The sequence below is a fragment of the Protobothrops mucrosquamatus genome, unplaced genomic scaffold, assembly GCF_001527695.2.
Source record: "Protobothrops mucrosquamatus isolate PMUCROS unplaced genomic scaffold, P.Mucros_1.0 scaffold158, whole genome shotgun sequence".
NCBI classification, from domain to species: domain Eukaryota; kingdom Metazoa; phylum Chordata; class Lepidosauria; order Squamata; family Viperidae; genus Protobothrops; species Protobothrops mucrosquamatus.
The window spans coordinates 410,167-482,255 of NW_015386522.1; the positions used below are offsets into that span (position 1 = coordinate 410,167).

A 72,089-nucleotide genomic window follows, 5' to 3' on the forward strand; every position below is an offset into this window, starting at 1 on the left:
TAGCTGTATTAGGGTTTGTGGGAGTGAATTGTGTTTGGTTAAATGCTAAAAAGTCAAGCTTCCATTTATAATTAATAGCATGGTGGCGGGCCAGAAATTATTTAAGAAATGAAATATTGCCTTGCAGTAAAATGCCATGGTGCAATGAAAGCTTTACCAAGAAATATAGGAACATTTGGTATCTACTGGTGTTCAGATTCAGTAAAAAAATAATATTTTGTTCACTATCAATAAGGATATGTAAGTTTATCATGAAACCAAGAATTGTGACTAATTAAGTTCATAGCAAAAACAAGAGGATGGCATTGTCTAGCTTTAAGAGCAACTTATAAACCTCTAGATATGAGACTCAAAACTTATTTGCCCCTTATATGGAAAATTCAACATACTGGGGTTTTGTACAACCAATCCATTGGGGTAAGGGTAATAGGGGTTATTTAATTTATTTTCTGCCTTTTATCTAGGAGCTGGCATTCATGGCATACACACACCCTTCTAGCTTTTCTTCACTAACAATCTTGAAAAGTAGGTTGGGTTGAAAGACACTGTGACCAAAAACAACAAGCAAATTTTCATGACTGACAAGTGTCTTAAACCTTAATCTCCCTACCTTAACCACTGTTGAACGGTGAGTCTCCTTGATATATTGATATCTATTTGCCAGACTTGTGCCATTAGATACCATTTTTCCATCTTTTCGATATGCAGTCAACAGTGTGTTGGATTGGTGAACAATGGCAAATATGAAGCAAATGATTTCCCTGAAAACTTTCAGCCGATAAAAATCAATTTGAAATGATCAGGGATCATGATGTATATTCAAACGGACACAGCATTTAGCAGAGCTGAAAGCTGAAAATACCAAGAAAGTCTTCAAAATGAGGTAATTTGACAATATGTTAAAATTGGCATTACCTTCCACTTTGCCTTCTGATTGCTATTTTAAAAACTCAGGGAGATGTACTGCCATATGTTTAGTCTTTAAAAGGCATATAGCCAACAAGATTAAAAGTACAAATTGGAAATAGAAACTATCTAAATTATAATGCAATCCTTTGAACCAAAAATTATGTTGTGCATCCTTTTATTAAGCAAAAAACTAATATTCTATATTCAAAGTCTGAGTGGTTCTGTGTAATATTTAATTATAATTCAGGTTAAATATTCTGCAATGATTCAGCCACATAAAATTTGGCTGCTTGATTTATTCCATGTATGTATTCAGCCATAAATTAACACACTCTATCAGCATTATTGTAGTTACTCTGTAGAAATAAATACTGATTTTATTTACAGTTAATAGCTATTCTATTCACATAATTTGGCACTGGCTATATATACAAGTTCATTGGCAACCATCTAACAATCTTAAAGGCTTATTACCAACCCACCTTATGTCGCTTTTTATAGCAAACAGAAACAAATCTAACAGGGTATTCTTGTGTCTTTTTGTTAATTAAAAAAAAAGCATGGGAGAAAGGAAAGATGCCCATCAATTAGTTTCTTTGGTGGTCTTGTGAAAGATATCCCACCAAGGACTATTTCTTCTGCCAGATGCTCACATAAAAATTCTGTAAGAAAGCAGGGAGCAACATTTTATGCTGGCAAGACTAAAAAAAGAAACTGGAAGGAGAGGCAGACTCTAGCCCCAGAATCTGGACCTCTGTCCTAAATACGATGAACCTTGCTCAGGCCTCTCAGACGGTCTTGAAGAACTACAGTATAAAAATGCAATTTATACAACTGGCACACACATATTGTATGCGCCAGTATTAACAGAAAGAGCCATTCAGGTTGTTTCCCTTTTCTCCAATATAGTCATGAAAAAGTCCAGTGCTACAACTTCCATAAAAACTTTTTAACACATTGTCAGAATCCCCAACTACACTTCATTTTAATTACATTTTAATTGCCTTTTAACATTTAGGTTATTTAATTCTGAGTTTAACAAACTTTAGTTAAGAGTAACAAACTTGTTGGGATTCTTCAGAAAGCTTTCAGACTGCTCTAATTATAACCACAGCTCACTGTTTACAGCAGGGAGAGCAATAAAGAACTCAAAAGGATAAGAAAAGAAAAGGGAGAGATTGCTGCAGCTACTCATATCCTACTTCGTATGGCACTTAAGAAGCATGGTGTATTGTCTATCTCTGCCAAAGACCTCATGGACAATGAGGTCACCAGTAAGGCACAAAAGCCATCCTCTCTTTGCTTCTCTGCAGCACAGGGGTTGGATACCAATAGACATGGCTAATTAGGAAGGACTTGTAAACGGTCACACAAAAAATAAGGAGACATAGTCCTGTTGCCAGATTTATTATCTACAAATGACATAGCTTTGGGGAAGAAAGAAAGAAAGAAAGCATGTCATCAAAACTGAAAATGAGACATGAGAAACTAAAGAGAATGGAATGTGAATAAAGATGAAGTAGTAAGGACAAATCTCATGAAAAAAATGGATAAATTGGACCATAGAAAATTTAGTTTTATAAAAATATCTCTTACTACATTGTACAAGAGAAATAATTGCCTAACAGCTCTTTGAAAACCCATCTTCAATGTTTTGATTTATACATGCTAAATAAGCATACTTAACTAAAGATTGCTACTTTAAACTCTTTGCAATTAATCAACAGTTGTTTTAACTAATCCATCAGAAACTGCACAAAGGTGATCAATGAATATATCAGCGTCATCGCCATCATCATAATCAAAATGAATAGCGAATGTATCCAAATATTAGAAAAACAAATCTGGAGAAGCCAATCCCTAATTAGCAGTGCAGAATTTCATTATACTAATTAAAGAAGATATAAATTATTGAAATAGGAATAAAAAAGGCCCCTTTCAAATAGAAATGACATGACTAGCTAGTATTTGATTAATGTAATTGGGAAATTGTGGTAATTAAGATTGAAAACACATGATTATGAATTATTTGTGTTTAAGATTCTCATAATCTGAAACCTAAACAAATGAAATACAAACCGATTAAATGATTATATTAATGGGAATAATAAGTACATGATTCTAAATCATTCCAGGACTTGTTTTGATCTATCCCTACTTGAACCTGATCAAACTGAATTTCATGCAAGGATATTTATGTAAGAATAACTTGCCTCTAAATAAACAAAAAGGCCAATGGCCAGCTGAATTGGCATCTGGTTGCTTGAAATGAATATGTGCTAAATCCAAATCCAAGGAGAATATATCCTGTTGAATTCAGTAGATTGGAAATTGTTGTGGGATTATCAATAGCTTTCTCTACCTTTGTACAAGTAGTGTGGCTATCTCCCTATTGTTAATAGAGTTTATGTATTGGGTAACTTGCCTCTTCTTTGGCCTGTCTTTTTTTCCATCTCCTTTTTTTAATCTTCTATTGACAGATCTGTCTTTTCTGTCAGAAATAAACAGGAGAAGAAGAAAAATGAACAGGAACGGAATAGAGAAAAGGAAAAAGGCCACCAACTGCTCTGCCGTGTATCTTCCCCCCCCCCCCCACTGATATGAAGGATTGTTCTGTCCATCTTTGATTTCTAGTTTATTCACTGTCATTTATTATTTCACAATTTTACCAGCAAGAAAGCCAAACACTGTCACAAACTCTCACACTGTTGTTCATCCAGATGTCCTTTTGATTTCAGCAGGATGTATTGGTAACCAATTCTATACAGGATCCTAGTCTAGATTTTAGAATCATGTAGTCTAACAAATAAACTTTTTGAAAAGGGAACAGAAAACAGTCTTAGGAATATGCTCTCTCTGTCTCACTCAGTAAGGAGCTTCACAGTACCATTGCACAGGCTAAGAACAGCAAGACTTTACTTTTTCTATTCATTTCCAATAAAGGAGTCAAAAGCAAGGAAGATGAACAAATACATTCATGAGATAATGCAGTCATATTTTCCTCAGCATAGATTGTGGAAATCACTATTTGAGCAACACTAGCAAAAAGAACTCACAAGACAGGAATCATTACAATGACAAGACAGGATTTCAAACAAATCTATGACATTAGCCAATTCATGATCACCTTCAATGATGTATCAGTGTATATTTCGTTATATGAATACTGGTCCAGAAACTGACTTAGCCAGTTGTCTAATAAGTGGGTTGAATCCTTTGGAAAGGCTCTTATTTTGAGAGAACTTTTCCTGTGTTTCTTCCATCATGCCATCTGCTCTAGATTGCAGAAGACTCATTGAGAAACATCTCAATGAGCATTTTCATCTGAGATAAATCAATAACAGGTCCCTAAGCCTGGTAAATGCTTTCCTTAGCTCCACAGAACAATTACTGATCCTAGCCTTCACATATAGTCTGTGCTAGATTCTTTGCCCTCATGACCCTAAGGAAAACCACCCACCATTCTCTCTACCAAATATGCAAAGGGACAAACTTCCCACTGTGCCTATTGCAAACATAAATTGCAGAAAAATAATTCTGCCAAGAAAAAAGATGAAGGAACAGGGATCTCCTATGTCACCTGGATGTTTGTTTTGTGTTTGCATAAACAAACATCTAAACATATGAATGTTTAATCGCAAATACATATGAGTCTTGATTCCAACTTATTATTATAATTGCTATTTTTTGATCTACTGTGCTCTCTCCCAAGCCAAACTATTGATAGAAATATAAACCATAGAAATGTCCCAAAAGGTTTTCCTTTTTGATTACAGGCATCTAGTTCAAGACATTAACAATCCTGCCCAATGTAATCTGTACTCGATAATTGTAATCGATAATTGTTGATAAAAATCTTCTTTTACCTAACATACTATAGATGCTATTTTAAAAAAAATTATATAGTTGCCCATCTCACATACAAGTCTTTGGGATAACTATAGGGCATCCTAACTAGAAGGGTTAACGTAACACATTCAGAACACACTAGCTTAGAGAAGGCAAGGCAGTGGCACTTACCAATAGCCCAGACATTTTGTTGCCCCAGCAGGTTAATGATGAACAGCAAAGAAGTTTTTTTTAAAAGGGAGGAACGACCATGTTGTCTTACAGTTTTGATCATTTGTTTATACTAGCTGACGAAAGTGATTTTAGATGATGAAAGTGATTTCAGTGTGTCTGTTTATCTGTGCATTGCATCTGTTAAAACTTCTTCACTGAGCCAAGTTAAGAAAAATTAAAGTTAATTGTTGTTACAACAAAGGCTGTCCTGAGTATTGATTTCTTTCTGTGTTTTCAAATTATCACCAGTTGCTTTGAGAAAGTGGGCTTGTTTTTCACCACTGACTTACTGCAAAGAACACAACGTGATATTTCACATTCAGAATATAAGTTTCTCTTATGTGCTACTGGATTATTGTAAACTTTTAAAAATGAGAGAGGGCTGGAGTAGCTGGAGGATGAAGTAGCTTCATGCATTCAAGTTTATGTCATTAATTACACTTTTGCAGTTATGCACTCCATCATATAAATACAGGCCACTCTATTTTGATCATGTCAGTCTCTAACAGCTTCTTTACTGTTTGCTTTAATCCAGTGCACCTAAAATTATTACATTAGATTTCAGACCAATAAACTCAAAAGAGCTTTTGCTGTTTCCAAAAATAAAAAAACAACTGAGCTGCCTAACAAAGAAAATAATATTGAAGATTACTTTTCAGTGCTCCCTATAATTGTTTTCCAGGGCAACGGCAACCTGGAACTACTCATAAATTTCCAAAGAACCAGGGTAAAGACAAACACAATATAAAAATGGAAGGGCATTGAAAAGTTTAGATTTTTCCAATATACACATTTATAGTACATCATTTTCTGATCGCTTCTTTCAAAACAATCACATTGTAATTATTTAGACACTTAGTTATGTTCAGGATCGCTAGAACTACTGGACATTTTTCCACATTATCATTCACTCAATATTCTCCTTATACTGCTATAATCCCATTATAGCTGACTGGTGCATACATTCATATTACTTGCTATGAAGAAGTTAGCATTGTGTAATCTGGTGCTCACAATTTTTGACATTTTTTGCTGGGTTTTGGCAAAAAATGACAAAAACACCCATTAGGAAAGCTGGATTCACTTAGTGACCATATGATTTGCTTAATGACCACCATAAAAATTGTGGTAAAATATATCCACATTGACTTCCAGTCCCAATTGTGGTCCTAAATCGAGGACTATTATAAGAATTAATATATTTCATCAAGACTTGACTTCTGTTAAATTTCACTGTTAAACAAAAACTGTATTTGGGCACTCATACTGTATCAATATCCAACATAATATGGGCATGGTTTGGGAAGTCTTTTCTAAAAATGCCATTTCAGATTCTATTCCACAATGAATGTGGCTCTTTCTTTTATAGTTACATATGTGGTCTTTGTGTTCTGAAAAAGTATAGGTTAAATTATAATGTTCATACTTGAACTTTGTCAGCTTTCTAAGATTAATTTTATGGCTTTCATTATTTTCAAGGAAGATCTATTAAACTGCACAAACAAGTGTCTGGATGATATATAGATATTAGTCTATCTCATTCACTTAGTGCTATTTCTGCCTTAGCAGATGTCTCCTGCCTACAAGACCCTGTTAGTTCCAACAACTCATTTGGATAAGTTTGATTCAGCACCCTGTGTGGTAAATAACACTGCTCAGCAGAGTGAGTGAAACTGGAGCTACAATTACTAGAAAACACATCCTAAAATTTAAATAGGATGGTTAATTTGCTTTTACCTTGGGAGTTTTTGTAATCCATAACGATTACTTAGCCTTTTGCACTTTTTAATGACTTTTAATGCTTTATGATAACAATTTTGCAGTGTTATGTTTGTAAGGATATTATGTTTATATTATTTTTAATTAATCTGTTCTATATTTATTCTTTATTCTTAGCCGCTGGAAATGCTCTTTTACTTATGAAAGGCAAGATATCAATCCAATTACTAATGATCATAATACCACTTAATTCATAGTCCTATTTAATTGTTTTATCATTAGCACTTTAACAAGCAGATTTACCAAGTTAGCCAAAAATAGATATGAAAAAAATGTGTGTTAAAAAAAAAGCCATGTTTCTTCCTAAAATGCAAGATGCATAATAGACTGCTTTTCTGTCCATTTTGAACAAGAGCACTTCAAACGCAGTGTTTCATTGCTAAGCAGCATATGGTACCAATGTAATTCCTGACAAAGTTCAATCATATTCCAGTCTGTCACACCAACCTCTAACCTTCTGAGACTTGTCTATGACAACTTGTAATTATGAACGAGGTCAGCTTATGCAAATCATGTCAGTCAGTGGCACCATGCCAGTTTACACCATCTGTGTGCAGGTCTAGTCCTATGCCTTCCATAATTGTCAGAAATATGATATTGAAGTGCTGTAAATTGGAAAGATGTAGACATTTTGATACTATATATTTAACATATTATTACAGGTTAAGCCTGGGAAATATACAGGTTAAGCTTCCTCTCCATTTATGTTTAGCATTGCCAAAACAGGAGGGGAAGAACAACAAAGACACATCACCACATATTTCAATTTACAGTGTGGTGTAAATTGAAAAGCCTAAACATGTGTGAAAAGGAAAGGTATTTCTCGTGCTAAGAAGTTTTCCTAGACAGACTTAACTCAGGTGTTTTTTTTATTTCAGGATCACGGATTACTCAATGAATAATCTGGTGGTTCATTTGGCTTAAAATGTTAGGGTGAACTCCTGACACATTCACTACATATGGCAATCTCTATGGTGATTCTATCAGTGAGATCATGGATCTTAAAAGAGGCCCAATCGAAAAGTCATTAAATCTAGAGTCTAAAATAATCCAACAGCAACACTGAAGTGAAGACAAACCAAGATCACTCATTTATTTATACCAACTTGTTTGACAGTGGTTAGTGAATATGGCACAATCCTTTGACTTCACACACTGTATTAACCTAAACAAGCCACGCTGTGGTTTAATGCAACATGTATGAACCCAGTCCGTGATGATGATCATCGTCGTCGTCCCTATGAATCATTAGTTATAGCAGCTTTTTCAACTGATATCTTCTTTGTTGTTGTTGTTTTTTGCGTTATTCGCATCGTATCACAAGATCCGCAATTTTACATTTCGCCCACCACTTCGTCCGGTCTGCAGCATCAGTGAGGCATACACTTACGGCTCGCATATCTTCATGCAGGCAGTCCCTCCATCATTTTTTCGGTTGGGGCTGTCAGCCATCTAGGCTGACTGCAAGTGCCCATCTCACAATGGAATCCACATCATCTCCGGCCACATGTCCATACCATCACAGCCTCACTTCTCTCATTTTGTCTAGAATTGGGGTGACTTCGAAGGTCTTCTAGATGTCTTTGTTCATAATATGATCTAGCTATATGACCCCCAATGACCATCTGATCATTTGCATTCCGATTGTGTCCAATGCGTGTTGATGTCTCTTTGTTGTTGGCCAGCATTCTGCCCCACAGAGTGCCACTGGGAGGACAACTGTGCAGTAAATATTCAATTTAAGGCACAGAAGAACTGACATATGAACAGATTTCATAGCTTGCCCTACAGTATGCATTACAGGCATACCAACAATCAAACTTAAACTACCTCTCCTGATGTGCATGGAGAATGTGTCCAATAATTACAGGTAGTTCTTGACTTACAACAGCTCATTTAATTACCATTTGAAGTTACAACAGCACTTTAAAAAGTGACTTTTGACTGTTTTTCACAATTACAACTGTTGCAGCACTCCATGGTCACATGCTTAAAATTCAGGAGCTTGGCAATTGACTCATATTTATGACAGTTGCAGTGTCCTGGAGTCATGTGATCACCTTTGGCACCCTTCTGATAAGCAATGTCAATGGGGAAGCCAGATTCACTTGTGTTACTAACTTGACAACTGTAGTGATTCACTTAACAACTATGATGAGAAAGGTCCTAAAAGCGGAGGAAATTCACTTAACAACTGTCTCATTTAGCAACAGAAATTTTGCCCTCTATTGTGGTTGTAAGTCAAGGACTACCTGTACTATTAATTCATTTGCTTGCCTGAGCAAACTTTTTGTATTTCTTTCAGCCAGCAAAATTACTAAGGACAGAGAAAAACAAGGAGCAGACAGAAAGCAGAACTGGTTTTTAAGTTTGTTTAAAAAGTGGGAAGAATTAAAAAAGCATGAAAGAACCTCTTGAGATAAATTAAACATCCAGATTAAGGGGACTACTGTACAGTTCAAAAAAGTAAAAGAATAAATAGAATTTATATAAAGGTACAGATTTGTAAGAGCAATTGGATAAGAACAAGAAAAATAATTGTTTCTATTTCCGTCAAGCTAATCTGATTGAACCATCCTAGTTGAAGAGTCAGAGCAGTTATACAAATGGAAATACATGTCCCCTTCTTCCAAGCACTCTGCAGTGCTGAAGGTGATGAAATCCATTGCTCAGAGAGTCATTGTCAAGGACTGATTTCATCTCTCAAGCACCTCTTTAGCTTTTTGGATATATTGAAACAAATTTGCAACATTATTTTTCAAATTCTTTGCAAAGCCAGAATAGTTTATCAGATTTTTTTAAAAACGGTCCATCAGTTTGATCCATCAAATTGCTTTGGCAACTCCAAATGATCTTGCACATCCCAACTACATGATCGATCTTATTCTTTTCTTTTACATTTGTAGAATCCATCAGAAGTATTGATTTCACTGGCAATAAAATTCCCCAGGTATAAAGCAGTCACCAAACTAAATTGCCCTTTCAAGTTTTATACCGGTTTAATGAAGGAGTTTAGCAATAATTGTATTAAACTGGTCAAGTTAATGGTAGTATTACTCTCTGGCATCATCAGACAACTCCAGCTTATTTAGAGAGGAGAATCTAAGTTATTTGTACCAACTTGCTGTCTTTTGACTAAATGCTATTTCATACTATTCCCTGCTGCTTTAACACAGATGGTGCAACATTTAAATATTTCATTGTTTATGACTTTGCTTTGATTTGCTGTATGTGATACTTGACTAGTTTTATGGAATTCATGAACAAGTGACAAGAGAATATCTGAAGTTTTTTCTCTTTTTTCTGTGCTAGAATATCAAGTGTTTCACTTTAAAGGCAAGTTTATTGTTTCAGACAGAGCAGAATAGTTGTTTGAATTCAATGGAATGGTAGGAACAGAGAATTGCAATACTGTAAAGGAAATAACAAGTGTATAACGTCACCGAGAATACCCAGGGGTAATTTAATAATAGTTATTTGTAGAGTACTTACTAATAGAACATCTAGATAATAATCTAAATATTCTATTATCTATCTGAATCATTAGAAACTCTGTAGCAATATTTATCATGGATGGATAAACAAATGAACAGATAAGATACATGGAGACATAATCCTTTTTTCAGACATTATCCTTTCTTTCCTCTCATGTGATTATAACCTGACACGAGGGAGAAGAATGATTTCATGGAGGAATAAACTAGGATACTGTATTTATAAATGCACTCAGAACTATAGAGCTATATTTCTGAAGTTTCTTTCTCAGAGATATCACAATGGTTTTTTAGATTTTCTGTGGTTAAGAGTGTCCTTGACTACCTTCTAAATACTTCACATCTTTCACTCTACCAGTGTGTTCTTTTCTGATGTGGGTAAAATCATATTACAGTAGTGGCCAAAATTGTGGAAACCTTTTGGGAAAAGTGTATTTTTGAGGTTTGATGGCTAATAACATCACTTTTTTTGGAGTAATACCATAAAATTTAATAATAATAATAATAATAATAATAATAATAATAATAATAATAATAATAATAATAATAATAATAATAATAATAATAAAGTTGGAAGGTACCTTGGAGGTCATCTAGTCCAACCCCCTGCTCAGGCAGGAAGTCCTATACCATTTCGGACAAATGGCTGTCCAGTCTCTTCTTAAAAACCTCCAGTGTTGGAGCATTCACCGCTTCTGGAGGCAGGTTGTTCCACTGGTTAATTGTTCTAACTGTCAGGAAGTTTCTCCTTAGTTCTAGGTTGCTTCTCTCCTTGCTTAGTTTCCACCCGTTGCTTCTTGTCCTGCCTTCAGGTGCCTTGGANGCGGTGACAAAAACTGGATGCAGTATTCCAAGTGTGGCCTTACCAAGGCATTGTAAAGTGGTATTAACACTTCACGTGATCTTGATTCTATCCCTCTGTTAATGCAGCCTAGCACTGTGTTCGCCTTTTTGGCAGCTGCAGCACATTGCTGGCTCATATTTAGATGATTGTCCACTAGGACTCCGAGGTCCCTCTCACAGTTATTACTATTGAGCAAGGTACCCCCTATACTATATCTGTGCATTTGGTTTTTCTTGCCTAAATGTAGAACCTTGCTTTTTTCACCATTGAATTTCATTTTGTTAGATAGCACCCAGTGTTCAAGTCTGTCCAGATCCTTCTGTATCAATGGAAAGATAATTTAATCAAGAATGTAATGCAATATAGTTTGTTCAATTATTTGTACTGTATTCTATGAAAAGGTATAGCCAAATAACCAGAAAAAGGAAGCACAACTTGCTTAGGTTGATATCAGGTAGCTTTCCTTCATCTGATTGTAGCCAATAAGCATGAGTGTTTAGAGAACCAATCAGGTGTCATTTTGTTTTGGCAATGAGCCAATCAGATCACAGTAGGATTCAGTTATTGATGTCATGTATTGAAGCTGAGAAGAGGACATTTGTCAGTGTGTTATGTGATCTCTATCAAGTTGGTTGGGGTTTTTTTCTTTCATTTAGTGAGCTTGTAATAAATGTAATAAAATTAAAGTAATGGTGCAAAGAGTTGACTGGTTGTCCAGAAAGCAATGTAAAATAGTATTATTAAGTGAACAAGGCTACTATAAAGAAATTAGAAGAAAAATTGGTGGAAACTTAACCAAAGGTGGCATTTCTACTGTACACTTTTCCCAAAAGGTTTCCACAATTTTGGCCACTACTGTATATCATTTGTAGTCATTCAAGGTCTTGCTTTTGCTCTCCTTTCTGCCATATGAACTTTTCTTCTGTTAGAAAAAAAGGGAAACGTGAAGTAAGTTAAATGGGGTTGTCCAAATCTTTCAGAGTAATGGAAGACAGCCATTTCTCCTAGACCTAAAGAATCATCACAGGAAGGATCCAAAGAGGTCCAGTGAAAGCCTTCTAGAGATGCAGACCTTCCATGCACCATATTCAGAAGGTATTTTGTTCATTTCCTAAAGTGGTTCTCCAAATAAATTCTACTGCGAATTTTAACCCTGTTGGTAACGTCTATAAGGCTTCATTCTTTTTCTTTTATTTCTCTAAGTGCTTTTTACTAAGTAGCTCATTCACATCTGTATTTGCCTACCCATTTTTTTCCTTCCCTTTTCAGTGAAGCTACCTGTTACTCTTATTCTATCTCCATCCCAGGTTTTCCATTTTTTTTCCTGCTGAAAGTATGTATGAATGAGAAAGGTTTCTGTTAAGAGAAGGAATTGTTAGTACATACAGAAAAGGTACCCATTAATTTAGTGAATGGTATATCTTATTTTATAGACCAGCAGTTTTAATTTTATTCTGAAATCCAAGTAAACAACTTGGTGATACTGTGGAGAAAATATAGGTTAAAAGATTCTCAAAATCTGGGTTAAACTAGGATGAAGTTTTGTTGAAAGACAAACTTCCAACTGATGTTGTTAAGAATAACAAAAATACCTTCTCTAAATATGTTCAAAATAAAAGAAAGGGAGAAAAACCACCACGCCAGGTGCTTAGCAAAGATCACAAAATGCTAACAGGCATTTTGCAAAGCTACTCAACTCCTGTTTCACTTAGCCTTTTATTGTTCCAATAAGAATAAAAAGTACATGCTTAGTGAGGAGTTTGTGAATAGCCAGCTGAAAGAGTAAGACTGAAGCTTGAGAAAGAGAGAAACATGGTCAAAAAATAGCTATTAACACTGCTGCATCCTAGAGCACTTTTTATGTATTAACTTTGAGAAATTCTGGAGCACAGGTCAAGTGCCAGATGACTAGAAGAGGGCAAATGTGCTATTTTCAAAAAGGGAAAGAATGATATCAAGAAAAGTACAGATTTATCAATCTGATATGATTTCTCAAAAGTAATCTTTTTGCAACTTGAAAACAATGGAGTAATTGCTAGTGGTCAGCACTAAGGTGACCAGAAAAAAAATCTTCCCTTAGTAATTTTATCTCATAAAATGGGTAGCTGCCTTAATATCTGTGGTAATGATGTGACAAAGTACCTCATGACATACTAATTAGAAAGCTAGTTAAACTAGATGGTTTAGTAATTAATGGTCACCATATTCAAAGAGGGCTCCTTACTTCCTCCATTTCATGGAGTGCAATGGAATTAATGTGCATACATATAAAAGTGCATTACATATCTTTTTATTATGCAGGACAATAATAAAGTTAGCAACACTAGATTATCAAGAAGGACAAGATGGGAAAGCACAAGACTTTCTACTGTGCTCCTAGTTTTTTCCTATGCTGTTATTAGGTCTATGCAATATGCTTTCCCACTGCAAGTACCAAGCTTTGTCTCCCTACTCTTTTTAAAACTATACAGCATTGATACACAGTGAATTCATTCCTGACATTATCTTAATAAAGTTATCAAATAAAACGTGAACAAAATCCTTCAAGGAATAGCACTAAAACAAATGCTACAGAATCCCAAGATCAATCTTACAGGCATGGGAGGGATTACTACAAAAGATAACCTTTTCTGGGAATAAAAATAAGGTACTTGTCAATAGAATGATATATCAAGGAGAATAGAACAATAATATAATTCTAATTAAATTTAATTGGCCCAGTTACTGTAACATAAGCATCTTTTCAACTTTCCAACTCAATTCATAAGGTATCAGTGGACATTTTGTCAGATTTTCCTTAAGTTGAATATCAGATGTGTTTGTTATTTTGAGCATGTTGCTCAAGTCCTTTGTAATACACAAAGTTGTCCTTCTTACAATTACAACAATATTACCCTTGCAATTCATTACAATGTGAAATGATAATTTCAGTGTTTAACTTTACTTTCCAAGGTTTTGTTCTTTGTTTCTCTAACATCTCCTGAGAATGGAAGATTTGCTCCTCACTTTGGTTTTCCTTCAGTCCTAAAACAAAACTTTATTTATGATTTACTTTTTAATCATCTGACACCTTCAAATTAAAAATTGGTGTTTTCTTGGTTTAAAATCCTGGGGACATCATTTGACCAGTCATGATCTTTATGTTGCTTCAAACCACCAACCCAAATTAACTCCGTGGGTAATCCAAGTTGTAGTTTACCATTTATTAGACATTTGTAAACTGTCAGCTTGAAAGCATGCTTCCATAGCAACTATAACCAAAGCAGGAAGACTGTTTCATGCCAACTACATTGTAGAAAAATTGGGCTTTTTGCCTATTCTGTTAAATTATAATCCTATTTGGAGACCAGTTACAAAATGCAAACATCACTATAATAAGTACAGAGGTTCTTCATGAAGGTCAATTCCCATGTAGCCTTATTTAGTTGTATCCAGATGTCTCATATTTACCCCGTTATTGGACAAAATGATTAAATCATGTTATGAATTTCTACATTCAGGAAACTGCCATACTTGTTCTTATTGCATTCAATTTTTTTAATGAATTACAGTATTTATTGACCTTTTGTTTTTTTCCCTTCATCCAAGACAACCATCTGATTGTATATGCAAGCATTTTCTCTGCTACTTAGTTGACTGCTATCAAACGCCAAATAACAGAATGCAGAATAGATTTATGCACCATGAGAGAGACACTGCTGAGGTTTTGTATATGTGTGTTTTGATTCCAGTTAAACAATACCCAGAGGGCTGCCATACTAACAAGCTTTATAATGATTGACTTCACCAGCCACTTTGAGACCTTGGCTTCAGTTGAGTAGCTCAAAACCTCAATTAACATGAAATTTATGTCTGATACAAGGCGCTTGCTTTGAGCAGTGATGCGTGTCTTTGATTTTCCCCCATAATATCTGGCTCTTCTTTATTTAGGTATACTTTATCTGCATTATCTACGCCTAGCAATTTTAGACAGCAAAAAAAGCAATAATTAAGTTAATGTAGTGCATGAGTCAAGAATTATATTTAGCTTTGTTGGGTGATATCTATTTTGAATAGTTTGTTTATATTGTTTCTAATGCTTAAATAGCCATTATCATATTAAGAGCTGAAATATTCACTCTCTTCTATACCCATTATATTTAATAATAACTTTTCTCTCTCTCCTGAAGCCAGTTCCTGAGATTGGTGGAGCACAAAGCTTTAAAAGCATGTAACCGCTTCTTGGCAAAGTTAGCTCAACACATGATCAGTCTCCCCACCATCATGAATGAATTCCTGGTTTTCTGTTTCTCTAAAAAACTGTGACATCCCAGAATAGAACAAATTATACTTAGAATAAATCTAATACGGTCACTCTTTTTCTTATAATTGTGTTTTCTTTACAGGTAGTCCACGACTTACAACAGTTCAACAACACTGAAAAAAGTGAGTTATGACTGTTTTTCACACTTACAACAGCAGCCCCAGGGTTACATGATCAAAATTCAGAAGCTTAGCAACTGACTCATAGTTATGACAGTTGCAGTGTCCTAGGGTCATGTGATCACCTTTTGCAACATTCTGATAAGCAAAGTTAATGGGCAAGCCAGATTCACTTAACAACCATGTTACTAACTTAACAACTCCAATAATTCACTTAACAATTGTGGCAAGAAAAGTTGTAAAATGGAGCAAAATTCACTTAACAACAGAAATGTTGGGCTCAGTTAGTTGAGGACTACCTGTATTTTCAGTTCAAAAAGGCATTTCCCTATGTTTAAAAAACAAATGTTAAATTGCATGTACAAAAGTACAAAAATGCCTAGACCATTTTTATATTACATGTTTATCTTACATGTGATTTAGTTCTATCCACTGAACAAATATGAAATTTACATGTCATAGGAATGTTCATTTCATTTAATAAATGGCTTTATTTACTTGAATACCACATTCATTTATTTTTTTATATTATATGAAGGATTTTCCTTTCATAAAGTATTATGCACAAAAGTAGTTTAAGGTTCATTTTAAAAAAGGCAATAGATTTTAACAATATTTGTTTCTAGTTTCCTGAAGTGCTAGACCATAGCACCATTAAGAAACATAGCTTTTCTTTTTCAATTTTTCTACTTATCAGAGTAGTATGTAACTTTATATTTATATTTAACCACTGTAATAGAAATAAGGAAAAGGGAAGGGAAGACTGATCGTACGATAGGAAAAAGAGGAGGTCCAAACAAAAAATAAGAATATCAAGAAAGTTTTAATTGTTGGTCTAATAATAAAGATCCTTATTAATACCTACTTTTTTACATTTGCCTCACTAGACAATCCAACTTTTAAAAAAAAAACATTTTGGCAACCATTCAATTTTAAATGGGAATGTATATTAAAGAAAGTAGTTTTTTTTAACTGTATTCTGCAGAAGCGTAGGGCTCTATGAGATATGGATGGCATTCTGTGAAAGGTTAATAGGGAATATAGTTTATTTAAATGCAGCCATTTTGTATCATTAGTTCTGTATTCCTTGATCACAGAATCAAGGCTTTTTTTTTCTTTAATTGATAAGTTCTGCAGGCTGAAAACGCTTGCACTTAATACATATTGAAAATGATGACTCTCCTAGTCTAAGATACAATATCTGGATGATAAGTATGGGAAGGATAGTCTTAAGGCCAGTTAATCACTTTCAGAATTCCATGTCATGTTCAGAAATAAAAATACAAAAAGAAGTAGCCATCAAAATGATAGAAAACAAAAAAAATAAAAACTATGAGAAAAATCTTGCTGTGTAACCTTTTATATAGTCCAATTCAGAATATGTGCATTGGAAAACAGTTTTTTCTGTTTACATTATTAATATCCCTTCCAGAATATAATATTGTGAGTGGTCCTGAAACACTTTCTGGAGTAACAGTTGGAAACAGTGCAAATGGAAGGAAGAAAATAACAGGATTTACATAGTGGTTTGGGAATTGCAGGATTTGTCAGCAGAGAAAAGTGTGACTTTTGCAAGCTACTGCTCTCAGTTTCTGTCTCTAAACCAACAAAAAGCTCTTGGACTCCATGTCACTCTTTGTCTTTAATTAAAAAGAATCAGAATAAAGTGTTACTTGTTTGAGAAGATACAGAAAAAAATAGCTCCAATGCTACATTTACCATGCAGTTGCAGCTTTTTCCAGTACGTATCTTGTCAGATAGGACTTAAACAAATAGAATTATAATCAACTGCAACTCATTCAGTGTTAATTGGGTAAACTGTATTCCAAAGGTTTAATGAAGAATGTTCAATCTGTCTTTTGCTTTAGCATAACTCATTCTTTAAACAAGCAGTTAGAATTCATCCAGACAGCAAAATCCAGTCAGCTGGTTTCCTACTTTAATATTAAGTCAGAAAGAGAAGGATTGTTTTTTTTAAAAAAAATAAACAAATAAGAGTAATACTTCTTATTGAATGATATGAGCAGTCATACAATCCCTTAGAAAAGGAAACATTATATGGAGGCAAGCAAATAAGTGTACATCACTACCTCCTGTTGTTAACCCCAGTCATGAAGATTTATTTCATCTTCCAGTTTTACCCTTTACCATATCATTCAGTCTAAACCTGACAAAAATGAGGATACACAACTTTCTTAGCCTTTGGGTATATGCCAAAACATGGGCATGACTAGGAGAAAAACTAAATATGATTTAACTTATATCTAAATTTAATTCAATTACAATTAATATAATTTCATCTTGTATATTTAAGTAATTACATTTAGTTAAGTAATACCATCTTTTAGCCTAATGGCTGGCCTGCAGTGAATAATAAAGGGCTAATAATGAGCCAGGGCAGAAAACAATCCTCCCCTCTCATCATTTAAAATGCTAACATTTTAAGTTAAATACAACATCAAAACAATAAGCCAAAACACAATTAAAAGTACATCAACAATAAAGATGTCAAAAAATTAAAATCCAGCAGCAAATTAAGTATAGTTAGTATGAAAGAAAGCTAGACAGCAAAAACATGTCTTAAGATTGACCTGACTGACTGAGGGAAAGCATTCCAGAATGTTGGAAGCACCATCAAAAAGACTGTAGCCCTAGTTGATGCCATACAGACATATGTTCAGGGCAGCATACACAAAAGTCTACGACTTACGACCATTTCTGTTGCTAAGTGAGACATTTCTTAAGTGAGTTTTGCCCCATTTTATGACCTTTCTTGCCACAGTTGTGAAGTGAATCATTGCAGTTGTTAAGTTAGTAACCTGGTTGTTAAGTGAATCTGGCTTTCCCATTGACTTTGCTTGTCAGAAGGACGCCAAAGGTGATCACATGACCCTGGGACACTGCAACTGTCATAAATACGAGTCAGTTGCCAAACATCTGAATTTGGTCATGTGACTATGTGGATGTTACAATGGCTGTAACTCACTTTTTTCAGTGCCATTATAACTTTGAATGAGGACTCGCTGCACAGAGCTGGGTAGCAACGCAGCAAGGAAACCTTACTTCAAGGAAGAGGTGCTTAAATCATGTAGGGATTTACATGTGGTAAGAACAGATTATTGGATTTGGCTCAGAAGGTAACTGGAATATAACTATAACAGGTATTAAATGCATGTAAAAAGAGGGGACAAGGTTTGGTAAAGATCTTCACATTTTTAACCCTCCCTGTGAATGTTCTTAAGGGCAGGTAATAATCCATAGTTACTTGGAAAAAAGGTTTTATTTGTGTGATTAGGACCACAAAATTGCCTTATGTTTTAACGATTGCCAAACAATAACCAAAAAATCCCAACATTATTGTCACACTACAAAGTTCTCCGTTCAATCGCAAATTTAAACCATCATCATGATTTGATCAATAGGACAACTAGAGAGTCCCTGGAAACAGCTTTAGGGAGAAAGATCGAATTGATCCAAGTTGAATCACCATAGTCTAAAAATCAGGGGTAGTCAACCTTGGCTTTTTTATGACTCGTGGACTTCAACTCCCAGAATTCCTGAGCCAGCTCATTCCTGGCTCAGGAATTCTGGGAGTTGAAGTCCACGAATCATAAAAGAGCCAAGGTTGACTACTCCTGGTCTAAATCATTACACATAGTTCTCATAGGCAGTATCAGCTAAATCAGAAATAATGTTGTTGCAACCATTTGTTCTCTTCATAGGTGGTAATTGATTCCACACTTCATCACAGAAACATTTGAAGCTCATAATTTTTAGCTTTTTATTATTGATTCTCTTCCCCCAGGTCCCAAACATATAGATTTTGTTCAGCTTTGTGACATGTTGTTGCTGTGTGAATCCATTGAGACAGGTAACTGTAAATCTATAAAGGCCTAGTGACTGCCAACAACATTTTTTTGATTCATTTACAACATTTTCTTCTGAAGACAATGCTAATAAAATCTAAATCTAGAATCTAAAAAATTATAAGGACAAGCCCATTCAAGTCTGAACTGTAAATTTTAGAAGGCCTATTGAATGTATTCCCACATAAATGTGAGAAACTTCCTTTTTCTTATTAGGCTTCTCTGAGTATTTAAAGAATATATAGGCTGTTTTCATGTGCCCCAATTTAAATTCTGTGTATTTCTGTGGAAATAAAACAGCCCAACAGCATGCAGAACCAACGAACCTGAGAATCTCTTGATGTTCCTGAAGTAAAATTTTCAACACAACTTTGCTAATGACCATCGCTATTGCATGAAAAAATCTAGGCACCCCAATCAAAATTGCATGTTTCAATATTCCCTAAGTACAGAAGCTGACAAAGACTTCTACTCTGTATCTATATGGTTAAAAAGTTAAATATGACATCTTTCTGCAAGCGTTAATGCATATGTGAATGCACAGGGTTCTTCTTATGAGGGAGATGGGCAATTTCTAAATTAATTAAATAAATTAATAAATAATTAAATCAATAACGAATATTTACTGTTTCTATGCAATGTATTACAGATTCAGACTAAAAAAAACAGAAAGCAGTGGCTAGCCTACCAGTCAGACCTTTGTAATACCTCATTTGGTAGAAATAATACCCTGTAGCACCATGTCATGTAGGACTTGTTTAGCCATTAATAGTGTGCAGCAGATTATTTGTTTTACATGAGAATGTAATATGAGAATAGCCATACAATCTTGTTTATCTCAGCATATTTAAAATAATACTTGTGTATTAAGTTTATGAAAATACTAGTCAAAAAACATGAAGCACATTCTTATTTCAATGAATCTTCATTTTTAATGACTTTCCTTTTAAAAAGTGCAGCAATTTTGGTAACGAAGCAATCTGAGCAAAATGCTTAATAGCATGGGATTAATCCAAAGAAACATATGCTGGATTGTAGCCAGGGTTTATTGATGTGCTTAAAATCTCCCATGATTCCCTAGTAATACATTAATTATCTTAAATTAGGAGACGTTCCAGTAAATTCACTGTTTTAAAAAGTTTATAGATATAATCAAGTACATGGTACTCATTGCATTAAGAAGATTGCATTATAAAAGACTGTTAAAAGATGTTCATAGCAAAACACTTTAATGCATTATGTATGGCTGCATCAAATGATAGAAGCAAATACATGACATTAATCAATAACATTAATTTTACGTCATATCATTTGCTTGTTTGAACAAAAGCAAAGCAACCTCTTCCAACTTTCAAATTTACTAAGGCTCTTTTTAGACTTTTTTTAAAAATTGAATTAAAAACAAAAGCCTAAGTTATGTGGAATGCTATAACCTTTGTCCCTTTTCTCCTGAACTGTTACATTCAACTTGTATTCCTTCATTTTGCAAACAATATGCAATAATTAATCATATTGTTCCTAATATTGTATCATTTTCCTCTTATACTACTGCCTATTTTATTTAGTGACAATATNTTTTTTTTAAAGCTTCCATCAGAAACATCTCTACTTTTTCCCCAAATGAAAATATATTTATTCAGAACTGGAGACTGAGCTTGTGAGTTACTACTTTGGGGATACTCAGAAACAAAGTTAAAAAAATTAGGGAAATGCTATTTATTACTGTACTATTAAACATCACTAATTCCTTGAATTAATTTGGTGAGCAACTGCTTAGTTTAAATTGTTCCATACTGTATTTTAAAGTATATCACCAACAAATCAACCAAATTAACAAAATTCCATGGATTTTATCAATGTACATAAGGTTGTCCTTATAGCTAATCATTAATAAGCCCAAACTCTTTAAATCAAATCTCAGCTTGTACTTATTGTCTAGGACATCTTAATTATTGGGAGTGTACAGTTATAAGGAACTTCGTATCTGCTATATATTTTCATTTATCCATGTTTATGTGTGTGTATTTCAATATTATAAACATACCTTTTAATCTATTTATTGGTTCTAATTGTTTGTATTTTTAGCATTAATTATTGCATTGTAAATAGCCTTTATTTACAAATAAGTATTTTTATAGGACATTTTGTCCCTTCTGGTGTGGCAATAAAATGTCCACTAAACTCTTTTGATTTTTCTTTCTCCTGGTAAATTTGATGTTCCTATCCCATATTTAACAAGCAACAGTGATACAGATTTCTCCATAGGTCAGTGTATTGTTTCTGTATATCTGTTGATGCCTGTAAATATGCAGGCTGTGAACCTTCCCTAATCAAGATTAGATGACAGGAAGATGCTCCTCTCATTTGCCTGTTTGTTAGCTTGATTGTTTATGCAGTATTTTACCCAAGTGGAAAATAATATAAGATTGATTTAACAGTTTCATGCTTTGCATTACAGACAAGGTGATCTTCTCTTTGGTTTTTTGGTTTGTTTTTCACATAACACCAATTATGTGCAAGCTGCAAATGTATACAGGTCATTTCTCAGATGTGAGTCAGGTCTAAAGCTTTACAATTAATCACGATTTCATACATAGTACACATATATATTAAGACAATATCTTCTTTCTGCTTCTCTTTTGCTCAGGTTCCAGTTGTTCATGGACTCTAATTCCCATGGTCTCTAACCACTGGCCATGATGACAAAGGCTAATACAGATTGGAATTCAGTAGTATCTGGAGAGCCAGGCCTTGCCCACCAATGTGTTTATGTTTTTGTTAAATTAATGTAATGGGAAAAAATTATAATATAGTGTGTTATATATGCAAACATTATTGGATGTGTTATATATACAAACATTGTTGCACAGCTTGATGGGAGTAGAATGACCAGCAAATGGCTTGTACTTTACTTTCTGTATAACTTGTAAATTAGCATCTTATTAGTTTCTTCATTGTGAGCATGTCAAACATGCCCCAATAGAACATTGTACAATTACTTATATTAAGTGTCATTATACCTTGAGTCTGTCAGATATGGGTGTTCTCAATTCTTCTTCAGTTGTGAATAAAATCCAGTGTTGTCTTCAAGCTGTTTTCTTCCTGAGACCCCCACCATCAGAGATCTCCTTTCTCTTCTCTCAGTTTTGTTTATAACAGATGGTAAATCTATTTTTATAATTAAAGCATGGAGATGTAAATACCTTTTGCGAGGCAGACAAATCCACCACCATATTCTAATTGCATAAAATAACTCCCCCCCCCCGGAAAAAAAACACATCAAGAAACTGAAATTAGTGTAAGATATTTTGTCCTTTTCTTAATTCTCTCAGCTCAGACTTACAATGACAGCCCTCCGACATAAAGCAAACTTGGAAATCAAAAACTCTGGAGCTAATACTTCTTTTATTGTAAGATTATAGCAGCTGAAATCTTGTAAGTCTGAACACACTTCTCCTCTCTTTCCTTTATCCTGAGAACTAGGGAGGGCCGTGCCTGAGACACTTTCTCAAATAACATTTCTGCCTGGACTCAATTTCTTTTAACTGACCATTGTCTTGGTTGCAGCTCTTCCTCCTGTACCTCATTACATTTACAGAAAATAATTTTAAAAACTGAAGAGCTGGCAGGACGTATTACAGAAAAATCTGAAGGTATACTGCCGTATGCATTATATAGAATAGATCCAATTCAAAACACCAACCTATCAAATTGTCGATCAAATCCAAGAATGGCAACAGGAGATATAATACTATCACTGGAATTCATTAAAAAAGTATCTCCTAGATACACCTTTCAATTATCATCAAGATTCAAAATGCTTTTACACAAACTGCTGAAGCCAGCATGTTTCTTTGTCCAGCTCTTTTTCAGAAAATGTGGATAGGCTCATAAACACTGATTAGAAAACTGAATAAATACTGTTAATGAACCAGGGTCATGTGTCCCAGCCAAAAACCAAGAAGACAAGAAAAGTGGAGATCACAGATCACAGGACGAAATAATAGAATAGACTTTTTAACAGAATAATGAAATATAGCTGTCTCATATGCTATCCCTGAAGGCCAAAAGCCCGATTGTGCCTTTTCTAAGGTTGCTCCTAGAGCAAACAGCAAAAACAGTGGCAATGATTTGTTCATTATGATAATTGCATGGGACATCAAGATTATCCCATCTTCCAGTAGATTCTGACTCTTTCTTTAAAAACAACTCTTTTCTGTTTTAACAAAGATCATCCATTTTGCTAGAATGGCCTGTCTCAGAAATCCAATTCTCCAGAATTATCCCTGTTCCAGACTGCTATGTGCTTTGGTAGCCTCATCTTATTCAACTGTCCTTCTCCTGCCTTCCTTCCAGGACCTGTTTGTATACATTTTATTTGTAAAACATTACACCGTATTAGATTTTTTTTTAAAAAAAAAAAAACCCAGTTTGCCACATTGGTATTACCACAAGGCCTTTTCTCTATTTATGTTTTCCACTACCTCATCCAGAACAATCAGTCAATCAGAATAGATCTGGAAGGGACCTTGGAGGTCTTCTAGTCCAACCCCGTTCAAGCAGGAGACCTTATACCATTTCAGACAGGAGGCTGTTCAGTCTTTTCTTAAAAACCTCCAGTGATGAAGCATCTACAATTTCTGAATGCAAGCAGTTCCACTGGTTAATTGTCCTCACTGTTAGGAAATTTCTCCTTAATTCCAGGTTGCTTCTCTCCTTGATTAGTTTCCATCGTTTCTTGTCTTGCCGTCTGGTGCTTTGGAAAATAAGTTGACCCCGTTCTTTGTTGCAACCTCTCAAATACTGGAATACTGCTATCATGTCACCCCTAATCCTTTTTCTCTCTAGACTGGCCATACTCAATTCCTGAAACCGCTGTTCATATGTTTTTATCTCCAGGCCCTTAATCATCTTAATTGCTCTTCTTTGCACTTTTTCCAAAGTCTCAACATCTTTTGGTATGGTGACCAAAACTGGTTGCAGTCTTCCAGGTATGGTCTCACTCAGTGTTGGGATTCAAATATGTGAACAACCAGTTCTCTCTGTGGACGCTGCTTCTGGAAGTCCATTCTGGGCCTGGGCAACAAAAAATTAGCTACCGGTTCTGCCAAACTGGTGCAAACCGGCTGAATCCCACCACTAGTCTTACTAAGAATTTACAGTATAAAGCAGTACTAATACTTCATATGATTTTGATTCTATGCCTCTGTTTGTACAACCAAGGACTGTGTTAGCTTTTTTTGCTATTGCTGCACACTGCTGGCTCATGTTTAAGTGATCGTCCACCAGGACTCCAGGGTCCCTCTCACAGCTACTGTTTTTGAGCCAGGTTTCGCCTACTTTGTAGTTGTAACTTTGGTTTTTCTGCCTAGGTGTAAAACTAAAACTGCCTAGGTGTAAAAACAAAGGGAAATATTTTGGGTTAGAAATTTAAAAAACAAAACAAAATTTGAATGATTGGTTAAATAGATAGATCTTGCTGATATGGATAAATTAACTTCTTTGATTAGAGAAAAGATACTACCTAGATTCATTGGTGACTAGAAACCTCTTATAGACTTTTTGCATAAAAATTTAAAAAATGAATATGATTTCTGGCTTTGATAATTAGACAGAATAGGTTAAAGAAAGAAGAGCATTGATGTAACCAGAGAAAGAGGTTAAAATATCATTGTACTTTTAACTGCTATGAGGAATATCAGAAGGCACTTGTTTTTTTATTTTTTATTTTTATGTACTTTTTTTTCTCTTTGCTTGCTTACTTTTTTCCTTACTTTGTATTTGTTTGTATTCTTTATCTTTATCTAACATTATCCTGAGACATGTATATTTGTCTTTGTTCGTGCTGAACAATATTTAAAATTCAACTCTTGTTATCTGAGTCTGGACTATTTTTAGTTGATGTTCTGTTTTAAAAATGTATCTTATACACTAGTTATAGTAACAAAGTGATGATAAAAGTTAATACTAAAGGAGGTTTAGAAGCTTTGAAACAGAATACAGGTTGGCTTAATTCCAAGTGTCAAAAGGAAATTGGCCGATTTAAATTTAAATTTAAACTCTTTTCAAACCATGCATATCTGTTTATATTTGTACCATATCCATCATGTTCAATTTGCCTATGGCCACCCAGAATTAATAAGAGAATCCAAATTCAACTTCCAATTAAGTTCACTCCCATAAATTATATTGAAACAAAACCTGCCTTCCTATCTCTCTAAGCAGATAGATAGATAGTAAGCAAGCAAAATGTCAGGATCATACCCTGAAAAAAAATGAATATAAAGACCTACTTCTGGATTAACAAATCTTCTGAGAGATTATGTGTGCCTTGCCAAGACAAGGCCTCCAATTGATAAGTTACATCAAGGCAGAAACTCTGGTGTAAGTACTTTGGTCCCTGACAAGGAGCCAGTATAAATCAGCCTTCACCTGATGGCACTTCTGAAAAAGTTAAGATTCAGATCAGGATTGTAGACAGACGCTCTGGATCCTTTGCCTCAGACATTTAGCTAGCCATAAAATAATTCTTGGAACATATTTAAAGGGAAGGAATTTATTCTCCACATATATGCCTCAAGCAAAACTCTTCAATCAGAATGTGATGCATTGTTAGAGATTTATAACTATTAAGAACAGCCGCAGCACTTAATAAGAGTAGTGGTCCTCATATTTTCACAACCAGCAATCCTGGCTTGCCCCATGGATTTTTGAATGCAGCTTTTTCTTCTGTCCCCTTTTCACTTTCTCCCTTGCTTCTTTCACCTTTATGGAATATAAATGAGTAGTAATGAGATCATTAGACTACTTCTGAATCCAATCCGACTGCTTAACAGCCAATGTACTAATGAAGGCATAAAGTAACCCGAAAATCCTTTTTTACTTGCACGTAAAATTTTCTGCTTTGTCATCTAATAAATGTTTGTCTGTCTGTCTGAGAGACAGAGAAACTCTTTTAACACCTACATGTTTCTATTTTGTATTAAATATAAAAACTAAATTTTAAGAGGAAAATACTATATAAAAATAAGAATTAAAATTTGTTATTGAACCAAACTTTATTCTGCTAGTGATTCACTCTACTTCTCTGGACTTAAATCATCTTCTCCAAAACTTGTTAAAGAAGGATACCAAGGTGAATTTAATTCTGTCTCTTAGTTTAGCTGTGACCAGCATATAAATATTTTAACTTTTATGAGCACCATTTGGAGAAATAGGTTACAAAGGAAGAAATGAAAAGCAGCTATAAACCATTAGCTTGAACGTTCATTTAAAAAGTGAGAATAATATTGCAGCCTACATCCACATCTTTCATTTTTGATCAGTCCTCAACTGATTAAAACTTTAACCCTTTGGAAGACATTTCACTGTAGCCCAATCAACTCAATGGTTATTTTCGCTGCTTTTTATGCAATGGTTGACCAAAATATTAGCCTTTATAGTTTGAGTATTCCTTTAAGCACGGCATTAAGAAATTATGCCTGTACACATTGTCATCTTTTATATAAGTGCTTATATGTCTTATGTAATATCAGTGCTGTTAATAAAGGCATGAATGAAATATCATGAAACAAACTTTTTTATTCTCTCTCCATGGCTCATGGGAAAGGCTGTTCCTGCAGTTTCAGTCTTATGAAAATTCTCTGTAAGTTTTGATTTTATTTAAATGTGTGTGTTTGTGTCATCTAATATTATCACTACTAAAAACAATTCCAAAGCAGATTGCATCAATCATATGTGTCCTAAGAACTGATAAAAGCAGCCGGCCTACCCTACTGCAAGGCCAAATTCTAAGAGTCATTGCTAGTATGGTCATACCTTTTATCTTCTGGTTTGTTTGAAATAAAACACTCAAGAAATAGAAAAAACAAAAATAGGAATAAACTAATGCCAGAGTTTCATGCTGCATAGGAATTGCTCATTGGCAATGGCCGGGGAACTGCACAGCAGCTCATTACTTCTTTGCGATAAATAGTATTTATGGCAAGAGATACTGAGTAAAACATACCCAACTAATTTAAGTGATTAAGGACCACCATATGCCAGAGAAAGATAAAGGAGGAACCAGACCAGAGCAACTTGTGACATCCCCTTTTCAAGTAGGTGTTGTCCAGATGTGTTGCAGCACATGGTCATTCTAAATGGGAATGATAGGAATTATATTGGAGTCCAATACATCTGGAGGGTTTTGCATTGCTGAGAAATTAAATAGAGACAGGAACTAAGAGCAAGATTTATTTGCTGAGCCACAAGAAACATTTCATATGTTAGTTCAACAGATACAACTCCACAAACATGTTCAAATTCTTCCTGACTTCTTTGAGGTATTTCTGGCTGAACCATCATTTACAGTTCTTATATTCAGAAGACTTCCTCTAAGCAGAAAAGAACAAAAGGAAGAGAAACTCTATTGGTAGATCATGAGAAGGTTTATTCTGGCCAGTAATTCCAAATATTTTAATGAGAGCAATAACGAAATTATCTTCTACTCTTCACAAGTCCTCTATAAATATACTGGGGTGGGGGGTTGGGGGGGACTTAGAAGTATCAAGAAATGGATTTTTCTGTTCAAGTTATGTAGACTTGAGTTGTTTCCAATATTCAGAAATCCCCTGGATTTCATCTCTACATGTCTCCTGCACTAGATAAAACTGGAGACCTTTGAATCTACTAAAAAGCAAATTAAATTTTATGAACCTGATGTTTGCCCACATGGTTCTGCATTAGCAAAAGATGACAATTCCAGGTCTCACTACTGCATCAGCCATTTCTATCTAAAAATTTAGTTGCTTGAGTTACAACAGGCTTAATTTATTTAATTGTGAAAACTGTTTTTAAAAAATCATTTGGAAAGATGGAATTTGGAAACAGGAGGGACAGATGCTTAACTTCCATTTCTAAACAACTCATCTCCCTGCTGGAATTTTAAGTATTTGCTCCAAATACTCTAGAACAGCAAGTTAAATTAGACATCATTATTTGTCTTATGGTCAACACTAAGACTGTCTATAATTTGATGTTGCTGAATGGAACCAAAACTTTTAGAGGGAAAGAGTACACAATCCATCTGTTTAATTATTATCTGAATACAAATAACTGTAGAAATTATTTTTAAGGATACTTAATCTGTTTCTACTTTGTGAATTCTGTTGGATGTAAGTCACAATGTAAAATTCACCTGGCACATAATTTTATTAATTTTTTTAAAAATCCACTCACCCTAACCCTGCAAGTTTCTCAATGTTTGTCTATAATCCTGGCATAACTTTTCCATTTAATTTCATTATACTGATCCAAGATCAGTAGAAAGCTTTTATTGTTGATGAAGTGAGTCCTATGATGCATGTCAGCCAACATTAATTAATGTTACCTGCCAAAAAAAATCCCATACAATCAGTCAGTTTCACTTGAGTAGAAATTGGCTACTGTTGTTCACTGGGCTTTAATTATGAACTTTATTTATTGTTTGTTAGATTTATATCTCACCTTTTTCTTTTGAATACAAGGTAGCAGCCATAGTGATACCTCCTTCATTTTTTTCATAAGCTACGTTGACCTAAGAGAAAATGATTGACCCAAAATCAACCAGTGAACTGCCATGGCTGAGAATGGACTTGAACCTAGATCTCTCTAATCTAAGATTTTTAACCACTACATCATACTGGCTCAATGCAACAAGGAGTAAGCTTCTCTATACCTATTTATAAGGTATATAGTGATATCCACCGTATGTGAGGTGGCTCTCCAAGACTTTCAATGGATGTCTTTTACATCTCTTACAACCTGATCCTAGGAATTTGGAAATGAAATCTGAGACAATCTTCAGGCAGTCATATGCTAATTTAAATTATGATTCTTATCCAAGGAATTATACCGAAATGATAAAAATTAATAAGATGCTCTTCATTGCAGATATATAAAATACCAGTCACTGTGTGAAAAGCTTAAGCCCTGTTTAAGCCCATTCAATTGTCTTTGTCACTTTATATCACTACATTGTGTTCAGTCTTCCAACTGCAGAAGAACTATTGATATAATGCATGATGCTTACTGATAATATATGTCAAGTTTCATGGTATGGCACTGTACAAGATGGGTTCTTCAACTTCTGTATTCTATCCATAGTATTAGGATCACAGAGACTTATATTGCTGTCTAGAGCTGTATGAAATTATCTGCTCTAGAAATCCAGGAGTCTTCTACTCACTGCACACTTAGTACTGGGTTGACTGCTTTAAGGAAGAAAGGAAAGAAATTCCATTGTGCAAGCAGAAGCCTATTTGTGCAACTGAATATCATCCCTTCCATATGAAAAAAAAGGTTTATAAGATATCATGTTTCAATCAATAAATTGTGTTAGATTTTTATAATTTCTCTCAATCTTAATTCTCTACTACAAATGTTAATCATCATTCTGAAAAGTATATTTAAGAATGTTAATCATTATGCTGTTTTTGTATTATTTTTTTAAAGGTAATTTCATTTGTATTTACTACTTGTTGAGAACAATGTAGGAGAGCAGCTGTGTCATTCTACAGAAACAAAAATCAGGAGGAATCTGATAGTATTTTTTTCCTCAGCTAATACATTTTCACGACTGAAAGTTTATGTCCTTTAATAAAATTTGTTAATCAGAAAAGGTGCTATCTGACTCCTGGTTTTTAATCTCCTTTGAAAAATCTTTCATCTTTCTCCACATAAAATAAAACAGCCATTTCAGCATAATCCTCTCGATAGGTATGGTACAAGAATATGTAAAACTGAAATGTTGGACTTCAGATGTTATCAGAACATAGCAACTGAAGACCTAAGTCCAATGTGTCTATCAAATGCCATTTCAAGTTCTATGCAAAAAAAATAATAATGAGCAGATGACTTTTTATCTGGTACTGGATCTTGGCAGCAAGTACTGCCAGTACTGCCTTCCCAGTACTGCCTTCTTATAAGAATGTCCTTCTTAAAATGATGATTTAAAAAAAATACCCTAGTAAAATGGGAGTATTCTCCTAACTAGAAAACTAGTCATGGTAGGAGATATGAACTGAAGTTTTGTTTTTCATAGGACTTTTGTGTGTATATAAAAACACGGTGCAATAGGAGTAAAATATTGTATGGATATTTTCAGAGGAGAACAAATAAAGGCAGTTGATTAAAGCCTTAAGATACCAATATGTTTGTCTTTTTCAGCTGGAAATACAGTTTACAGGTATTGCAGAACTTCCCTTAGTAGGTAAGTTGCTCATCATTTCAGATTGCAGCTATGCTCTCAGCTATAATTCCATAATCTTGTCTCCAAAATACCTCATTGTACACACACACACACACGCACACACACAATGCCCTATTCTTTTCACAATTAGAGACCAGAGCATCCAATCAAAATTATTTACATACTTGAAATTCATTGTTTACAGGTTAACTGCTTCTTCACTGTAGAGTAAGGAAAATGATCTTGGTGGAAATATGCAGAAGCTGTTGCCTAGGCAAAAAGGATTGAAGGGTTTTTTTAAAAGTCCAGAACAGCCAAATAACATTCAGAAGTGCTCAGACACAGATCTAAGTCACTTAATTGTAAGGAGGGGTAGGCGGTATATGGTACAGTCAGACTTGAAAGATTCTGTTATTATAGCCAACTTCAGGAAAGTAATTGTAGCCTTCCTATGGAGTTGATGGTCACGGTCTGGTGTATCTTGCTGGATTGACATTAACAGCCCTCCTTGGCTCCTGTTTATTAACCCATGGGATTGGATGGATTTAATTCCTCAAGTCAATTCAATTTATCTAAAATTGACATTCACTGAACTTTCTTCCAAGTATTCAGCATCATAGTGTTAAGCCACCATCTCTATGCATAGGTTTTAATGATGAATTTGCCTATAATAGGATAAGGTTGCAGTTCCGTTACCTATTTTTTCCCCCAAGCTTCTTAGTGTGCAGTTCTTGATTGCTTGTCTTCAATATTTCATACAGTGTAGTCTTCTTAGGAGAAGAATGGCACAGCTGTCTATTTGCTTTTTAATAAAAATTTGGAGGAACTTGAAGAGACTAGTTCAATACACCTCTTAATCTATTTAGGAATAGCAATCATAGGCATAATGGGGAACTGGAATATTTCCAATTATACCTGAAACGTTTAACTGAAATTTCCCTTTAGAATACTCTGCTATGAATCCATATACTGTCAAATCAACAGGCAGGCACATTTTCCTAAGGAATCCCTTTAATTCTTTACATGCCAATGGCGCTGAAGAGTCACACTGAAAATTTGGGGAGATCTAGTTACAGACTAAAGGCTTTACAGTGCAGTCATTGTTTTGTGACTTCAGATAAAAATAATCAGGTCTAATTTAAAAGTATTTAAAACATGTTATCACGGTATATTAGAGGCAACATAACAAAGTGTATCCTTTTTATTATAAAAAGTATTGTGGTTCAGTGGTTTTTATTGAGCAAAGCTGATTTGTTTAAAGCTATGAATTTCCATTACAGCAATCTTAATTGTGATTATTATGAAGCAGGATTGTGAGACTAAAGAAGTGCATACAGGTGAAGTTTGGTTAAACACCTAAGGGATATCTCTGAAATGTCTCCAGAAAGAAAACACAAGCTTTACAGCAATCCACTGGTTTCCATTTGTTTTGCTCCAGAATAAGTATGAGCTCATTAGCATGTAATCCATAAAAAGGTCAGGTTTAATTCCTGTAGAAGTGTAGGATATTGTTCCTCAGTGCAGCAGTAAGATCACTTTAAATTCTGAATTTAACCATTTGAGGTGGCCATTCCCACTCTTCTGTTCTCTGCTGTTTAGACAGTGATATACCTGATTTCATTCAAAAATGGGATAAACACCTCTACTGCCTTAGCTCCTGCAATCAACCCACATTCCTATCTTGAAGGCATTACTAATCTGGTTTATTCAGAAGAAAATCCACATGAAAGTTATTCTGTTTTAGTGAACTTGCTTAGGATAAGGCTGCATATCCTATGCAATTCATTCCATCAGCACAAACTAATGCCCAAAATAGCTTTCTCAGACTTGGTAGATAGATCTAACCGCCCAAAATAGCTTTCTCAGACTTGGTAGATAGATCTAACCGCAATTTCCACAATTCCAAGCCAAATGGTGCCTGTAAAGTGAATGCATTCACCATTTCTATCACTATTTAAATATAAATTAATATTTTTAAAATGCATGATAAAATAATGGATTGATCAATAAATATTAATATATATTTAGATAAATTTAAATTGGTTGTGGATTCTAAGAAAGGTTGCTTTAAAGGCAGACAGCTGAACATTTATGTCTTTTTTTCAAGACAGCTGCAATTAAATCTCTGGGCATATTCTCATTTTTATTAGAAACCAAGTTAGGGGAGGGTTTTTTAAACGATTTTTCTGATACATGATGCAGTGGAACAAGAAAAGCAGGGACAAGAAACGCATGCTTTTTCCACAACTTCAAGGAAGGACTTGACATGTAAATTTAAAAGCAAGAGTTACTTAAATGGCTTTTTTTTTGGACAGCCTCCCCCAAACAGTAGACAAAATTGCATTGTTTACAAAAATTTATTAATACAAACTTTACACACTTTAAAATAACAGTGCTCAAAGTCCCAGCGGAGACCATGAGTGCTTATAATCATATTTTTTTTTATTCTTACCGCAGTGCTTTTGTGATACTCAAGTTGCTACACAGAAAAAGGAGAGGAAAAAATAGATATATAGATATAGATATAAATATTTCCCAAAGACTAACATCTAACCTCAGTGATCACTGGATTTCCAAAGAGGATCCACTGGATTTAAGGCTCTTGGCGATAGCTATTTTACAAACAGGCGATCACTGGCCGGATGGAAAAACGTACCCCGGCGGACTGGCTGCAACTAACTAGCTGGCTGACTGGCGGGGCGAAGCTGATCGCCACAAGCAAGTCAAAGGCAGAGCGCGAGAGAGCAGCCCGCGAGGTCGCCGTCTCCGCACCAAGCACGTGACGCGCGCGCGCGCGCACACACATACACACACACACACAGAGCACTTACACACAAACATACATTAAAAAAAAAAAAGAAGAAGAAAAGGACCGCGCGCGGCAGGAAAAGTTGTGCCTTGCTGTTTTCGTCAGAGAAGCGGCTGGCCAGAAATTCTACCCAAACGAGAAAGGGGAAATGGGGTGGGAGGAAAAAGAAAGAAAGAAAGAAAGAAAGAAAGAAAGAAAGAAAGAAAGGCAAGCGGATGTCTTGCAGCATTGTAGGGCCACTAAATAGCCATCTGTGATCTCGTGGCGATTTAAAAAGGCGAAGGGAAGGCACGGAAAGTTGCGTCCTACAGCACATGGCCTGAACGGGAGGCGAAACTCCAAAGGAAGTTGCGCTCAGAACCCCGCTCCGTCCTCGGGTCGAAGGCCCCCGGGCCGCAGACGACCCCATTGCAGCCCTGAGGACAGCTGCCCTGGCTGCAGTACTTGGGGCCCCGGCTGGACAGAGGGTGATTCCCTCCTCTAAGGGGAAGGGGGGGGGTTCAAAGCCAAGGCTAGGCCGGGTTTAAATAAAGTCTGCCCTATTTTTTCCAAGCCCCGTGGCACTGGCTCCAGCCCCTTCCCACCGGGTGCCCCAGGAGGGTTGATCGGAGAAGGATCAGGATGCCTAGCTCCCAAATTGTCAGCTTATGTGCGACAGAGGGTCACCGCCGACTGAGCCAGACAGCTGGCGATTCCTTATGGGAGGGTTTATTAGGGTAAAATCAAGCGGAGCGGTCAATTCAGACTGAAGTTCCACTAGTTCAAGATCACCTTTGGAAGGAGAATATTTTTAAAAAATTGCATGCGCCTTAAGACCATTTATTGTGGTTACTCTTTTATGCCTTATCATTAGAAGGAAAACGGGTGAAGCAGTTACATTTTGTAAACAAGGAAGTGTTCTCTTGGACTGGAGAAGCCTAAAGTATTAAGCTGTTTGAAATCATTGTCACTTGCTGTGCAATATACAAATATTAAGGAAATCAGCTGTAAGTGGCTGAATATACAGCCAGTCTTTATCAAGTGTGCAGGGTGGGGAATGGAGCACATTTTGCCACTAGCTTTCCACTTCCCGCTCCTGTTTTGGAAATAAAACTCTCAAGGTTTAAATCTATTTTTTCAGCCATTTAAAAAAAAGGGATGAGGGCATCAAATGTTTCTATCCAGTACATCTTTTCTATACATTCTGACCACCCTAAGCCCCAATTCAATCAATCCAAAGCAATCTCATAAAAGTGGATTTACACCAATATACCTAGCTGAACTATACTTAAAGGGGGGGGGGGTTAAGAAATATGTTTTTTCTCATTGAAATGACTTAAGAAATTCTGAGAAAGTATAAAGATTTTCCAAAGAGAAGGTCAGGTAAATCTATCATTTGAGAAACCACCAAAGGTCTTATGACACCTTAAATACTAACGAATGTGGTTGTTAGTGTTGAAGGTGCCCCAATCTATGTTTATGCTGAAGAACATGCTGGTATTTAAAAAGCCATGCCCTTGATTTTAGTGGATACCAAGTGATTGGTTTACTGCTCATTTTCCTAATTATTTGGATAACTTCAGTTTATTCATATCTGAGAGTGGCATTGTGCACAGGCCCACCATAGTCTAGATAGGTGAATGAACAGGGTTTAGCTTGGTTCCAATAGAGTTCCAATAGAGGTAGGGAAAGCTTTTTGATCACAATACTTTTATTGGATTAAATCCAAATCCTGCCAACTGAATCAGGAGATATATTTAGTTGTTCATTCTCCAGACGAGAGAAGGGGAGAAAATTAAGTACCTTCTTAGTTAATTTCTGAATACTCCACTCCATTCCAATCCCACCCTCGCCCACCTCCCCATCACATTTCCAAATCCCCATCCATACAGAAAGATGATTGATAAATATCAGAAACTGAAGCGCAGATGAACACTACACATTCTAGTATGACAAAAGTTGATTGTATGAAATAAATTTTACTAAGCGGTTAAAGCCATGATGTAGAAAAATACATTTTAAACCTCCAAACTCAATAAATCAACAAGGAACCAAAAGAATTAAAATATATATATTTTAAAAGAACCTTTTCTGGAATAGTGCGTTAAGTATTTAGTAGTAGATATAGATATATAGTCGCTACAACAAGGGAAGGGGGCCTGAAACGGTCTTACAATCAGAGCTCGCGTCATAACAAAACTCAAAAATGCCTGAGGCGTTCACAATATAATTTGTTCGTTGTTGTTTTCAAGCCAAAACAAACGGAAATGACCCGGATGGAAAACACAACATTGCGAGAGAGGCCAAAAGGGAAGGGATGCGTAAAATCTACGGGCAACACCGAAGGCGAAAAACGTGGCTCCCCCTGGCCAGGCCCGGAGGGGCGATTCCAAAGAGAAAAGGCCGGCCAATAGAGCAAGATGCGAGGGCGCCTGGGCAGCACTGGAGAGGTGCACGGGATCCTTTGTAGCACGCGGTGGCCCTAAATCTCTGGGGAGGGCTCGAAGAATTTTGGGGTGTCCCCTAGGATTTATTTCGTGCCTTACTAGAAAACGAGTCCAACAAGGCGAACGGTCCTGGCTGGATTCCACCTCCTGATAAACTGGTTTTCTAGTGGCAGAGCGTTTCTTTCTGCCCCTCCCAGCCCTAGTTGAAGTGGCACCGTCCGCTATATCGCGCTCATTGCGCGGAAGCGAGACAACTAATTTATTTAACTTTGGGTCTGGATTGCGTCGATCCAAACTCAGAAAGAACTGGGGAAGAGGTATTTCTTCTGTTCCTTAAGGGAAGCATTCTAACTCCCATAGTTATTTCTAGAAAAGAAAGTACGAATAGGTGCGCACTTAGAAACCAACCTATTCTTATGGTTTGGAGGAAGGGCTTCCCCCACCGTATCCTTCCCTGAAAAATGCATATGGGTACATTCTCTCTTACTAACTGAACGGAGCAGCTACAGTACTGCACAGTACTGAGCCCTAGATCTTTAAGCAGACCGTAATGGCCCATAGTTTCTAAGTAGCAGGACGATCTGCTGACTGGGAGGAGGAGAGTAAAAAAAAAACGGACTAGAGGGCAGCAGGCAGGTTCATGCTGCATATTGTGTAGCCCTGAGTAAGCTCACTCTTCGGGGGGAGGGGGGAGGGCGGGGCAGACCGATTCTTAGGAAGATGTCAAGGAAGTAAGGCAACGCCTTCTCTAGCCCGATGGGGAGGGGGGGGTATTGGGCGAGGGCCTTTCGGGAAAGACTCAAAGGGGGCAGAGATGCTCTCTGCTCAAGAGCATCCTGCACCCCCTTGGAACAGAGTATTTTTGTGAATGTACAGTAGCAAGTGGAGAACAGTTATTCTTTCAGCCCTGTCATAAATAAAAATACTCTCCTTTATTTTCCATTACAAAAATAGGAATCATATTCAAAGCAATGATTGTCTCCCTCTTACTCTCCAACTCTTCTATTTTATATAAAAACATAAGCTTAAGAGGAATGTCCTCATTCTTTTTGTGCAAAGCTAACCACTAAAGGACTATTAGTCCGGTCTGTTCACTAACTACTACGCCGGAGTTTTACCCAAATCACTACCTTTCAAACAGTAAGGTAGCTGTCTGGGGATGATAGGAATTGTAATCAAGCAGATTTGAAGGGAATCTGGTTTGGGGAAAGCTCTATCACTAGTGCATTCTTATCCAATATTTATTGATTATTTTATATCTATTTATTTAAAGGGTTGGTCTACAAAGTAGATCTGTGCGTTTCTCTAGTGCTTACTCTTAATTTAATTTTTTTGTACAAAAGAAAAACAATATTATTATCAAAATAGTCATTTAATGGCTTTACTTCATACATAAATACATGTTTAGATAACATAGGAGAGTGGTGATTGATCAGTCAGTTTGGAAATGACTTTGGGGGAGGGGTGGGTCCTCTCTCAGATTTTTTTTTTTCCCCAGGGGGGACTCTTGTGTACACAGAGTGGTTGGGAGCTCATCGCTACAAATAAGCTACTCGCCGTCCTTTGTTTTTAACTCTTTGTTTATACCTTTTACCCAGGACTGCTGCCAAGTATTTCTTGACAGCCATTTGTTTTCGGTAGCGGCTGTAGCTATCTGTGAATATGCCATCAGAGTGCCTTTTGGAAAGGGGTTCTGAGTCGTCCTCCAGGCTGCTGGCCCCACTGCAAGGGAAAGAAAGAAAAGCAAACCATAGCTGGTACAACATTGGGATCTACAGACAGCACCAGTAGACGCAGAAGCAAAATCTCTGGGGAGAGCAAGGAAGAAGGAATTAAAAATGTACCGAATGAAAATGCCTGGTAGTCAGTGAAAATAGCAGTGACTAAGATCCCAATAGCTGGGCTTTGGAAAGGGACTTTTCACACCTGTGTGGATAAGCAGTTTCTTGAATTCTGTTTCTTTTATTAGCAAGATCCTTTTAGCCTTTGATAAGCCTGCTTACTTTGCATTTTAGGTGGCAATGCTGAGGATCATCACTCCCTCTTTTTCTTCCAGACCAAATGTCCCAACCTCCTCCCAGAAGGTTTGCCTGCCTTGATCGCGCCCATTCCCTTTTTTTTAAATTTCTTTTTAATAACCTACGGATTTTTCCAATCATTATTTGCCTTCGCTCAAACATATCCCCCCCAAAATTTGGGCTGGGTGGGAATTGGAATGTTTTTGTTCTTCTGTATGTGCTTGGTTGATGAACAGCTAAAGCAACACGTAGGCTGTGGGGTGGAAGCAAAGGGGAATATCAGTGCTTCCTTGAGGAGGAGACAAAGGATTTCTCTGAACATGCTGCGGAAGTTGAAGACTGATCACAATGCAAGCCGACAGTCAGTCGGGGAGACCAGCTCATCAGGTTCTGCATTATTCATGAACAAATTGTGTAATCCATTCTCCCCTTCATTAAAATGTTGCCTTCTGCTGATAGGTACAGTGACACATATGAGCATGCTGGGCTGCTATCAGCCTGGGAGATTTGATTTCAAGCCACTAAGACTGGGAGGTACTGTTCCCAAGTCCTTCTCTTGTGCTATCCGTTTAATTTTCATGCCACAAAGTCCTTGATAACTCTATATTCTGGATCAATGGAAATGTGATCTTTTCTTCCTCTGAGACAGAGACCTTTAGCATTGATTCATCACAGAGCAGGTTGGGGCAGCAGGGGCAGCATCCCTAAAGGACTGAAGTGTACAGTAACTGAGGCCGTTTAATCAGCTGAGCTTTTCATGCAGTCAGTCTGAAGGGGTGATACCAACAGTATCATATTAAACAGCATTTAGGGATAATAATGGAACAATTCAGAATTGCAAATCAGAGAACTTAGTCCAACTGATTTTAATGACCCCTCAATAGATTGCACACTAAGGATATTCAGATTGGGACCCCAAGGGTAACAACAAAAGGGGGTGTTAAATATTGTTCTGAATTTTGCATCCAGACTTTGTAGAGAAAAAAAGAACAAGGAGATTACTGGCCAAGGGAACAATATTATACAAAGGACCTGACTTTTGCATTCAAATCAATGCTCCTTGTCCTGAAAGATGTTCCACTGAGACCAAATGAGGGAACTTTATTTCCATAAGAATACATTTAGGATTGCAACCCTACAGTCCAAGTCTTGCACATTGCACAGCAGCATCCAGGATGAATCAAGCTATTGGACCACAGGCCAGCAAGGAGGCTGGCAAGTCAGATCAGAAATTCATTTGTATGAATGAAAGAATATGTGTAGTGCATAGGTTAAGTACTGTGATGCAAAAGGCATTTTTCATTTCTTCCATCGAAGACATGGGACTGCAAGAGATTCAAGCACATGCCCAGTGGAAAGAAAGTCCATTTTGCTTAAAGCACACATCATCTTGAGGAGGAAGAGAGAGGGAGAGACCTGAGCATCTAAATAATATGTTGTGGCTGTTTAATACATTTAGCAGTCCCTGAGGGTGGAGCTGTCATTAAGCCTTGTTTCTTTAAAAGCAGCTTGTTTTGCCTTCTAAGGCGAGCACAAACAAACAAGAATCTGCAGATAAGAGACAACATCTTACCCCACCCGCTTGGCCATCAGAGAATGCAGATACTTCCTTGCAGATAACTGGCCCAGCACTTTTCTGTAGGCTTTATTAAGTATCCCATCTGCATGCCTAAAAAGGTGAAGTGGAAAGAGCACAAATTAAAGTTTAAAAAAAAGCAACAAGGGGTTCTGATTACCCCATTCCCATGGACAGCATAAACACACACACACACACACACACACACACACCGGTCTGCAAGCCGATAGGCCATCGAGGAGCAGGGAAAGACCGCTGGGAGGGCGCCGGCATCAGCCTGGCCCCTACTACTCCTTGGTATTCCCCAGGGAGACCGGGCCGCGCCTATCTTGGCAACGGCGTCTGGCTGTCAAGACCAGCTGCCTCCCCCCCTCCCCCACCCCATCGACTTCAAAGGCTGGGTGATGGCTGCCGACTCCCGATTCCCGTTTTTCCAGGGTGGGGGAGAAGCGGTAAGTCTGATTTCGTCTGCCTTCCTCTACTGACCACCCTTTCCCATTATTTGTTCGTCCGGGCTGCCTCTGGACTCTTCCAGAGGGACGCCGTTGATTTGGCTCTCTCTTTCCTCCTCCTTCAAGACAAAGCTCGGGAGCGCCAGGGAAACCCGCCCGCCACACCCACCGATGTGAGCTGGGATGTAAGCGACTGTTCCCGGGCGCTCTGCTTGCAGCAGCATCCTTCAAAACATATAAATGCAACATTAAATCACCTTTTGTCCGGCGGGTAATACAAAGTATACATGTCGTCCAGCATGGAGGAAGGGTCGGCTATACTGAGGGGTTCGCTGTCAAAGGCATAGTCCGAAAGAGTGTTGCCCTCTTCGTCGTACATTTCATCTTCCAGCCTACTGAAGGAGAACAGAGGCACAAGCTTTGCCTTAATTTGTGGGGATGCATCGGAGGGGCGATTTGGGAAGGGGAAGGATGGGAGTCGGTAAGCAGATGGGCGCCCACCCGCCACCTCTGCCTGAATAAGATGGGTATTTCCTGGAAAGAGAGAAAGGCACCACCAACCCTGTTACACACCTGCTGCTGCTGCTGCAAAAACCCCGCTGCCCATCCCGACAACCTCAAAATGAGAGAAACGACAAGCTGGGAATTTGGAACCGGTTGCCCAGCTAACTCTGGGACGATTGCCAATCTTTTGGGAAGAAGGCCCGGGGTAGAAAGATTAAAAACTCAGCCTAAGTCTGAGCAAGCGCCTCCCCTGGGCTAGCGCTTTGGCTCGCCCTTCCTCTTTTAGTCTGCCAATAGACCCGTTTTGCAAAGGGACAAAGGCGGATCTGAGAGACCAATGCGGTAAGGATTGGGTTTTTTTTTCTCAAGTCCAAAATCGCCCGGCTCTTCTCCTGACCCAGATGCCAACTGACCCGCTCTGCTTTCACCTAACCTGCGGGTGTATTTCTTAGTCCCCCCGGGACAATGGAAACCCCAAAAGGAAGAAACGGGGCCTTGAGCACCAGTCCTGGAGCTGGAAGGGCAACGGAGACAGGGGCGCTATCGGGTTGGCCTGGAACACCAAAGCTTGCCACGAAACAAAGAAACGCAAGGCAGAGTGGCTGCTGCCGGCGGACTTGCACTTTCTGGGAAACAAGGTTGTTCCCTTTTCGCCCACCAGCCTCCTACGACAGCGAAACTCTCTCGGGCGCTTCTGCGCGTTTCTTGGCGAGGCGCAGTTGACAGACGCAGTACCCCAACGCTGAAATCGTTGCCTGGGGGATCCAAGAGAGCTGGCTTCGCTTCCCACTGTATTCACCCCCTTAAATGCATACACGCCCACACCCACACCCACACCCACACCCACACACAGAGGACCTTTCTCTTCCTCCTCACTTCGCCTCCTTGTAGCCTTCCCTTCCTCCCCCCCCCCCCTCCACTACCACCACCACCCCGCCTCCTGTTCCCTCCGCCGTTTCTCTGCTTTTAGGTCATTGTGCATCTCCGGCAGTTATTTTCGTCGGCGGAGCTCCTGGCAGGAGCGATCAATAATAGATGCTCCTCAAGTGTTTCGCGGCTGCTAATTCAGACGTTTGAAGGCTGCCGGCGCCCCCTGAGCCAAAAGTAGGGAAGGGATGCCTCTCACCCGGTTCAGGCTGCTGCTTTCCAACGCCCCCTGCCCCATTCCATCCCATACAGGTGGGATTCGGGAAGAGGGAAGGACGAGCGCGGATAATCGTCCCGAGCACGGGGTGGGTGTGGACAAAGCTGGTTCGTTTCAGGACAACCTCGGAGTCTGCGCAGCAGCGCAATTTGCGCTTTTCGGCCGCTCTTTCTGCGATTGCCAAGAGTGCGCCGCAGTCCCCCCTTTCCCGTGGGAGGGAAAGCCTGTTTTTGTCTCCAGGATTGGTGGAAAGGGGGGAAAAAAACCCCAACCTCCTCCCCCCCCCCTTTCTCTCCCCGCGCCTACGCGCCTCCCAGTTCGTCTGGACTAGAATCCAGCAATGTCTTGAACTTCTTAAAGCTTCCCTAAAGGGCTTGGCAGCTCTCAGGGCGGGGAGGAGGCAAAGCGCGGGGGCTTTTTCTTCTCGAGAAGCAGCCCTCAGGACGGCTTTCCTCGACTAAAACTGATTTCCCTCCAGTAGCTTTGGCAGGTTTTTTCGAAATGTTCCAACTAGTCTGCATACCCCTCCTTGCCGAGCCTCAATTTGATTAATTTGGGCTTTAGCTGGCAATTAATGTAGACTGCCCTTGAATAAGGAGGTGTTACTCAGCCAAATAGCGATTTCTTTTTATTTTGTGTCAGAAATTTGTATACATCTTATTAGCTCTCCTCTAGTCCCTGCTTTATTTTTTTCAGTCACATACTACTTTGGTTCCCTCCTATCCTTCAAAGTCACCAAACCTTTGAGATTAAGAAGTGCAAGGGGGATGCCACAACAGCCATCCTTTATTGACACGCCTGTGTGGATTATGAAATAAATCTTGTGGCACATATAACGATAACTAGACTCCCCTACTAAATCCTTCTTTGCGTCTTTGGGACCAGTCTGGCAAACCAGGCGGAGTTTGAAATTAATGATATTAAATCTTCAAAGTAATAAGTAGTTTTTCTTATTCAATAGACTTTGGTGAATTTATTTTAAAGAACTGATTGATTTAGAATTTATTGCTAAACGAATAAATTTAAATTTGGGGCATAAGAAAGTGACTTGAAGGAGGTAGTTAAAAACAGTCCTAGAAGATATTATTATAGGATAATCATGTCCTGCACCAATCTTTTGGTGTAAACCTTTTGGGTTTTTTTCTAGGAATTCCAGAAATAAATTACATGAAAAAAATAACTGACACGCCTAGAGGGAAGGAGGAGTCTAACAGTCTTCCTTCATTTCCTTACCATGACAGGAAATGAGGTAAGAAACCAACTGCCTCCTGAACTGAAAACCATTGGGATCCGATAACCCCATTCTGAGAATCTGTATTAGCCAACCTTTCAAATCTTAGAAGAAAGTCAGCAGACAGAAAGCATTAGCCAACCAATGCTGCCCTTTGGGGGGGGAAATTGGCCCTACACCATGTACTGCTTGACTTCAGTTTGGACTACACTTCAGTTAATTTAAATTTCATAGAATTAAAAATGTTGGCTACTACAAAATTAAGACACCAATGGGTCTATCTCAGCTCCTGCAGTTTTATTACCAGTTACAGAAATGTTTTGCTACTGCTTTCTTCCAAGACAGGTTTCCAGCTTCCCATGCTAACTTACATCCCTGGGATGTTCTGGTGGTCTCCCATTCAATTACTAACCGGAATCAATCTTCTTTCAAATTAGCCAATTTACAGGCATCTACTGAAATAAACTGGCATTTATCAGGTAAATCAAATGGTCTGGCAATTCTCTGAAAATCTATCATGTACAAAAGGAATAATTTCATTGTACATTAGATATGGTTTCAAACCTTGATTCGTACTACCAGCAATGTAATAGATGATGCAGTGTTTTAACTGCAGCCAAATACCTTCCTCTAGTAACTTCTTTAATGCCTGCCAGATAATAGGCTATGGGCAACAAAATTCCAGATCAAAAATAGAGTTCTAGCGTATACATGTATAATTTTATCTTGGAATCTACATAGATATTTACATAGTTTCATTGTAAGGCTGCTAGATAACAATTGATCTAAGAGTAATATTTATTAAACGTTTTAGGCTAACTTCTGGAAAATTATGTACATACTCATATTTAGAAATAAATTCCATTGGGATAACTGGCTCTTGCTTCTGAGTAAGCATGGCCACCACTAATGCTTAGCATTAATCAGAATTTCTACATTTTTTCTTTATGCTGGAGATAAGCTCAAAGATATGTAAATAACACTTACAAAGGTGTTTTATCCATTGTGATCCTAAACATGCACCTAGAGAGTACTATTCTAGGATTATTTAGGATACTAATTTGAAAAGGGGAAACCACTGACTTCGTGTTTCAGTCAGGGATTCCCAAGAGACTGTGATAGAAAAGTCTAGTCCAAAAGAACTCCCCCCCCCCCACCTTACCCAAATCAAAATTATTGCTCTGGAGGAAGACCAGAGGAAGAATAAATCTTGCCAACTTGAGGCAAGGTCTAAGAGATGGAAGCTTCTACTGAGCAATAAATTAAGCAAAACGCACGCGCGCGCGCCCATACATGCACATGCACTCAAGCACGCACGCGCGTTTTCTTGTTCCCTCTCTCTCACACACGCATATATACACACCCCAGTCAAAATACTGTCACCTCACAGGTTTTTGTTGGACATTCCGTTCTCCCACACTACTAGAGGATTGCGGCCTGTCTTGAAACTAAGAGTCCAAGTGGACCACCCAACTGGGGTCCATACAAAAGAAAGAACCCGGCGATGGCCCCCTGCGATCTCAGTTTTCCCAGCCCGCCTTAGCAGAAGTTGCCCTCCCCTTTGGCCAGATGTGGCGAAGTCTCCTTGGACGGGGGGACTAAGCTCGCGAGCTCTAACCTGGACAGCTCCGAGCGAGACGGCCGAGCCGCAAAGGAGCAGACGAGCCAGGCGCGCCGGGCGGCGAACGACAGCCAAGGCTGGACTCTGGCTAGGGGGCGGGGAAGGAAGAGTAGGGCACTTACCTCAGCGCGGGGTACTGAAGTCCAGCAGCGGCGGCGGCGGCAGCAGGTGAGCAGTAGACGCTGCAGTGCATAACCAGCCCATAAAGCAGCAGGGCGAGAAACGCTTTGCTGCACATCGCCACTCTGGGAGGGAGGGAGGGAAGGAAGGAAGGAAGGAAGGAAGGATGGAAGGAAGGAAGGAAGGAAGGAAGGAAGGAAGGAAGGAAGGAAGGNCCCCCCCCCCCGAGCTGTTGCACTACAACTCTCTTACTCTTCGGCTGGCAGGATGAAAATTGTAGCCCGGCGCACCTGATCTGGTGGTGACTTACCATTCAACTCGAGAAGAGTGAGGACGGGACTTAAGTCTGGATCCAAAAGGCTTTCTTCCGAACTTTCGGCGGCTCTAGTTAATCCTCTTGAAGCATCGCTGCCTCTCTCTACTTCTCTGCCTCCCGTCCTCTGATGGGCAAAAGGGAAACCGCAGAAAGGGAGGGGGCGTGTGGGATAGACAGCAGAGCGACCGCTGGTTGTCTGCCTAACTTAAAAGGAGGGGGGGGGAGGAAATCCTCTCAAATTACAAAAAGGAAAAAAAAAAAAGTTTGCAGAAAGTAGAGCCTGACCAGGGAGCGTTGAGACCCCGAAGAGAGCAAGGGGAATAGAAAAAGAGCGGGCTGTTTAGGTGGGAAGAGCCCCAACCGATCAGAGCAGCAGCAGGTGAGAGCTAGCTGTGTTCTTCCGAGGTTTCGGAGCTTCTGTCTTCACGGAGCTGCTTCTGACGTCCGTTGATCTTTTCTCCGCTCTTATTTTTCTGCGCCTTCCAAGTTGAGGAGTCTTCCGCTGTTGGCCGCTGACATCCACCCGCCTTTCTCAGCTGTCAGATCTTTTGCATACTTGGCTTTCTGATCGACAGCTCTCGGTCGCACACAGGAACCTCTCTCTCTCTCTCTCTCTCTCTTTCCCTCTCTCTCTTGTTGCCTTGCTGTGTGCCTAGCTTATTTTCTTTCGCGGTTGATGTGGCATTCGGATTTTTATTTGCCAGTGACTTTTCATTTTTGTTGTTGCAGTCACGTAATAATCGGTATCAGAAAAGACGTCACCACTCCAATACCTCAAGGGACATAACGACTCTATGTCCAAGATGATGCGAACAGGAGTCATGAGCTTCTCATAAGCACTTGTTTTAAGTTACATTTCCTCCCACCCCACCCCACCCCAGCAACCCCTTCCATGGTTTTTTCAAACTAAAGTTTCAGCGAAATGTCTTCCTCAAATTTCACACTTTTCTTTACATTTCTTTCATGACATTGAATTATATGTTTAATTTTTATTTATTTTTAGACCGTGTTTTTACTGCTTGTAAGCCACCCAGGGTCGCTGAGAGTGAGTGGGTAGCCATATACATTTTCTAAATAAAGTAAACAATTAAAAAAAAAAACCTCTCTTGCTCCTAAACGTCTTATTGAAAGCAGGATGGGATGGGAAAGATAAAATTTGATGGAAGTTAGTTTCAAATAAAATTCCAAAAAACATATCCTCCCAACTAAGTGATCTTTTTTTTTCTTTTTAAACTGAAGACCTGCCACAATTCCTAAATACTATATTCTTGATTACAGAATCAAAAAATCTTGGAAACCATTTGCTGGTTCAGTTAAATACTGTAAAGAGGATTATTGCCCTTGTTCTTGCTATAATCAATATTATTAGTTTGGGGAAAACTGCTTGAAGCTATAGATTATTAGGAAATCTCTAATTATAAATAGCAATTGACAGTTTCTAGCCAGAGGGGGCAGGAGGTAGGAGAATAATTTCTTCCCTGGCGGAACTGTCCAAGCACAATGGTGCTGAACTGGCTTTGGCAAATAAACAAGGACCTTGGGGGGGAGGAATGCCCTATGGAGCTCCAATATTGGAAGGCAAAGCAACGTTAGAAATTAATCAGCTAGTCCTTAAAGTCCATAAGCCTAGTCCGGCTTATTGAAATGATATTTATTTCAAATTCTTCATACTGTTTTGAATTTTTTCTAAAAAAAAAAATATTCCATGTGGCACTCCAAACTCAAAATAGATTGCATCCTTTTAGATGTAAGAAAAAATGCACCAGATTTTATGCTTCTTTTAAGACTCCATCATAACACATAATGCAATACTTTTAACAACAAATAATTATTTCTATGTTTGAAGTAACAATGTCGAAACTATGAAAATATGAAAAAGAAGAAAAGTATTAGAATGACATGAATGCTAGTTTTAAAAATCCATCCTATTTTCTGTACAAAAGCAAGTTGGCAGTTTGAATACCCTCCAGATCAGCACACAGATCTTTCTTAAAATGTCAAATCCAGGAAAATTCTTCAGGAAATTCTTCAAAACATCATTATCTATTGCTTGGTCACCATCCCTAGACACCAACTATGAACAGAGATTCTTTTAAATCCAGTTTTCAAATAACATCCTATTGTTCCTTTGCTTCCCTTTCAAAAGTGAAGTCCATATTTATTTTAAACTTTAGGAAAGTGGGAAAGGACTTTTGATCATTTTAAGATGATGAAAACCAAGAATGAAATTAGCCATCGGGCTTTTACTTTCTGATTCAATTATTTGGTTTACAGGGATAAATAGGGGACTTTTGGAACTTAAAACACAATTCTTTGTTTTCCAGTAGTGAAAGAAATACAACAGCAGTAGAAATTGTAGTAAAATAATAATAGCAATAACAACAGAGATCAGCCAAAGCAATCCTCTAATTTGTATTTAAATTTTTGTATTTCAAAAGAATATAAACTTTTTTTTCTTAAGGGTGTACCCCAGAAGTTTATGCAAATTTGAAGTTTTCTGATAAGAATCAGTGGAATTCTTGTAATATCGCCCTAGAGAAATTAGCTTTCTTCTCAAAGAACTGTGTAGATTTTCAGAATCCTGAATCCTTCCTGGAACATTTCACTACCAAAACCCTCTTGCAAGCTGCCTCTGCCACCTTGTGGGAAATTTAAAGCCTACATGGTTGAATGCTGTGCTTCAAACTCTGTTTTTCCCACCATACCAAGGTCTTGAAGATCCTTAAATCCATATCAGTTCTGTTTGTGCTTTTTTATCAATATTGTTCACAATTGATAATTTCATTACTCTTATGTTACTCTTGTACTAGATATCTGGAATTTAAAAAATGGGATAATCAGGAGTTCATAATTCAAATACAGAGATTTTTTTTTCTGAGATTGCTCCAGTAAACTTTCCTGTTTGGGTAAATATTTGGACTATACAATTATTATATTATTCATAAATATGTTCATTTATATTGTTTATATTATTATGTTTTCTTATCAAATTTCACTGCAGATAGGTTTTTTTTCCATTTTCAGTTTGGAACTTTGATTTTGGGGGGTCTATCTCATATTATTTTTGGTTAACCTGGTTATGAAGAATGAGTATATAAAAATTTCTAATAAAACTAATAACATAAAATATTCAGAAATATTTATATAAAAAAGACAAACATAAAGATCAGTCCCTTAAATAAACAATGCAATCAAAAATAACAATGATGAAAAAAAGATCACAGTCCTAAATGTGCTCGTTTAGAAGCAGGTCTCACCGAATACAGTAGAAGTTCCTATTTAGCAAACACGCATAAAGCTATAGAGATTCAAGTTATTTTTAAATAATCTTTGCTTCATGTGCACAGGATCTGGAAGAAAAAACTCAAAGCAGAATAAAGATTGATTTTAAAAGACACAAATTTATATTTCATTAGAAAGACATAATTGTCAGATACACATAATCAGTCATAATCACATATTTAATTAGGCACACATGTGGTGCCATTAGACATTCATAGTTCAAAATTTGGAATGAAGATGTAGTTTGAAATCACAGTGAAAATTCTCTTCTATTCCTTTCTGATTATAAGCTGTCAACTGAAGAAATATCTCTTCAGTGCAAACACTTCATTTCATTTTTGTACATGCCTTTTAGAAAACTGAAAACAAAAAAAGGATTTAGACAGACATAAAGAATGAAGTAGAACCTTTTGCAATATTTGTATTGCAGTATTCACATATGAAAAGAAGTAGAAAACCTGGCCCCTCAAAACAGATTCCATGAGCCTCCCTTTAGTAAGAGAAATCATGAAATGAAATGTGACATGTTAAAAGATACACAAAAGCAATGCAGAATCATCTAGATGTATCTCAGTATCTTTCACTCTGTTTCTCTCTTTCATACACCCACATACACGAAGCCTCACAAACAGAGTGCTTTCACATCCTTTTCCTTAAATCTTGCCCTATCAAAACATTTTCTTTTACCCCAATCTGCTAACTAGTTCACTGGTCTCTTTTCTCAAAAAAATCCCACTACAAGCCAACTATTAGAAGTACATGTGGTCTGCATAGGGATCATTACTACCATAAGAAAAAATATATATTGTTTTCTTTTCTTTAATATAAACCAATTTTCAGAATAAACAGTGGATCTTTGAAATGCTAATTCTTGGTTCAGATGTAGTGGTCCCCTATATTTTCCTGTAGGGATTAACCTGATACCTTGACTGAAGGTAGAAAAGGCAGCATAAATGAAAGCTTTTTGAATATTAAAAATAATAATCCCCAAAGGAGTGCAGAGAGATAATTCTCATTATTATTAATTTTCCTCCACCATTTCTTAAAGGAAGCTGTGGTCAGGGGATTCTCGACATAGTCAAATGTTTGCTGGGCTGCAAAGTCTTCACTTTGCTAAATAATCCATGTGAACTGGTTATTCCACAGGATTGTTATAAAAATGCCTCAGTCCTGCAACTTTCTTTCCTTCAAGATGGATTATAAATCAGAGTATCATCTGAACAATCATCATGAGTTATTATGTTTGGAATACAATATTTATTTATCTTTCCTATACTTCATAGGACTGAGTCAAATGTAAATTATGAAGTATTCAAGTACCTCCTAGAAATTTCTTTTCATTCCGGTAAATCAGACTATTAATACTTTTGTTCTACTTCATCTTAACGTGTCACAATACTACTGCAATTTTTGGTTTTTGTTCTGAACCTTTGAGGCACAAATTGTTTTTTCTCCTTTCTTAGCATCAGTTTATGATCCTAGCTTAGCTATAAAGCAAAAAGACATCATCTCCAAAGATTACCGTACGTTCATTTTTAAAACTGACTTCTCACCATTTTTCCTATTGTTCTGCCAAGTTTAGACTGTCTCATATCTTTTTCACTTGCTTTGTGTTTGAGTAAACTCCACAGCCATCCACATTAAAGCACCTAAAGTTTGGAAAAATGGCTCTTTAAAAAAGTGCAACCACTTAGACATCAACACCTTCATTTGTATCCAGTTGTTTGAAATATGATTCTTTACAATGACAGAGATCTCTGTTTAGCCCTGTCATTATTGCTTCAAGTACTCTCTTTATATATACCATCTATTGAATGTTTATGAGCAATGATAATCTATAAGTAGTTAAGGCCTTTACTTCTTTCTGCAAATCTTCTGATTAATATTTAGTGTTTAATTTTATATTGAAGTTAATGTTAATAGTTTTCATTTAATTATCTGTAATCAAAATGGAACTGATAATTGTGAATTCACAATAAAATTTTCATAAAAATATTTGTTCAAAGACTTTTCCTTGTTTTTAAGCCTCAAGATTCTACATATCATGATGCCAGCAATGATACTACTGCCAGGAACTGAACCACTAAGCATTGGATTTATAATTAATTACTTTTTATGTAATTGTGAGGTTTCTGATGCACTTCCTTGAAAGATACTCTTATTTTTAAAGTCTAACAATGGGTTGATGAGCACTTAGCCAGAAAAACAAATGGCCCAAATTTTAATAATTAATCAAAAGGCCATTTCATCTCATCAGCGTATCTATTTGCAAAAATTATGTCCCTGAAAGTATTTTTGCTCCAAAATGCATTATGTATGGGAGCAGAATAGCCACTTCCTCTGCTTTTTCCTGTGGTATCGCTTAAGAAAATACTGAAGGGAAAATAGATCCTTGTTTTAAGTGTGAATAGTTTGCCACTTTGTTTTTTTTTTGAAGGTGGGGTTAAATAAAAGTCTTGGCTTTTTCTAGGAGTTAGAACCTTCCGAACAGTCCAGATTTACTGTAGATATCAGTCCAAGGTCCAACTATAACCGCTATTGTAACTGATTGTAGAATCAAATTTCCTCTAGATTTTCAATATAACTTTGAACAGATATCCTCCGAAGTGCTTCAGATTAGAAGATATTTTGTCTTAGAGCAGTGGTGGCGAACCTATGGCACGTGTGCCAGAGGCGGCACTCGGAGCCCTCTCTGTGGGCACACGTGCTATTGCCCCAGCCTCGCCTCCCCCCGCGACCCCCTCCTCTCCAACAGCCCCCCTGAAGGAGAGTCGCCCGAGCGTGGCCCACGCGGCGCAGCGCAGCCAAGGACATGGCAGCCAAGCAATATAGACAAGACTCTGCCTTCACACCCCATTGTGCACAGTTGATGCTGCAGGGCACGGCAGAGGGTGTGACCGCCATAGCACTGCTGGGCTGCCTGGGTGATCTGCGGCGGGCCGTGGAGGCAGTGAGTGACCCTGCAGGCAGGCGGGGCATGGGATGGGGGGTGGAGCGGGGGCAGGGCAGGGGGTGGAGTGGGGTGGGGCCAGATTTTGGGCACTCGGTCTCTAAAAGGTTCGCCATCACTGTCTTAGAGGAAAGGAGTGGATATGGCTTAAACCTACTCATGAAGAGGCAATATTTTAAAATTCCCACATTGGTTTTATAAATGTATGATAGTATTTTAAGGACATTTAATATATAATATAAAACAAACTCTTTAAAAAGGTAACCTGTTACCTTGTTTTGACTTCAGAGATTTTTTTTTCATTATTTTAACTAAATTGGAAATCTGGTTGTGTTAAAAATGTATATGTGCTTTCCAAAAATAAAATATTTCCAGACAAAACTGATATTGATTTAGATTACTTGTTCAGGAAAAGTGAACACAATTCCATTGTACTTTTCTCAATGACATTTTTTCTGAAATATGAGGAAAGTATAATACTCTGTATTTCTGAATATTCTATCTATTCAAGTTATTATTTCAATCACTAATCATAGCTGTAAAATTATTCAGAATGTAAGAGTTTAAGTAATGGGAAAATAATGGGAAAACATTATATTCAAGCCTGAAGCCCTTCATTCACAAAATTTCTTAGAACAGTATAAATAGAATATTTTGTGAATTCCTGAATGAATGGCAGGAATACATTTAAGGTTTGAAATTGTCCACTACAAAATAGCTATTGTTAAGCTCCTAAATAAGGGCCTTAGAAGTCCTTGTACAGATCAGGAAATTTTAATTTAGGTCTAATCTGATGAAGAATTTAGTTTTGGTTTGCCCATGTAATATTTCACCATGACAGCTTTCATAGCATAGAATTTTTTTTGTTTAATATCCAGTGTAAATCTGTGCCTCCCCACTCCATAAAGTAAAAGGCCATTGAAATGAAGTCACTATTTTACTGGAAAGTCATTATCTAATAGTCTTTGCTGTTTTTCCACAGTCAAGGGAACAATCTGTTTTCCATGTAAGGAATGCTTGCCATGCTTCCCATCATCTCATTCCTGCTGGATTCAGTCTTTCTTTCCTTGTACGTGCCCCATATTGTCACTAGACTATCATTTTTCAGTTCATTTTTTCATTGAGTTTCCTTTGTGTAAGCATTGTCTTTCATCCTCTATTTAGAATGGCTTCATTAATGTAATGTTAACACCCATATTATAACTCCATTCCAAAGAGTTTACATATGAAGATGTATTTTGGTGGTGCTATATCATAATGGATTAATTAATAAAAAGGAGGTTTGTGTATTAAGAGTCTAATCCATGTGAGATTTGATTTAGTGAGCGCTCATAGCCAGTTTTGAGGCAGCTACAAACTTTACATTTACAAAATAAACACAATGAAGATTGGCATTAAAAATAATAGTATCCCAAGCATTGTTGATGTTATTCATTGTAAAGAGTGGAAATAGATAGACCTGATGTCTCAAAAGTCTGTATGAAACCTGATTAGGCAAATACAGTCTCCTAGCCACTAAAAAGCAGTTACTGCCACTAGAATATCACAATAATTTTGGATACCAGAGGGGAAAAAATCGTTACAAACAAAACAAAAGACATTTCATTATACATTAAAAGCTATTAATATATTTTTGTATCTCAGTGCAATGATCTAAAAATATTAATAGCACATTACTAATTCATAGAGGACAAACAAATGAAGATGATTTTTAATATGTCCTTCACTATATTTTTTTTCCTTGTTGCTATCATTCAACAATGCTTGTCATTCCATTCAGTGGTGAACTAATACAGCTGCAAAAATGAGCAAATGTAAGGCATGATAACACATTGTCTAATGCAGGCGTGTCAAATTTGCGACATCATGTGATGTGTCGCGACGTATCGTGACTTTTTTTCCATTGCCTTCGCCATGATGCATTCGGCCCATGGGACAGCAGTTTGACACCTCTGGTCTAATAGAACAATACAGGATACTGTGGTTTTAACAAATTGCACAATATGTAATTATAAATAATTTTAAAAACTGTTAAACGTAAAACTGTTTAATTTTTTAGAATTTTGTGGTATAAAAATGTGTTGTTGAAGGACTGTCAAGTTCAATGCACATAACATCTTCAGGATGAATAAGGCAGGTTTAGAATTTGTACAGAAATACAAATTTACCTAAATCCTTATAAATATTGTTCTAAATTCATTTGATATATTATTCAAAACTCAAGAAAGCTCTATAGCTGATGGCAAGAAAATTATTAACTTTGTAATTGCTTTGTGAAAGCCACTAAAAGGATAATTTCATACCACAATGTATTTTGAAGTAAGCTTGTCATCAAAAAGAAAGATGTTTGACAGGAAATGTTTTCAAAAGATTCAGACTTTCAAACTCTGGGAAAACATTTCTTTGAGTTTATATTTCACTGTCTACCCATTATTTCCATTCATTGTAAAGAGGAAATCACAATAATCATAATTCCTTGTTAATATAGAAGCACTTTTCAGAAAATAAGCACATTATATTTCCAAAAGTTAGAAACAGCCTTTAATATTTTATACAAAAGAGTGCTGGATCTTCTAACAACATGGAATCCATTTTCATTATGGAAAGTAGAGATATACTATATTAAAGAAAAGATGCAACAAATGAAAATACATTAATGTAAATATATAAAATCCTGCAGACAGGATATACAATTTAAACTCTAAAGGTTAACAAAACATAATTGCTATGTTCACTTAACAAATTGATCATATTATGATTTAACATGATGGCTTGGTTCACACAACATGATTTGGATTTTCATACTAAACCTCAAGACCATTTTAACTTTGTTAATAGGCTGTCAAATTCAAAGTTTAAGTATGATCCTATATGAGTCAAGTGGACTATTTATTATCTCTAATTTGCATGTATGGTTCCTTCTTTATTGTTTTACATTTAGTCATCTTTATTTAATTATAAACATTCTCTCAAGAATACTGGATACTAGATTCTTAAAACTTTTGCTGCATGTATGTCTCTCAACTTCCTATTTTGCATCTGCCTAAATAAAATTTGGTAGAGTTTAAGACTTTGAAACCTTAAGTTTGTCTATCACTCCTAGAATGGCTTATTTGTACATTCAATAATTATAAAAATATTAACCTTCCCCAAACCCTTTGATGAAAAAGTCCTTTGTTTCAAAAACACAATACAAGTACCGAACAGAAAAATAACAGAATACTTTTCTTCTCTCAGGCAGAGAGCTTCTGGAATAAATTAGTTTAGTTCCCAAAACCTGAAATTGTTATTCACCAAGCAATGATTTCTTCCTCCCCATTCCCTTGCCCCACACCACCACCCCCGCTACCTTTTCTTAGCTGCAAAGACCATGAAAGTAATTTGTGGCCTTTTACATCTTTAATGCAGGACAGAGCTTAGTCATTTCAGAAGAAGACAGATGAGTTCAGTCAGGGTCAGTACCTTACGGGCAAGTTGTTAATTAGGAATCCACACAGCTGAATTCAGGATGAGCTTTCTGGCAAAGGCCATGATGAATGGGGAGGAACAGCAGGAAGAATCCTAAGTTTGGGAACCTGATATTGCCTGGGCAAAAAGCATTGGCATTGGGTAATGTGGTAAACAACTCCATTCTTCCTCCAAAGATAAAATGTCAATTGAAAATATGTAATTCCTTGTTACTATTTTGATACATCTGCTTAGCCTTTTCTCTCTCTTTTAACATTTTCCCAACATCTACTACATTCAAAGGTAGATCCATTTAAGCTTAATCTAATGATGGAATAGTATAAAGGATCTCTTTTGAGTGAGATGGGCCTAACGTCTGCACTTAGTACATTTAAAAAACCTCAGAAGAAACTTGATGACTTAAGGATTATGCTATTGTTCACATGAAAGGGATGCGTAAAAATAAAGAGTGTGACCCAATTGCAGAATAATCTGATCTGTTATTTCTTGTAATATGCTGAAATGAAAGAGAGGTAGAATTATCCAAAAGGGGGAGGGTTGGGAAGAGTTCAGATTTTATTAAAAAAAATGTCTGACAAGGCAGAATGATAATTCCACCCACTCTGCCAAAACATTTCAGTCTTATCTAGTATTGTCTCTTAATGCAATATACCTTAAATCAGTCTTTCAAGAATCTGACCTTTAAGTAAAAAAACATTTCTCAATCCAAGCTAGCATTTTAAAGTGTTCCTGTTGTAGTTCAGTCCCATTTTAAAAACCATGTCTTTTTCTGAATCGATCATCTCTATTACCCAAATAATGCCTGATTATTAAAATATGGGTTTAGTTGGATGTTATGAAGTTTCCTTCCGCCAAGATCCAAGAATGATTAAATATGATGATTCTCTAAAACCACATTATAATAATATTCTATTGCCCAAAACATTTAAACAGGAAAGATATGAACTAACAGTATTGGGTTATTTTTTTTGTTTCATAATTTTTATTTGCTTTCAGTGTCCAAAATGTGAATATTGATAGATGATTATTATAGGTTTTATTACAAAGGATCTAATTTCAAGAAAATTTCATTTACATGTAAATGGTAAATGTTGGCTATCAGTGTCATTGGATACTATTTTCAGAATTGTGCAGAAGTAAAGTATATGTTAAAAATAGCAAAGAATATATGATATGATAACCTCCCATGGACTAGATCTGAGATGCATAACAAGATGCTATTGAATTCTAACATGGCCAGTGTCCAAAGCTTTGCTTATTTCTAATGTGCAATTGAAATTCTGCTTTAAAAGAAACAGCTTTTATTGCCTATCTTTACCTTTTTCACCACTCTACAGACATCCTTACTGTACTAGGATATAGACTTCAGCAACATTTAAACTAATTCTCTGTCCTGAAATAAATGCATGGTATAATCCTATACTGACTTAATATCTATGCTTCTGGCAAAGGAAGACATAATCACTAGGCCAGTGGGAAATTTTCCCATACATATTCATGATAAAGACTTAAAATCATAAATTTTAATGATATTGTTCTAAATGCTTTTAAAATTGATTTGGTGTGACATTAATTATATGAAACCTGGAATGTATAAGAGTAAAGTTGAAATAATTCTACAGAAACCTAAGAAACAGAAGAAAATTGCATTATCAAGAGAAAGTAATGCTCTGTAAAATACTATGCATTTGTTGTTATTTAACTGAAAATCATTGCTTTTCACAAAGAAAAAAAAATCAAACATGTGGATACCAAAGTTGAAAAGCATACTTACCCATAAAAATCCAGTAACCCTAAAGTTCTATAGGACACTATTTCATACTTTAAAATATGCTATAAAAATAAAACCATAGAACTGGAAGGAGCCATGACCATCACATCGCACCATTCCACATATGTGGAAACATCATTTAACACACAATGATATAGAACCAGAATGGATGCACTTTATTTGTCAAACACCTCATTCCTTCCTCTACTTGTTTTTCAAGCCGAGTCCATATTTTCTGTAAGCATTGATTTCTGTTAGAGAAATGCTGCCACGCTCAGCAATTTCTTCCCACTCTCTAATCAAAAACCAATTTGTTATTTAAATGCATTGGCCCTGTTTTAGCATTCAAGGATCACCATTACACCTCCATCTAAATATATTGTTTGTTCTGTCAGTTTTGCTATTGGCATTAATTACCTGTGTGTTAAAAAAAAAAGCCAGGAAGTACCCACAGCTTATATAGAAACTTGTATGAAGTTTTTGTATGCACACAAATAGCATAGAGATAACCACTCTAATTGTCACTTAGCAAAGACATGAAGATGCCCCCTTTTTGCACTGGCACTTGTCTTGAGAATGACATTCTCTCCTTTGTGTTTAAGAAATGTCAAAACAAATGTAAATATAGATAAAATGTTACGTATACTTTCCAAAACTGTTCTATTCGTCAAGGGAAGGCCTGCTGAAAATTCCTTCCCCTCATGGGGCTCACAGGATGGGTGATTGTGGTGGTGGGTGTCCTCTGCCATAATTCCCACGCTATAGAACATTCTCCCAAGCTGAACCTACATCCCCTATCTTGCCAATGAGTAAAAGCTAATTAATGTCAACTTATTTACTTTCTACTGTGGACCCCTGTGAGGAGTTTTATTCTTGCTTTTCTTTATAGGTATCCTTTGGATTTCATTATTATTATTATGCTCTTGTTATTGTGGCTGTTTTGTTTATGTTATATGTTACCCAGAAGTTTTTGGGATTGTAGCAGGAAATATATTCTATAAAACAAAATAAAAAAATATTAAGTTAAATGTTGACTTTCAATAACTCTCCTAATATTTGCCACTGTAAATTGTCTATTGTGTAATCTAAATATTAAATATTTTTAATATTACATCCTTTCATATATATGTGTGAGCTCTTTCTGACAGATTAAAGCAACCTCTTTCCTATCAAAAATACCTGCTGCTGATAAACTTTTCTGATTTAAAGATGATGCTGACAAATAGAAATGGGGTCATTTGCTTTGTTTTCTGAATACCAATGATTTATTTATTTATTTAAGCTTTTTAAAAAGAAAAATAGCTTTGTTGTTCTTTGTAAAACTGATTTGTAGGAGAATTAATCCCATGGGAAATGGCACCAACACAATTTTACTCTTTCCTCCAGCTACCTATGCAAATTATATTCCTCTCCTTGCAGGTAATACCACATCTAGGTAGGAAATAATAGATATTCTATAATAAGATTTTGTGTTCAGATGTGGTATTAAATTTCTGAAAATACCAATTGATCTGTGAGGGTCAAACTTATTGAACCCTACTTGATCTTACTAGATACCGGTATTCATCCCTCAGCAGTCTTTTCAAGGTGAAATGCCAATAATTTCAGAATATGCATAATACAATATTGCTGCCTTTCTGTAGAATGAAGGATCTGACATTTTTCCTTTTTTATATTTATAGGCAAGCCATACTAGTGTAAAACTAGTGAAATACCTCTGGAATTGCACTAAAGCAGGAAGACTGTATACAGAGCTTTTGCAAACTAGAGATAATATGACTTATTCTGCCTCATGGTGATTTCCATATCAATTTGGGAGATTCAGTAGAGACTAGGATAAATCTAAAATAAATAGATTTTGGTAAATCTAAAATAAATAGGAAAGTTATAATTGGTACTAAATAATACACAGAATAAGCCAACAAAGGATTGAATCCAGTGTAAATTATATTTGCATTTAAATTAAACTTAATTATATTTAATGAAATTAACAAGATTTAAAGTCTTCCTAACAAACATCCAAATTATATCAGCAATTTAATTTGATTAAGAAGAGATCTAGATTAAGTCTAGGCATAATTTATAAATATTGACATAAAGTTGATACCATAATCCAGCTTCAAAAATAATATAATTAAATGTCTGCTGGGGATCTGAGACGGTTATCACACAGACTACTCGCTTCCTTACTCCCAATAGTGTTTTATTCATATGCTGTACAGATCATCTACAAAGATAAATGCTGGAACAATTCCTGTTCTCTTTTTTCTAGATGAAAAGGGCCGGTTAGCTATACAATTCTGGCTAATGTGTAATTCTGCATCACCAATGTGATACTTTTACATACTGGAAACAATTTGTCTTCCAAAGCTCTCATCACATTTGGAAAAGAGAGTCTTTGTTTTTTTCTCTAGGCCAGGGGTGTCAAACTGGCGGCCCATGAGCCGGGTGCGCCAGGCGCAGGCCACACACCCCCAGCTTCGCAAAGGCAAAAAATGTCACACTACGTCACAATCCCGTCACATGATGGGATCGAGTTTGACACCCGTGCCCTAGGCACTCAAAAAAGGTGCAGTTTGTACCTTAAGCCCCATTACTAGCCACCTGGCATACCTTATCCCAGGGATCCTCAACCTTGGCAACTTTAAGACTTGTGGACTTCAACTCCCAGAATTCCTCAGCCAGCTTTGCTTTGCTGGCTGAGGAATTCTGGGAATTGAAGTCCACAAGTCTTAAAGTTGCCAAGTTTGAGGATCCCCGCCTTATCCCATCCACACTTCCAGATTTTGAGACCATTTCCTCGAAGACTGAGTACAGGTACTTCTTGACTTATAGCCATTCATATAGTGACCATTCAAAGTTACAATAGCACTGAAAAAGTGACTGATGACCATTTTTCACACTTACAACTTGTAGCATCCCCACTGTCATGTGATCAAAATTCGGAAGCTTGCAACTGGCATGTATTTATGGCAGTTGCAGTATCCCAGGGTCATGGGATCACCTTTGGCACCCTTCTGACAAGCAAAATCAATGGGGAAGCCAGATTCACTTAATAACCATGTTACTAATTTATCAACTGCAATGAGTCACAACAACTGTGCCAAGAAAGATCATAAAATGGGGCAAAATTCATTTAACAACTTCTTGGTTGGCAACAGAAATTTTGGGCTCAATTGTGGTCATAAGGCAAGACTACCTATATACAGAAATTGTAATTATCCCAAAGAAGTAAACAAAACTATATCCCTTATGGACTTTTTACATAAAAAAGAAAACAATGAACTTGTAACTTATAGTTTTAATCATTAGACAAGAGAGACTATAGAAAAAAAAGATATCGTATAGTTTTCTTGCCAACAATAAGGAAGATGTGTGCTATTATGTTCTTCAACAACTTCTTTTTAACTTCCCAGCCTGAAGTCTAGTGTTTCTTGTTGGTATCTCATCCAAATAGAAACAAAGACCTATCCTGCCTAGCTTTCTGAGATTAGCCAAGGCTAGCTAGGTGTTGCTATGGAGATATAATTAGATTAACTGTATTTCAATTGATTTACATTAAGTTTAACTTCAATGTATTTTTCTTCTTGATCATATCTACTATATTGCCTTGGAATACCCACTTTTTGAATTGGGGACCTTGGTACAATAGTCAAAACCCCAAATTTGTGCATTCCAGCTGTAAAATGCAATGTGAAAACTTATCTTGATTCATCTAGTCCATTATAAATATGGAAATAGCTTTTAGAATTAGGGAGCATGATAAAATAATCCAAGGTTACCACTAGCAACTGATCTAGTCTGTGATGATTTTTTTTTACATCCTGATGACCTAGAGATAGGATTTTTAATTTGTATTTTCACTTTACTTGTTGCAGTAACAGAGTTTATTATTTGAACAGAATACTAAATGCCTGCATTTCTCTATAATAAAAGGAGCAGTTCTAATAAACAGCTGCATTGAGATGCCTTTACCATTGACTAGGCATGAGATATTGCTTTAGTGTCATGGTGCACGTTTTTGCTGCAATAACTAAAGCCAAACAGTAGAATCAAACAGCTTTAATGAAACAATCTGCTCCATTTTGTCAGCAAGATTGTTGCAGTTATCTCATTTATTTCCAGATGGTGGAAACAACATCCAGATATAAAATGTAATAAATGCCTAAGAAATGTTTTCCATTTGCATCAGTGATTCATACGTAACTACTGTATGTCTGGAGCCCAGAAAGTTTGAAATGATCATTTTGACCACAAGATGGCATCTGCAAAGTAGGCTACAGACTTGGAAAGTACTTTAAAGAAGCCTTTTAAATAAGGCTATGTTTTGCCTGAGTCACAATAACCTAAGAATATCTAAGTTCTAGTGGAATTTCATTTCTTTGGATCAATTATTATTATTACATCTACTTAAATACCTCATATATTCTTCCAGAGAAATGTTAATTAAAAGCATAATAATAATAATAATAATAACAACAACAACAACAACAACTTTATTGTCACTTTGAAAGTACACCAATCGGCATACATTAAAATGAAATTTTGTTGCATACAGCTCTCAAAGAGTCACCACCTCTGATATACACTCCTTGTTCGTGGCCAGCTCAAGTTACAGATTTTCCATTTTAGTCTCTAGGGAGCGAACGATGGTAAACAGGAGAGATGGAAATGGAGCTCCATGTGGATTAGCCCTCAAATTAGCTTGTATTCCTGCACGACAACCTCGCCTCCTTTCCTTTTTCTGATCTTGTCTCTCCCACCTTTTCCTTAAAGAGGCCTCACTCCTTTTCGCCCCTGGAGAACGCTGCCACCGCCATCAACTCCTCCAAAAGCCTCTCTCACATCCTCTAGGCCTGCCGACAGCCTCATTCAGTTCCTTCACTCCATAAGCCCCGGGACCTCTCCTCCTCTGCCTCCTTTGGAAACAGCCCTTATTTGCAATAGAATCCGTCGCTGGGCCAGCAGTCAGATCTTGCTGCCGGCAGAACAATTTCAAACAGCATCAATGACTTTTAATGGTCTCACCAACAGTTCCGAAATAGCTAGAAACTCGCCATGCCAGCAAAGATTGTCAGTCGTATGTTGTATGTTACCTTAGTTCCATCACATTGCTCAAACACATTAAAACCTTCCTGATCATGTGGCCTATATCCCTTAATATCCCTCCCATAACCTTTCACCTTCGAGAGCCAATGCAGCCACAGCCGATCCAGGCGCCACCATCTTAGAACTCATTATCATCCTTATCACACAGATGATGCCAAGCAACTCCCCCTCATCCATCTTTATTGCTGGTTAGCTCAGGAGAACTATATATTAACTACATGTGGGGGGGCTGTTGCACATTCTCCTGAGCTGATATAAATGAATTAACTGTTAAAGAGGGACAAAAGTCAATAAGCTAGAGGAAGAAAGACTGTAGTAGTTTATATGCCTCATTAGCAATAGTTTTCTGCTTTCTCTGCAATTACTACTAGCAAAAAGGGCTTGTCCCTACATCGTTGTCCTACTTCTACCTATGACAATGCAGTAAAGCAGTAGAATATTTTAGAAGTCATGATACCAGAGACCTATGAAAATTACTCATTGCCATAATTAGCCCAAATACTTTCCTGTAAATCATGGGTAGAAATTTTCCTCAGCAGTTACGAAAGTATGATTACCATCATCCCTCTGAATGGGGGGGGGGGGGTGATGAGAGTTTCAGTTCAACAATAACTCGAAGATTTCATGTTTGCCAATCCTATTTTCAGCAGTCAGCAGATTGTCAAACAACAGTTTGTGTTACCCCCCCCCCATTTTATCAAGGGGCGTCTTGGTGAGGGAAGGAGTGGAATGTCAAAGCTGATAGGAATCATGTTGCAATTGCCATCTTGCAAATTTTCATTCACATGCATACCATGGATACTTCTAGTCTTACCATTTCTCTGAGAAGCTATAATGATGTATATTTTTTCTTTTTTTTAACAGCTGGGGATCTCATTTTTCTAATAGTAGCTCTCCACAGGACTGAACATAGGAGCATCTCAATAATTTAAAAATCACCTCTTCATCACACTGCTAAAAGAAAATGGAACAGAATTGCTTGCTGATTAATGTGTATATGCATGCTAATTTGTTTTTTCCCTCTTCCTCAACTGATTCCAATTTGTAATTGCTATTTTTAAATACACTGTACCTACATCTGAAGATACTTCCTTTATTGGTAAATTGGTCTTTGAGGGAACCATCTTTATTCTTTTGTCAAGAAATTGAACAAAGTGTATAATTCTGTCAGCAATTTGTAATGCTCTTTTCATAGATGCAAAAATATCACTGAGTTGTTTGTTTAAGTTTTAATCAAGGGACTTGTTCTTTCTATAAGTTTAGTTGCCTGCCTGGTCTTCAAGTGATAAAATAAAAAAGGAGAAGGGTAGAATTTCAGTCACCAGTTAAAGCTGATAAAGATCTTGTTTGAAACTCTGTAAAGGCCTAAACTCTGCTGTACTAAAGCAGAGCAACTAATGGTTTGATTTAGGACACATTCCTAACAGGGCTAAAATCCATTTCTGAATCTGCCTGATGATATGGCATCTCATTGCTGATTAAATAGGATTATAAGGCTGGAACAGGAACAGCTACTGGAAGGTGGCTTTAGGGACAATGGTTAAAAGGGATGGTGGGATTGGAAGATGTAAAATTCTTTTCTGGTCGTAAATCAGCACTCCTATTGAGTGACAAGGGGCCCATTTCCCAGGCTTCAATCATTGCAATGAAAAAGGATATACATTTAATTTCACAGCTACTACAATTGTTAGCTGAGCAGGTACAAAAATAGCCAGGGAAACTATTGAAGCCTGGGAAGTGGGCCCCCTGCCAGTCAACAGGAGTGCTGATTTACCATCAGTTTATCAGGTATTTAGGAAATGGAGGATTAGCAGCACAAAGAAACAACAGCTAATGATTTAATAACCAGCTATTAACAGCCCAATCAACAATTAAAAAGCCACACACATCCACGCACCACACAAGTACTACATATAAGCACACATTCTGGTGTGAGAGAAATTCCCTGAGGATGGGCTGCAGCACAAGTCAGAAAGACTACACTTCTGGTTCCATTAACCAGCCCAGATTCACTGCATAAATCATAGGACTATTCCAGACAATGGCAGTCTCATCATGTCTCTTTGGCAAGGTTTATTTTATTTTATTATCAAATGTTTACTAGAATACTGCTTGAGGTAATTGTCATCTGGACAGTCATTGCCTTCCAGGCAATCATATTGTCTTCTAGGCAATCATGTTGCCTCCCAATATGATTCATATTTTGTAAAAGATACTTATTCTTTCCCTATCAGGTTTAATGATGCATGCAAAGAACTGACAAATGAGTGGTGTGGGGTCTTTTGTATATCGTAACAAATGTGAATGCTTAGCACATGCAAGCATTGCAGCTTATGGTTGTTTTACATTAGGAGGCATGAAACATACATATTAAACACCTGCACAAAGTCCCTGCGATTCAACTCATCTCGACTTACAACAAGTTGTTTAATAACCATTCAAACTTACCACAACATCATAACCTCCGTGTTTGCTTTACAGCCTATAAAGTACTTCTAGTGTCATAAAATGTCTCACTCTCACGCACACCTGCAATCCCATGACTGCATTTGGGGCACTTGACAATTGGCTTTGCATTTGCAACCATCCCACAGCCTGCAATTTTGATGCATTTTGCCAGTTTTCATTAAAAAAAATGCCCATTTGGAAGAATGGATTTGTATGACCGCACGATTCACTTAACAAATACTGTAAACAAGTCAAAAATAATCCTTTGATTTATAACTACAACAATTTATGACCAAAATTCTGGTCCCAATTGTGGTTGTAAGTTGAGAACTACCTGTATTTTGTTCTCCTTCTTCTGGAAGTGTGAATGCATATGTATGTATATAAATATACATATAAACCCACCTACTTTCTTGCCATAGTCAATGTATCTTAAATCTTAAACCACACATTAAAAACAATAGTCTATTAAAGCAGATATTTTTAAGCCTGGATTGAATAAATAATGTTGAAGAATCATTGCAGAGTAAAGGATAAAAAGAGGGCTTGTTAAAACATTATTTCATTTTTAATTCCACTGAAAATAAATGTAAAATGTGTAATTTATTTGTATTCTTTCATTCGATTTGTATAACCATTTCATCTCACCTAAGTTACTCTGGGAGGCTCACAACAATTTAAAGTACACACACACACACACACACACACCCAAACAAGTTGAAAAAAAATATATAATTGCATAAAAGCATCAAAAACCCCACATTAAAACAAAAATTAACTATAATCAACAGCAAAATCCATTACTAGGTCACATTCAATGCAATTGTTGTATAAACTATCCACTACTATCAGACTCATCAGCCTGATGGCAAAGTCATGTCTTCAGGCCTTTCCTGAAGGTCAGGAGGGCTGAGGCAAATCTAACATCCAGGAGAATGTTTCAAAGAATGGGTGCTAAGGCAGAAAGGCTCTCTCATTCCCACCAGATGCTACTCTTTTGTAGGTGGGACTGGTAATGTGCCTCATGGCCCCAGCTACTACCTGCTGTTTGAGCAGGATTCATAAGTCTAGGAGAACCCCCATGTTGGACATTGCACATGGGTCCAGAACCAAGGATAATAAGTCTCTGGAACTTGTAGGCCTCCAAACCCAGAGCTGTTCAGTCTTGCTAGGCTTGATCTGAAACCTGTTGTTCTCAGTCCAAACCCCTACAGCCTACAGAAATCAGAACAAGATCTCAGAAGTATTGCTTAGTTCGGCTGGGACACTGCTTAGCTCATCCAGCAATTTCATATAAATGTTAAACAGGAGTGGAGAAGTACCAGACTCTGGAAGATCAGAGAGTAGGGGCCAAGGGCAGGATTCCCCTTCCCAATCAACACCAACTTTAAGTGACTCTGGTGGAAGAACAAAAACTGGGCAGCACGGGGTCACCCACCCCCAGTCCCTGGAATTGGTCCAAAAGAATACCATGGCATTGAATTTCCTTCTTCATTTGTCTTTTTAGACATTAAATTACTAGGATTTGTGATAAACACAGTTAGATGTTGTTTCGCCCAATTCTACATGCTATTCTTTTTCAACAAATCACTGTAACCAATATGATCACCTCATGCAAAAATATTTCAAAGAAGCTGTCTAAAGCTAGCATAGTAATTTAGTACTATATTTTCTAGGTGGCATTGTCAAGTAACAAGTAAACAGGTAAAAGGGCATACACTCATGTTCAAATGCACAATGATTTGAATATCATTATAACCTTGAAAAAGGCCAAAATAAACTATTCTTCAAAATTATCTGAACTTTCCTATCACTACTATAAGGCAACCACCTGGACTACAAGAAATAACATATGATTCAAACAATATTTGATAGTAGTAGCTTTATTGAAAGCCTGGGTGGATAATATTTGGAAACTGAGAATTATCATTTGCTTTGTGTTTTTTTCTTCTTCTTTTTTTAGTGGCAGGATAAAGTCATATTGGAAAAATGGAAGTTGCCACTTCATATTCATCTTTTTCTAAGAATTTGAAAGGAAAACCTATTTTAGGGTTTTCACTAGTCCTTCTCCATGTGCACATGATATTAAACAGATGATTGACCCAGATAATTAAAATGAGATAGAAAAACAGAGAAGGGACTTTTTTTAAGAGTAAAAAGTTTATACAGGAGAGGAAAAATGAAGCCTCCCTTCCAGCCATTTACCTTTCCAATTATGCTTTTGTCTCAAATTGTCTTCTGCCCACCATGACTGCCTCCAGTGCTGTGAGTTCATCAAAGTTCATCCATGGAACTTTGAGACACAGCTCAGGTTGCCTTAGTTATACAATATATTACATGTGATTTTATTCACACCATATAGATCAGAGGTGGCAGAAAGTTAATTAGCAACTTCTAGTATCTTAAGAGATGATTTGCACATTTTGTTTTCTTTAACCCATAAATTAAATTGAATATTGCTTTGTAAAAAAAACCAAGATATATAGTTTTAAGAAAATAAAACAAATTTAGAAAGGTTTCTGAATCCTCACTAGGGACAGCTAACATCTTCTAGAGTCAACCAACCACAGTGGAAATTTATCATCCTAGACATCATTGCTTTAAAGAACAGCAGACAAAACATCTTTATGAACTAAATTCAAAAATGCTGAGCAGCCTACAATACTACATTTTAAAAAAATAATTAAACTTCTTATAGCCTTAAAGAAGTATCTTATAGCCTACTAAATTTGGACAAGATACTGTAGATAGGAGAAGACTGTTCATTATGACCTCAAATACAATAAATTTCAGAAAGGAAAAGTACCAAAGCAAAGATTTTAAAGCAATGGCTTAGCGCAGTCCATAAACTAAAATATCCATAGGCCTAAGACAGTGCTGTGGGAGTTAGGTATTCAGCAGAGTGATGGCATGGGGAAAAACTATCTTTATGTCTAGTTGTTTTGGCATGCAATGCCCTGTAGTGCCATCCTGAGGGGACAAGTTGAAATAGTTTATGTCCAGGATGTGAGGGGTCTGAGATATTTTCTTAGCCCTTTTTCTGATTCGTGCAGTATACAGGTTCTCAATGGAAGGCAGGCTGGTTGCAAATGTTTTTTCTGCAGTCCAGTCCTAACTATCCATTGAAGTCTGTATCTGTCCTGTTTGGTTGCTGTGCAAATTCTTATTATAAGATTACAGTAAAAGATTACAGTATAATAATTTTGCTACTCACTTTCTTTTCATGAGAACTAGGGAGGGACAAGTCTGAGATGCTTTCTCAAATTACACTTCTGCCCCAGACATTTCATTTACCTGATGGTTGTCTTGGTCCTGAGTCTTCCTCCTGGTGATTCCCCTCTGTCCCTTAACATCATCTGCTAAAGACAGCAGAAGCAGGTGAGAGAGGCCAGGGTTACTAGCAACCACCCAATCTAGTGACCTTGCTGCTGCTACATTCACTTCTCAGTTTTGAGGAGGAACTGGGCCCAGGCCTAGTCATGTTTTTCTCCTCCTTGTCAATCATGCAACAGACATGGCAAAGACACTTACTCTCCTTCCTTCATCAGGCATTTTCTCTGCCTGTTCAACTTTCAACCCTGTGGCCACTCCAAGAATTTTAATTCTCTCCCTCAAATTTGCTTATGACCCTTCATAGAGTTGTGCTCCAAAGATGGGATATCCTGCATTGTAGCTCACATAATATTTCCTTTGATCCATAAATTCACGAGAAACAACCCTGAGGCTATGAACAAGTAGCATAGAAAAGAGACAGTTTTTCTCAGAAACAGACAGAATTGCAGCTAACATTACAATAATAAGCTGAAGAAGTACGATGACCCACATTTATCATAGAAATATATTCCATGTCATCTGTGAATAATTGTATAAGGGATTCAGTTTGCACAATCTCTTCTTCATTTTGACTGTTTCACAGCCTGCTGGGCTGTAAAGAGACCAGTTGTAAATCAGGAAATCTCGTTGGTTGTACTTTTTCATAATGTCATAAATCAGATTTCAGATTTCTTCTAGAGTGGTATTTCTCAACCTTGGCAACTTTAAGAAATGTGGACTTCAATTCCCAGAATTCCCCAGCTAATCTAATGATCTTCATATCTTAAAGTTGCTAAATTTTAGAAATAGCGCTATAGACAGAAAGCTGAAAAGGAACAGGCAAACACAGTGCCTCAGTGAACCAGTCTGAGAGTTAAATTCCATTTCACAGCCCAAGGACAATTGTAAAGTTCCAAGAGAGTAAACTCTAGTTTGGGTTCAAGAATGTATGCAGAGCTTCAAAGTAACTATTACAGAACTTGCCTCAGCAGAGGCCCTATTGTCCCTACCCTGATGCAGGTGAACCTGAGCAATTTGGATTTAATAGGATCAGATTTTGTCTTCTCTTGCAAGCAGGCACCCCATCACACAATACCTGAGGTCTGGGGCGCATCAGTGGAGAGGAATGTCAGGGCAAAATCTTCTATATTCAAGTTTGAAGCAATCAAGCTTTCATCTGTCCGGCTTTCACTGGCCCAAGGATGCATTTCTTGGTTTCTGAGTGTACAGCAGACATGTCAAACTCGCAACGTCACGTGACATTGCGCAACGTATTGGAGCTTTTTTGCCATTGCTGGCAATGGGGTGGGTGCGGCTCCGGTCTGATGAAACCGGCCCGCGGGCCGGCAGTTTGACACCCCTGGTGTACAAGTTCATTAGCTTGTTCTAAGTAAGAGGATATGCCCAACAAAGGTCTGATTTTTCTGTCTCTGTACCTGGTCCATGAAATGTTTCTGAAGATGTCTGCACAATTATTTACAATTGCATGAAAGATGTAACTCATTCAGAAAATAATATGCATGAAGCAATGATTCCTAGTAAACTAGTGAATTTTCAACTTTAGACTTCCATGCACTTCCACTGCATTTTCTTGCATTTATTGACAGTCCTACACATACAGGGATGTAATAATAAAACTATTTCAGTTATTTCTGCAAAAGTAGGCATGTTGATAACTCTGCAATCTTTCCAAGCATCGCAGGGAGTTTGTGATCCATACCGTAATAATATATCTTTTTGACACAGCGTACCTGTAAAGCTGCTTTAAAAAACACCATAAAACTGGTACGTTATACCAATGTACTGTACTTGGGAGAAAGTTTCACAGAAAATGACATAACAAGTATTAGTTTCATACAAATAAAACACCTTCTGAATAACCAACAAGAAAACTTTGTTATTATTATGGGTTGTATTGGCAGTTCTTTATAAAAGCCGATTTTTCTTTCATGAGAAATAGAACAGGCAGAAAAAGATTACGAGGCCCGGCCCATTAGATCCTGTTGGTGTCTGTGAATATGCCTCTGTGTGGCAAATCACAGAACTGCAGATAGCCCTTTCATGCTGGCTCAGGAATTCTGGGAATTGAAGTCCACAAGTTATAAAGGGTCCATAGTTCCACGTCTCTGCTCTAGAACATAATTATTAAATATTATGGTGTGCATAATATTACATTATATCATAGGTTACATGCTGTTCCTTCTTCTATTCTGGCCATCATAAAGTAATCAGATTAAAATATTATTAAGGCTTACAGCTCCTAAGAAACTGTAATGTTTACAAGCAAGAGAAAACCACTCAAAAACACAAAGCATTTAATTTTGGCCACATCTACTTTTTGAAAATATACTATTCAGGTCAACACCCAGATGGTAAATCAGCCCTTAGTGTCTCAAAGTTGTATACACTTTCCAAACAGTGTTGGCAGTTCACTGCATCCATGCCCAGGAAAAGCGGTTCTGGCATCATCCCAAAGGTTACTTATTGCTGCAAAAATAAAATATTGCTTCATATAGGGATAGGCAATGGGCAGCCTTTTTGCAATCCTGGAAGCCTGACTCAGACTATTATTGCTGAAAATTAATACGCAGATTACCCCCTCCCCAGTTTTACTGTAAGCCCTGAAATGGGTTTAACCTACTTTTGAAAGCAAAGCGTTCCCCTCCCCAATTCTGCCTCACACACCCCCACCAAAAAAAAGAGGAAAACAAGATGCAACCCATGCCTATGCTTATGCCCCAATTCTCTCATCCTTGGTCCACCAAATCCTGTTAAGTATTACTTGCAGCCATCAAAATTCTGTCCATCCCTGCCCTTGTAGTTTTAAGATCTGTGGCAGGAAAAGGAAGTTGAGATCAAAGTATGTGTAACACTTTTTATTTGACTCTTGACAAATGTGAAACAAATGTTGAACCACTTGTTTCTTTTTAGATTAATGGCCATCTGGCAGGCTAAGGGTTTCTATTTGTCTTCTGTCCATATGTTGTCTGGCTTTTATGCTTCGTGATGCTAATTTAGATTTGTTGTTTTTAATGGGGAGAAATCTCCTTTTTTAATTTGCTATTTTAGGATAGTTTTATTTGTCCTTTTAATTTTTCCCCGCCCCAATAAATCTACAACTTTTATAAATGCATTTTAATACTGCAATTTTAAACAGGAAGAGACATGTTTGAAGATCAGATTCCTCTAAGAATGAATTTAATTTCCATTTCCATTCAGCAGGTGGTGCTATGTCATTGCTGATTTAAAGGCCGCCCCCCCTTTTTTTCAGTAAGATTATAAAATGTTAGATTATCTGCTCTAGATCTTTACAAAAACCTATTGAAAAATAGCAAATTTGTATTTTTCTCATTTGTAAAAAATGTGTTTCTCCTTTATGTTTTAATGTTTAATGTTCTAAACCGCAATGAACTAATTCCTCTGATCAATGCCTCTTTCAAAGGTTGTAGGAAAAGGTCCTGCTGTATTGCAACCAAATCAACCACAATTTGCTGCTCGTATATCATGGCTTAAAATCAAAAAGTTGCAATTACAAAAATTTCTAAATATAATGTATTTTTGTTTATTGTACTATGCCTCTTTCAAAGGTTGTAGGAAAAGGTCCTGCTGTATTGCAACCAAATCAACCACAATTTGCTGCTCGTATATCATGGCTTAAAATCAAAAAGTTGCAATTACAAAAATTTCTAAATATAATGTATTTTTGTTTATTGTACTATGCAAAACCAGTAAGAGTGGCAGAAAATATTAGAAATATTTAATGTTAATATATTTTTCCACTTAAATAACAAGCTTTCTATATCTTGATAAATCCATAAAATATTGTTTGAAAATTAATCAGACAGACAGACTGGAACAGTGTAATCCCAGTGAGAAGACCTGAAAGATTTATTAGCAGAATAATCTTCTTTTCTAACAATTGGACATTCTAGTTTCTTTTGCCTAAAAGAATCAGATCAGAAGTTTAGGATGATTCCTGATCAGGCTTTTTTTGCAGAATTATTATACTTCATAGACACAGTTATGAAGTTGGCAGACATAAACCTCTTCCCAGTGTGTTTTCTTATCAACACACATCAAGAAGGCACTTTGACCAATTTTAGATTATGGACAGAATATCAGATATTATTAAAAACATTAACTGTGGAATTTGTTGCATGGAAATAGCATTTGTAATTTTCTTAAAATCATTTTAGGGATGCAGGGCTTGAACGTAGCCAGATCAATTGTTGTGTATATGTGAAATAAACAGATATCAGTTTTCTAAGCTGCACATAAGTTGGACAGTGGTTTGCTATAATGCAAAGGTGACCTTGTTGTGTTCTACTTCACATTTGTAAATACAGTAATGAACAGAGAAGTGGGAAACATGGATTATATTATATGGATTGTTTCTTTATTGCAAATACTTCAATCATGCAACTCTGAGCACCTTTATCATTACATAAGGGTTTTTCCAAATAAGGTTTGTGGAAATCTAGAGTTCCACAAGAAATTGAATGGGTTCTGCAAGACAGATGAAGAATTATACCTGCATGAGATAAAGAGGGAAAAAACATCTCTGCAGATGACTAAAGAAGGAAAAAAATTAAGCATATTCATCCAACTACTCCCACTTCAAGTCTGCTTTACAAAGGCTTCCATTGCCGTTTTCTATGGTATAGTGAAAAGATTAGCAGCTAATATTCAGAAGCCCAAACACCTTTTCATGCAAGCTCCAGGATTTTTTTTTAACTTTGCAGCCTGAAAACGTTTGGCAGCAATAATGTTTCTCTAAAATAAATCAAAAATTGTCAATATTATCAAATCAATCAAACAGGAACCATAATTATCATAAATTCAATATAGTCTTCGTTTTATAAAACCAAAACATCTTATTAATCTCCTTCTTTGGCATCTTATTACTGTTATAACCACATTCCTCCCAACTCAGGTACTTCCACATTC

The 72,089-nt window shown here is 36.9% G+C and overlaps 1 protein-coding gene across 1 annotated transcript; it reads right to left on the reverse strand.

The window, feature by feature from the left end:
* Positions 1–37,358: 37,358 nt before the first annotated feature.
* On the reverse strand, positions 37,359–44,604 carry ADCYAP1 (adenylate cyclase activating polypeptide 1). The gene is made up of 4 exons (XM_015813476.1): positions 44,489–44,604; positions 40,124–40,258; positions 39,412–39,507; positions 37,359–37,542 (listed from the first exon to the last, which is right to left on the reverse strand). The coding sequence occupies exons 1-4, from the start codon at positions 44,602–44,604 to the stop codon at positions 37,359–37,361; spliced, it is 531 nt and encodes a 176-aa protein (XP_015668962.1).
* Positions 44,605–72,089: the final 27,485 nt, after the last annotated feature.

Excerpts from the sequence above, each read along its gene's own strand:
- ADCYAP1 (XM_015813476.1), bottom strand. The coding sequence starts at position 44,604 with ATGTGCAGCAAAGCGTTTCTCGCCCTGCTGCTTTATGGGCTGGTTATG. Across the intron at positions 39,508-40,123 it reads TATTACCCGCCGGACAAAAG|GCATGCAGATGGGATACTTA; the intron begins GTGATTTAATGT and ends TCACCTTTTTAG. Across the intron at positions 37,543-39,411 it reads CTGATGGCCAAGCGGGTGGG|TGGGGCCAGCAGCCTGGAGG; the intron begins GTAAGATGTTGT and ends TTTCCCTTGCAG.